This window comes from Carex rostrata, chromosome 2, assembly GCF_964058835.1.
Source record: "Carex rostrata chromosome 2, lpCarRost1.2, whole genome shotgun sequence".
Lineage (NCBI taxonomy): Eukaryota > Viridiplantae > Streptophyta > Magnoliopsida > Poales > Cyperaceae > Carex > Carex rostrata.
Window position 1 is genome coordinate 12,783,857 of NC_135919.1, and position 70,195 is coordinate 12,854,051.

General features: G+C 33.9%; 7 protein-coding genes and 1 non-coding gene across 19 annotated transcripts in view; 3 read left to right on the top strand and 5 right to left on the bottom strand.

Moving 5' to 3' along the window:
• The window catches only part of LOC144575590 (uncharacterized), an 8,087-nt gene extending 5,613 nt beyond the window's left edge, over positions 1-2,474 (bottom strand). For both annotated transcript variants that reach the window (XM_078325790.1, XM_078325797.1), the window contains exons 1-7: positions 2,152-2,474; positions 2,001-2,062; positions 1,578-1,665; positions 1,432-1,493; positions 1,237-1,333; positions 800-1,150; positions 1-334 (exon numbers count right to left, since the gene is read on the bottom strand). The exon at positions 1-334 is cut by the window's left edge and continues 620 nt beyond it. In XM_078325790.1, the coding sequence (XP_078181916.1) occupies positions 1-334; positions 800-1,150; positions 1,237-1,333; positions 1,432-1,493; positions 1,578-1,665; positions 2,001-2,062; positions 2,152-2,247 (1,090 nt within the window). In that variant the 5' untranslated portion in view covers positions 2,248-2,474. The remainder of the gene's footprint in view (positions 335-799; positions 1,151-1,236; positions 1,334-1,431; positions 1,494-1,577; positions 1,666-2,000; positions 2,063-2,151) is intronic.
• Positions 2,475-6,939: 4,465 nt separating this feature from the next.
• On the top strand, positions 6,940-10,339 carry LOC144575618 (vacuolar protein sorting-associated protein 36-like). Of its 3 annotated transcripts, XM_078325827.1 has the most exons (9): positions 6,943-7,337; positions 7,737-8,063; positions 8,323-8,526; positions 8,820-8,913; positions 9,048-9,105; positions 9,224-9,293; positions 9,399-9,534; positions 9,668-9,752; positions 10,126-10,339. In XM_078325827.1, the coding sequence occupies exons 1-9, from the start codon at positions 7,029-7,031 to the stop codon at positions 10,181-10,183; spliced, it is 1,341 nt and encodes a 446-aa protein (XP_078181953.1). In that variant the 5' UTR covers positions 6,943-7,028; the 3' UTR covers positions 10,184-10,339. The 3 variants fall into 3 exon arrangements, 2 of the variants coding, with proteins under 2 accessions (XP_078181960.1, XP_078181953.1); XR_013518483.1 differs by lacking the exon at positions 9,224-9,293 and having other exon boundaries at positions 6,940-7,337; XM_078325834.1 differs by lacking the exon at positions 10,126-10,339 and having other exon boundaries at positions 6,942-7,337; positions 9,668-9,756.
• Positions 10,340-18,524: 8,185 nt separating this feature from the next.
• LOC144575467 (ADP-ribosylation factor 2) lies at positions 18,525-21,172 on the bottom strand. 6 transcript variants are annotated; one of them, XM_078325623.1, is made up of 8 exons: positions 21,031-21,118; positions 20,712-20,784; positions 20,470-20,624; positions 20,039-20,109; positions 19,406-19,525; positions 19,174-19,292; positions 18,990-19,071; positions 18,525-18,873 (listed from the first exon to the last, which is right to left on the bottom strand). In XM_078325623.1, exons 3-8 carry the CDS (start codon positions 20,615-20,617, stop codon positions 18,868-18,870), a joined length of 546 nt encoding a protein of 181 aa, XP_078181749.1. In that variant the 5' UTR covers positions 20,618-20,624; positions 20,712-20,784; positions 21,031-21,118; the 3' UTR covers positions 18,525-18,867. The 6 variants fall into 6 exon arrangements, with proteins under 6 accessions (XP_078181749.1, XP_078181756.1, XP_078181764.1 ...); XM_078325630.1 differs by having other exon boundaries at positions 20,712-20,856; positions 21,031-21,116; XM_078325638.1 differs by having other exon boundaries at positions 20,712-20,752; positions 21,031-21,115.
• Positions 21,173-26,950: 5,778 nt separating this feature from the next.
• Positions 26,951-33,647, top strand: LOC144575664 (uncharacterized). 3 transcript variants are annotated; one of them, XM_078325894.1, is made up of 11 exons: positions 26,951-27,122; positions 27,307-27,455; positions 27,824-27,938; positions 28,526-28,638; positions 28,768-28,836; positions 29,290-29,405; positions 29,511-29,565; positions 29,906-30,026; positions 30,651-30,793; positions 31,049-31,147; positions 33,514-33,647. In XM_078325894.1, the coding sequence occupies exons 2-10, from the start codon at positions 27,318-27,320 to the stop codon at positions 31,145-31,147; spliced, it is 969 nt and encodes a 322-aa protein (XP_078182020.1). In that variant the 5' UTR covers positions 26,951-27,122; positions 27,307-27,317; the 3' UTR covers positions 33,514-33,647. The 3 variants fall into 3 exon arrangements, with proteins under 3 accessions (XP_078182020.1, XP_078182013.1, XP_078182004.1); XM_078325887.1 differs by having other exon boundaries at positions 33,503-33,636; XM_078325878.1 differs by lacking the exon at positions 33,514-33,647 and having other exon boundaries at positions 31,049-31,314.
• On the bottom strand, positions 32,144-36,307 carry LOC144575646 (AP2-like ethylene-responsive transcription factor At1g16060). 2 transcript variants are annotated; one of them, XM_078325867.1, is made up of 6 exons: positions 35,960-36,307; positions 35,295-35,377; positions 34,190-34,278; positions 33,533-33,657; positions 33,148-33,224; positions 32,144-32,738 (listed from the first exon to the last, which is right to left on the bottom strand). In XM_078325867.1, the coding sequence occupies exons 1-6, from the start codon at positions 36,190-36,192 to the stop codon at positions 32,338-32,340; spliced, it is 1,008 nt and encodes a 335-aa protein (XP_078181993.1). In that variant the 5' UTR covers positions 36,193-36,307; the 3' UTR covers positions 32,144-32,337. The 2 variants fall into 2 exon arrangements, with proteins under 2 accessions (XP_078181993.1, XP_078181986.1); XM_078325860.1 differs by having other exon boundaries at positions 33,148-33,227.
• Positions 36,308-46,205: 9,898 nt separating this feature from the next.
• Positions 46,206-51,496, top strand: LOC144575681 (histidine--tRNA ligase, cytoplasmic-like). Its single transcript, XM_078325907.1, has 7 exons — positions 46,206-47,763; positions 48,549-48,728; positions 49,018-49,275; positions 49,524-49,658; positions 49,767-50,048; positions 50,266-50,406; positions 50,943-51,496. The coding sequence occupies exons 1-7, from the start codon at positions 46,330-46,332 to the stop codon at positions 51,234-51,236; spliced, it is 2,724 nt and encodes a 907-aa protein (XP_078182033.1). The 5' UTR covers positions 46,206-46,329; the 3' UTR covers positions 51,237-51,496.
• A 1,674-nt stretch (positions 51,497-53,170) lies between these two features.
• Positions 53,171-56,879, bottom strand: LOC144575498 (uncharacterized). Its single transcript, XM_078325665.1, has 6 exons — positions 55,883-56,879; positions 55,598-55,699; positions 55,373-55,471; positions 54,699-54,836; positions 53,984-54,205; positions 53,171-53,754 (listed from the first exon to the last, which is right to left on the bottom strand). The coding sequence occupies exons 1-6, from the start codon at positions 56,315-56,317 to the stop codon at positions 53,356-53,358; spliced, it is 1,395 nt and encodes a 464-aa protein (XP_078181791.1). The 5' UTR covers positions 56,318-56,879; the 3' UTR covers positions 53,171-53,355.
• On the bottom strand, positions 56,854-56,926 carry TRNAA-UGC (transfer RNA alanine (anticodon UGC)). The gene has a single exon. It is a non-coding gene; the product is annotated as a tRNA-Ala (tRNA).
• Positions 56,927-70,195: the final 13,269 nt, after the last annotated feature.

Consider the following 70,195-nt stretch of genomic DNA (forward strand, 5'->3'; position numbering starts at 1 on the left):
GTCCAGTGGGTGATGTCACTGCAGGTCCAACTAAAAGAGTTCTATTTAATTCAGTTGTATTATGGTCGTTAAATCCAGCAAATAGATCTATAGAAGTATCAGAAGAGGTAGGGGCAGCTGGTTGTTGTGTAGGCAGTTGATTGAATGAAGTGACCGCTCTGACCAAAGCAGGTCGAGTACCAACTTGATTGTTGCTCAAAGGAGGGAGCTGAGATGACGGTGATGTAACTGACTGCTGGGAACCACTTGCCAACTGCACAGCCTGGTGCTCTGAAGTGCTCTCTGTTACGCTGTTGGAATCAAAAGACCCAAAACTGCCTGAAGATGCGGTTCTCTGTGTGAAGAAACAATAAAAGCATAAAATATGTATAGTAACATTATGCAACTGCAACAGCAACCACCAGTACTGGTGCATCAAATTAATGGTACCTGAAAACCATGATACTATCAGGGAAACCAGGTTTCACAAAAGGAATAACGATCATAAACGCAATTCGTAATTGTGGCATTGATCTAGGCTTTAAGCTATTGCATTTGAACAGCATCGGTAGCTAGCCAAAACTAATTTCATCCAATACTACATTTAGGGTATCTCAAGATTCATATAAAGCATATGTAGAACATCACAGAGCACAAGATAGGATAACTGCTGCAGAAATACAGTGCATAGGGGATACAATTTGCCACTGAGGTATAAACAGGTGCCATCAAATTGATGCAGAACTGGTCATTGCTAAGACAGTACCAGAATCCAATGCAAACAAGTATTTTATAAATAAAAGTTAAAACAACTATAAACCTGTGGACGTGCATTAGAGTGTTGGTTTGACTGGTATGGTGAATTAGGCGACTGAGGATCATATCTAAACTGATCTCCAGCACTTGATACAGAGAAATCAGAGAGCCTTGATCCAGAGCTCTCATTTGCAAACCTATCTTCAAACATGACATTTTCACGTGCACGGCCGGGGCTGAATAAGAAGCTGGGAACCTTTCCTTCGTATCCGCGGTCAGAGGCCAACCGTCTTGGTGCCAGGGCAGAATTTTTCCCATACCGGCGTTCTTCGTATTGGTTATCATATGGCGGGCTTTGGGAGAAGGAGTGGTATGAGTTCGGCCTTCTAAGTTCACTCTCATTGGCCTTGAGGCTCTGTTTGATACAATTAAAACAGGGTATATCTGAATAACAAATTAATGTACAGATAAAAAGGGAAAGAGCACAAAGCAATTGATTACCTCTGTGCCCTTTGGAGACGTTTCGGATGATCTCTCTCCAGCATACTTCTTATTCACATATACACTTCTAATGAAGTCTCTTATTCTATCAGGATGGCTGAAAATAAAAGATGTACAAAAAAGTAAACTAATGGTTTGCTGATTATACATATTGACGAAACAATTACTAAAGTAAGAAAGTAACCATGTATTTACCTGCTGTCAGGTAACCTCATGCGTGTCATGTCCCAGTTCTTCAGATAGATTTCACGTGCGCGCTTAACCAAAGAAAAAAAATAATACAAATCAGATATATAAGATGTTGTTTGGATTTAAATCATTACTAGTAGTTAGTTTCTTACCTGATTCCCACCTTGTTGGAGAGCCTCAACCTCTTGTTTGGTAAATTTAGCCATTGAAACTGACTTTACTCGGTGTGTGAACTCTCGACTGTGCACAAACAGTAGAATCAATTAAATTCATGTATAATTAGGCAATCGGAAATATAAACATTCAAGGACAATTGAACTACAACCAAAAAAAAAAATACAGAAAGAAAATAGTTTAACCAGGAACCTAGTATAGTGATTGCTATAATCACTCGGTCACAAGTGTTTTTATAGAAAACAAATAAACGAAAGGAGATGATCTTTGTCTTAAAAATATTCAACAACTAAGCCTGGTCTTTTTGAAAGTATGATGGACAAAATTGTTAGCGAGTTAAAAAAAAAAACACAATCCCAACAATCTAAAAATATTTCAATTGAGAAAATTTAACTACTTACTGGATTCCACTGCATGACAGGCACACGAATGTCCAAAAGGTCGTACAGACATATTGCGGACCCTGTAAAAACAAATTAGGCCTCAATTGATTTCATTATTCGTGAAATTCTCCCTTCCACCACAAAAACAATTATAAAAAAAAAAAATTACCGCGCAATTGCAATTTATACATCGCCTATTAGGTGGGAGCTTCATCAGACCCCTGATAATCTTCTCATTTCTGTCGTCTTCTTTCTTACTACTCATTTTTTTGCAAGCTAGTAATAATTCAAATCCACCAGCGATTATAGCTGTAATCTTACCACCGAAACCTAACAAGTCGACTAAAATCTTCAAAACGGCGAACTGAGAGCTGGGGTACTTAGGTTTTCGCAAACTAGGGCTTTTCGGGAGTCGAGGACAGAAAGTATCGAATAATTGAGCAGAAACTACAAAGGAGTCGGTTTGTTTTGCACGAAAGATGGAATAATCGGAAAGATGGCTCTAATCGCACAAAGGAAATATTTTACTATACAGTGCCCCAAATGTTTTCTATGTTAAGGTATTGTACGTATTTTCACTAATAGTGACGTGGCATTTAGATATTGGAAGTGTTAGTGGAGAAGAATTTTATAACGTCTACGTACGAGATGGGAAAGGCAATGAAATCATCACTTGTTCACAGGTAGACGAAGAATTGGATTTGGCAACGGGTTTGTACAGAATAATTATTCCAACACATGAACATGGGACACTGGCGTACTCTTTTATCTTTTGTGTCTTGTCAGAACAAATTTGGGACCCAGTAACAGTTTTAAAATGCATCCGGGTCTTGATATGCATCCCCAGTGCAAGGCAGGAATCCAGCGGTCACAACGGACCCTTTTCAAGTCTGGAATTTGGAGCGGTAAAAATGAAGAAAAACAGCAAAACGCGCGAGTTTATAAACCGCGTTACGCCGTCACCCTGTCCACATTAAAGAGTATCTCTCCTCAAACAAAAAAGATATTGAAGAGTATCATCTTATCATGCGATTACTAAAAGATAAATTATAATAAAAGGAGAAAGTAGTGAGTTCATCTTTTCTATATTTTAAATTGAAGGTGAAAGAAATCATCAAATTTTTATACATAATTCATCATCCACCGCTTTGTTCTCTCTTATATTTTGAATTCTAGAACAAGTATGTCTTTGATTAGTACCGATTAGGGATATGATTTATTTCCGCTCTCTCCCTTCCTCTTCTCTTTGTTCCCTTGTCAGAGTAGAGGATGAGAGGGAATGAAAAAAAAAAAAAATTGTCAAATCACTTTTGGTTGATATAATTATGTCGATGTGAAATATTTAACATTGTATTATTATAATTAATATTATTAGTTTCCCTTTCAATTTAGAGTGTATGGAAAAAAAAAATTCTTGCAAATATTTTAAAAAAAATAACACAGATATCCAACACTATCTTACCTACATAATTCTTATACAAGTTTTTTATCACAATCCTACAACAGTCACCGAATTTCTCATTATCCTTCTAAATTTTAATCAACCAAATAAGAAATAAGACGGAAAGAAAAATTAAATTTATTTTTCCTCATTAATCATCCAAATACGAAAAGGTTAAATATGTTAATCTCCATTTCTATTTCATTTCATTCGCTTCTATTTTTCACCTTCCCTTCCTTCCTCAACTCTCCATCTAAACAAGGTTTAAGGGTGAACATGGAAGTCTTAGTTTTCATATTAATTTTTTTTATTAGAGAACCAGTTATATCCAGCATCTTTTAGATGTTATTTTCAAAAATTGAACATGTGTCTTTTCATAATCAGGCGAAAGCTCGCACCGCTATGTTAAATATGTGATTCTAAGGGTGAAACCTTAGTTAATTACTAAATTTAAATTTATTTATTATATCAACAATTTGAAAAACCTTTTATTTTAGTTATTGAATATTTCCATCTTGTAACCTTAATTACACCAATATGACAAAAAAATTATGTTTCTTAAAGCAAATTACAAAAATTTATGTGATTTTTTTTCAGATCAAATTATTAATCAGTGAGATTGTTAAATAAACAAATTTCATGTATCCCTACAATTAAAATTGCAAGTGATAGATATCAACATTTATAATTTCTTTGTAAATGGAATGGAGATACTCTTGAGTCTTGACACGTGTAAATCTCAATCCACGATTTGAATGATATCAAGGTTTTGGAGATGAGAATTTTTTTTTTCCTCTTATTGGTATGTAAGTAGATAGAGATTTGATCTTGAACTGTTATTTTATGCATTGATTCGGTTCGAGATTGTTTTGAAAACGACCACAAAAGAAACTAAAAAACTATATTGTAGTATGGTACAAGTAAATGAGAAATTTAATTAATTTTATAAAACTAACATATTTTATAAGGACAAACCTAATTAGTAGCTCAACTAATAAACTACAAATTGGTCTCTAAAATATTTTGGATTCAGTTTCTAATAGACACAATATGATGAGAGATTTGTTGGGCACAAAACAAAAATATCTTAAAGGGGAAAATTAAATCAATCAAAATGGCTTGCTTCGATGATGCTGATAATATTCCTCAAATCAATTTAGATTATGGAAATTAAAAACCAAAATTATAGATAAATTGTTGAACAAGTAGTTGGCTTCCTAATCAAATTTTATGTAATTTGAACATTTGTTTGATAGGTCATTCAGAAAAATCTACACCATCCATTTAATTTTGATGGTTGAGATGGATAAAAGATGTTTCACGAACAAATCAAATCAATTGAAAATACATACATAATTTAGACCGACAAGTTGCAGTAATTGGATTTAAATTTTTTAGTTGGAAATAAATAATCCATCAATTCAGACCTGTTCGAGACTCTTTAATAAAATACATACAATTTAAAAGAAGACCGACTCTATTCCATATTTCCATAGATACATTTCTCATTAATTGCAGATGCACGCTTACCGCTCGTTAATTAGTATCTTGAGTGATGCTTTATCCTTCATAAAGTATTTCGTACTAGAAGTGTTCGTTCTCATGTGATTCCACTATTAAAGGAGATACTTTTTTCAATAAATAAAGAAAGTAACCACTTACCACGGAGCAAAATAAAAAATAGAAATCAGTACCAGAAAAACAAAATCGCCCAGGTCCTTGTCCGGTTGTCCCCAGCCACAACAAGTCAACACTCCAAAAATTTCTGAACCTCTCTTTTTTTTTTAGCTGCGGACCGTTTAATGATTGTTTTTTGCTTTTTAGTGTTTATTCTTTTTCTTTTTTTTGGTTCTTGTTTTTACTCTTTACACATTTAGATTTATGCACTGTTTCTCGAATACTTTTTAAAGGCATTTTTGCCTCTCTCACGTTTTATTCTCTTTTTACGAACTCCTTTATTGGATCATTGACAAATTAAAATAACATATACTTCGTTATAAGTTATTTATAAGTGACCTGTGCTCCATTTAAATATCATGTCCTATTAGTTTGAACTATATTTAAATCTACAATGAAAATTTCTTAGGAAAGAAAATTGATCCAACTGGCAAGTAGTAGTCAGTATATTATACTCGGAAGTCGGATCTGTATATTACAGAATGCATTCTGTAAAAAATAATATATATCATTTTTGTATTTTTTTTTTTTTGGTAGCACTGTTGTTAGATTAAAAATCTGGATGTATCGCAATTATTTAACAAAACGTGCTATTAAATTGCAATTTAAGGCACTTAAGCTAAATGATAGTTAAACGTTAATGCGCAAGATGATTTATTTTTAAGAGAGCGACAAGGTGCATTTCTGTACTAAATTAAATCAGATCTACTAATACAAGTACCTACTGGACTAATTAAAAATGTAAAAACATCATATTTCATAAAAATGATAATTTTCATGACGGTCTCCTGGTACAGCATAACTGCCACTGTTCACAAGTGAAGTATTCCATGAATTGATTTGTGAGATTCCATGCTCGTGGAACTTTCATCCCAAACAAATGATAATTTTCCATGTTTGAATGTAAATAATATACTAATTTAAAATTATGTTTATTTTTAGTTAATTTTTGTAATTTAAATTAATTAAATTCAGAGGTGAGATAGTTGTTAGGTATTTTATTTTGGCCGTGTATTATTAAATTTTAACTGGAAGTATCTAATGTTAGAAATATTGATGATCACAAAGAAGAAAATCATATTTATCTATCTAAAACTTTAAAGTTATATATTACATGCTGCAAGCATCGATTTGGTATTTGCATTTATCGAGAAATATATCTATAATTTTGAGATTTAAAAAACAAGTTAAAAAATGAAAGCATATAAGTTTGCTACCATAATTATAAAGAGGAGGGATCAAGTTACAACATTTTTTGAGTTACAACAAGCGTTTTCTACATTTTCGAAGTCCAAATAGTCGATCCAAACCGTTAGATGTGATCTCTACAATAAAATGTGCTTGGAGACCAAATTTTATATTTTTTGGAATTTTTTTACTATTTATTAAGATGGGTACAAAAACTAGTCAAATTCATACCATTGAATTTTGTACCCATCTTAATAAATAGTAAAAAAATTTCAAAAAATGTAAAATTTGGTCTCCAAGCACATTTTATTGTAGAGATCACATCTAACGGTTTGGATCGACGATTTGAACTTTGAAAATATAAAAAATTGTTGTTGTAACTTGTTGTAACTCAAAATTTGTTGTAACTTGATCCCTCCTCAATTATAAATTTCTTATTTAAAAATTAAATATAACTCTTTTTAAAGTAAATATTATATATAATTTTGTAATAAAATTATATATTGCCTACGGGCTTGATATATAATTTGTATATACAGAATAAAATAAAATTGTATATAAATTTCCAAATTTTAGGAGGGTGCATATCAAAATTCTGCCATAAAAATTGGCACGGTACCCTCCAGTGGCCTTCTCACATCGGACTCTTGTCTATGCGACTATGCCTTGCCTTGTTCCTCTCTAAATCCCAGCCAACTCAACTTCAAAGTCTTCAACCTCTCCATTCATTACCGTCCCCAATGGCCTCCTTATTCCGGCTCCCCGCTGCCCAGCTCACTACCTCATGTCGCCCGATCTTTCTTCCCGGCGAGGTCGAACGCTGTCTCCTCCCTGGCGTCGATCTCGATTCCGACGACTCCGATCGTCCCACGCCGCTCCTCCCTTTCCAATCTTCCCTCCTCGTCCTCACATCTCATCGCCTGGTCTTCATCGACGAGGCATCCGCTTCTGCTCGCGAGATCTCTCTCCCTTCTATCATTAAGATATATCCTCTTAAGAAGTCGATGTCTATTCGTTCCATGTTCGCATCTCCTCGCGTCCGCCTCCAGGCACTGTAACCATTCTCTCTTCTCGTTCAATATCTACTCTCGCATATATTCATTGACCCTGGGTAGCCATGCTGTGTTGTTATCTATGGTTTGTGAGAGTCGAATCAGGACTCGGCTGTCCTTTCTTTAATTAGTATTGAATGCTTGGTTTATTGGGGGGGTTTTATTTATGCAGTTGTGCCTCTCATTACATGAATTATCTGTATACATTTTATATCATAATTCTGAGGATATTTGAGTGGACATAAGCCTTGTTAAATAATGAATGTCTCAGACCATGCCCATAATTTCCAAATTTGGTGCTAAATGCTTGAGAATAAATTCCATGGAAATAATTGTCTCCAATCATTTGGTCTTACAAATGAATACTAAGTCTTGAAATTTGATATGTCTCTCCAGGTTGCGGTCTCCAACGATGGCACCATCAGTGAAAAGGGAACAAGATCAACTGTCATAATTTTAGTCATGCGCGGGAAGAACATGGATCCGGATGTGTTTTATGGGAGATTTATGGAGGTGATTCGTGCAAGAGAATGGGAGTTGACTGCATCAGCTAACCAAGGGAATACAGGACTGGAAGGTTCCAGTTCGGGTGCTAGGGTGAATGATCTGAAAATAACAATGCCTGTGGTGGGCGTTTCGGGGATTCTTAGGAAAGAGCAGGAGAGCTGGGAAAGCACAGATAAGAGTCTCCAAGATGCATTTCAGGATCTTAATGCCCTCATGGTTATTGATATTCCTTTTTATTTCCTTTCCCTAAATACTTTATCAGTTATACCGAGTGTGCAAATTTTCTTAATTCCCTTTATTTGCAAGGAGAACGTTAATTGCTTAGGAAGTCACAAAAGAAGAAAATGAGATAGCATGTACTTAAAATTAAACCCTAATAAAATGCAATGACTAAAAGGTGATATAGTCAAGGTGCTCCTGAGGATGTAAGTCGTTGGATTATTGAGAAAAATTGAAAAAAATGTGATTTGTACAGAGTAAAGCCAAGGAGATGGTGCAGCTAGCAGAGAAAATGCGCCAAAAGCTACTAGCTACAGGCTCGAATTCTCAGTCCAATTCAAATGATGAAGAAACGGTTTCAAAACAAGACATGCAAGATTGGTTGTTGATTGTCGGTATTGCATCGCCTGTCACGAAAGAGACAGCTGGCGCTCTGTATCACCAACAACTTTCACGCCAGGTACATGTAGAATTTTTTTCTCCACAAAAGGAAAAGAATCATATAACTGTCGCAGCATGCCATATATTAAATAAACTAACCATTCAGTGTGTTTTGGAGATTTACGCTGTGTAAGCACATGGTTGTGGTATGATGTAATTCATAGGGAAACTAGTATCTTTGTGAGATCCACTTTAGAGAATTTATTAGGTTTTCTTCTGCAACATTTCTCCTGAAGGACAAAAGAAAATCCCGAAATGTGCAAAATCACTGAATTATTTTTTTTCTTTTTTACATTTTTGGATCTTTCTTAGCTTGCAGACTTTGTTAAGGTACCACTTGAGAAGGCAGGTGGAATGATTACTTTGGTCGATGTCTATTGTCTCTTCAACCGAGCTAGAGGAACAGGTATATATCATATTATTGTTAATTCCTGCATATTTATATCTACCTCTTTGCAACCTTGTGATGGAAAATATAATATCATAAATAGTTCAGTGACCTAGTACTGTCTGCATATAATTTACCTTCTATCTTTTCAGAGCTGATATCACCAGAAGACCTTTTGCAAGCTTGTGCCCTATGGGAGAAATTTGACGTGTAAGTTCTATTTAAAATTTCAATTTCTCTAAATTTCTCAGCTAATTTTGGGAGGAGAAAAAAAGAACTAATTGTTGGTTTTTAAATTCCTTAATTTTTTTGGTGTTATGACAACCAGCCCAGTAATGCTGAGAAAGTTTGACAGTGGGGTGAAAGTGATTCAAAATAAGTCACACAGTGATGATGAGGTACTGATATTTTTCTTAAAATTTTCTATTAGTTTTTTAGTTGCTTTAAAGTTTAATGAAGAAGAGAAATTCTGTGAAGCTATATTATTACTTTTTATTTCTTAGGTCTTTGCAAGAATATCATCCCTAGCACAGAAGCCTGATGCTCTTAGAAAAGGAATAAGCCCCAGTGATGCAGCATTCACATTAGGGATTGCACCAGCCTTGGCAAAGGAGCATCTTTTAAGTGCTGAAAACAGAGGTACTAGAACTGAGTTGATTTCATATGTTCAAATCTATTGTTTAAAAAGAACATGAATTAAAAGAGATAACAGCTGTGTATTCTTGTAAATGTTTGAACATAATTAAACTGTGTATTCTTTCTTACAAACCAGGCCTGCTGTGCAGAGATGTCAGTGCTGAAGGCCTTCGCTTCTACATCAATCTGTTCAATGAAATTGATTCAACTAATATATACTCGTAAGTCTTTGAATTTTGGATGACTATTTCTTTTCACTATGTTTAAGTTACATTGCCACAGCAATTGTCGATTATCTTTGGGCAGAACTATCAATATATGTAGCATGGGCTGTTTGGTGAAATACTGGTGTTGCATACCTCTATTGAGTTTTCATCATATTAAGTTGGCACATATTTTTTAGATTCACGATATGATGCTGACCACCATAGTTCTTATAAAAATGAAAATGGCTTTACATATATCACATTTTTTTTTAGATTCATGATATGATGACCACTGTAGTTCTTATAAAATTGAAAATGGCTTTACATGTAGCATGGTATACCTTGTACATATATGCTGAATGTGTCTGACACAAGCTTTTGCTTCCAGGATCAAATCTCACGGGCTACTGAATGCCTGGGTCTTAGCTACAACTGTATCATGCTGAGGATGACTTTAGTCGATAATTGTATCAAATGTGATATTTTTTTCAAGCTCATCTGATGTACAGCTTCAGCCAGTGGGTTTTTTGTGGGCCTGTTTGTACGCTTGTTAATTTTGACATCCACGGGCATATCTGGTCGATGTAAAATGCTATTTCTTTCTTTAAGCGTCTCTTTGTCTTTTTTAACTTCAGAAATCTTAGATGACGGATTATATATCAATACAGTGGGGAAGAGCCGGATTTGCACCATGCTGCTAATGAGCCGGGCTTGTCCATGTGCATACGAGCTGAACTGATTTTTAATAAGGCTAAAGCCTAAACTCGGCGCTAATTCAAATTTTAAAATCTGAAAGGGCCGGGTTCGAACTAAATCCTGGTATATGGGCCCTAGTCCATATACGATGTACCCTTGTTTTCTATGCATTCTCTAATAACACAAAATTTGAGGAGACCATATACTAGAAGAGGAAGTAGCATAGAGAGGAGCAGTGTTTTAAAATGCGGTTTTGTTCATGCATGCGTAAATGTTACTACATACTGGATATGCAGTCACAAATGCAGTTTTACTATGCTTTGTTAAATAAATATAGATAAAATAAAACTAATTTATATCTAAAGACTTATTTAGTCAAGTGGTTTGTATTCCTTACCATATTATAAAGGTTATAGATTCTAATCTTTTTCACCGTAAAATAATTTTTAGGCTTTTTTCAAGTCTATTGGACCGTATATGTGCTCGTATATTTAAAACCGCAAGAACTTGACTGCATGAAATTCTGTATGCGGAAGACCACTGCATAAGCATATTCGATAGCATATGCGGTCCATGCAATCTCATTTTAAAATATTAGAGAGGAGGATAGGAAAATGCCAAGAGGTGGATGTAACAATGAGTACGGAGTGTGGGTGGAGAGGGGTGAGGGAATGAGCGTAGGAAATAGAACAGGAGGTGAAAGGGAGGGAGAGGAGATTGGAGATAATCTCGAGGTTGAGAGAAGAGCAAAGAGCCCTTGATGCAAGAAATGATGATTAGTCTGGCATGGATCTGCCTAAAGAGATGAGGGCTTTGCACTCTGAGGAAGCCTCAGCAGCAGATTGGTATTTGCTGCTAAATCGTAACCGTCTGATCGAAATTTAATTGTTCCCAATTTCTCATTCTCTTTTTTTTTTTTTTGCTATAGAGAATTTTGAGCCTGATAATAGTGAAATGAGAGTTGATCGTTCGGGTGGGCCTCAGGTTGTGATGGTGCTCGCTTGGGAATTGGAACAGACATATATTTCTCTCATTATTTTGTTTTGGAAAATGGATTCTAAGTAGAATTGACATATTTAGTTGTGGAGTAAGAGATAGAGTAAATTTTTTACTCCACGTTTAAGAGTCAAATAAGGAGTAAAATAAAAGAAGTAAGATGGAGTAAACAGTGAGTTAATCCTAAACAGTGTTTTAATATTCGGTTTATATGCAGTATGCAGAAAGCCACCGCATACCGCATATGCAGTATACGGTCACATATGCAAATTTTTATACGGACTTATATAGGCGGATTTTAAATAAAAATTCATGTATATATAAATAAATATACATTAATATGTGGTATAAACCATTGTTAATATACTCTAAACCGATATTTTTATTACTTTTAATATACTCTAAATCGTTAATATACTCGAAACCGATAATATGTGGTATAAACCACTGTTAATATACTATAAACCGGTATTTTATCACTATTAATATACTCTGAACCTGTAATATGCTCTGAACTCCATATTCGGACCGAATATAGATTTTCTATTTGGATTGCAATCGAATAGGAATATTCGGTCGAATAGACCGAATATTACTACACTGATCCTAAGCAAGCTATTTCACCTTAAACTTTTTAGGTAGATGAACTTACTTCATGCTTACTCCATTAGTAGGACCAATTATCATAAATATGAGTTCATTTTCCAATAACTTACATGAAAGATTTGTTTTCAAAACTCTCCAGTACATGATATTAGAGTAGTAGCTTCTTCTATTATTGCTTTCACTTTATATTGGTGTAAATCTCGATTAGATAATTCTTTTTTTAAAGTTATCTTTGATTATGCCTTTTGATGTATCTTCTTTGACTCAAATGGGCCCTCTGATTGTACTATCAGACTCAGACACACAGGACCAGGACAGCTCCCTGCTAGATTCCGACGAGGACCTTGGTCTTGGTTTAGAAGGGTTGGACCTAGCTGAGTATTTGAGGGACAGAGCAATTTATGATGCTATTGATCGTGCTGCTGGCCTTTTGCCTAGTTTTTATTTGTTTTAGCCATTAATTGTTAGACTTTTAGTGTTTGAGGGACAGAGCCTTTTGATGTATCTTCATCAGCTAGTGCCTCCTCTTCTAGTGTTTTAGCCATTACTGATTCCATTTAGTTTTACTTGTTCATCATATGATAGTTACATAGTATACTTTTAGTTGTTAGACTATGATGTTAGTTGTTATTTTGGTCCTACTCTTATTTTGATATGTGGTTAGAGATTTAGTAGTGTTTAGATGTTGATGCTAGTTGGTATGTATGTTAGCATCTTATTTTGGATCTTTTGTATGAACTTTATCGTTTCATAATGAAACAGGTGGTAAATACCACTTTTGCCAAAAAAAACTTACATGAAAGATTAATTTAATCCACAAATTAAACTATCAAACAAAATACAAAATTTTAAGCAATTTAATCCTCATTAACTTTACTTCATAACCAAATATGACCAATAAACATACCAATATGCTTATCGAGTTTTCTCCTGTGGCTTTGTGTATTTGTGTTTTTTTCCGAATCGGACTTGTTTTCGAGCTTCGAATAGACAATGTCGAATCCGAATTTTTCTCATGAAACGGGTCGATCCAGTTATAATCTTTATTCCATTCTACTCGACTGGACAGGACTTCGGGCTAAAGCCTGCCCAATAGAAGTCCTTATTTTGCACACGTCCAAGTTTCTTTTCAGAACTGATCCACAAGTGCTCTCCAAATTTTTTTCAATTCCTCTCTCATCAGTTAAAACTTAAAAGCAAAAAACTTGCACATTCTGTGATTTTCGAGCACCCGACCCATCTTATACGTCATTTTTCCCAATAGACGAAATTGTAAACCCACAATTGTCACTTAGAAGCCAAGGGCGATTCTAAAATTGCTATGTCGATCTAAGCCGCCACTCTCCACCCTAAATACACCTCTTTGTTATCCATTCCTTCCATTGAGCCAGTGCTTATGTCTGGTGGATTTAACTATCGTTTACGGTGCTTTCGCCTAGTGGATCTGGCCACTGCTCATTGCCCTGTCATTGTTCGAATCGGTGCTTCTATCTAGCGGATCTGACCACTGTTTCTTGGTGCTTCCGTTTCGTGGATCTGGTCATCGCTCTTCACATTATTTTTTTGGGAGATTTGTGCTAGGGTAGTAATCTAGAAGTAAATCATTTTTTGTTCATGAATTGGATGATTAATATCATTTTGTTCCTTGAGTGTTATTGCATTTGTGAATCATTCCGAGTTTATGACTGGAATTGTAAAACTTCATAATATAGATGATATACACTCTTAATAGTCACTAATCGTGGTAATCCATTAGAGGGCTAATATGTGGATTAAATGATAGTCAAGTTTTGTAGACCATAGACAAAGAGTTGTCATTTAATCACATAGATGCATGTTGTGAACATGGTATTTGACTGACCCTAAATGAAACGTTATATAGAATTGTGTTTGTGTCATTAACAGTTTCATTTGTGTTAAGTTCTAAAGTATGAGGTGTGGTTTTTCCTACATGAGACGTGTGTATTTGTAAGTGTTATCTAACTCTATCTGTAAAAGGGAGTAATAAGGGTAACATTTCGGTACACATGACTTGTGCGGAGGAAGAGATGCTCACCAAGACTATTATCGTCCCTCGTATTATTATACGAGTAATAGTAACACTGGGACCACTTGATAGAGTAGGATTATCTGCAATATGATTAATGGAGATTAATCATATATAATAATCTACTCAATTAAGTTTGCAAGGATGACACATACCTACCTTGGACTTAATCAGTTACTATGAGACGATGGAATTAACACGAGTAAATTGTTTACTTAAGGATCGTGATATTGTACTGGACAACATCATTTGTGTAATTGGGGGTCATAATGCACTGCCAGGTGCCACCTATGATCTATAGAAGTTAAAACAGTTTTAACTCTATTGCCAACATAACACAGATCCTATCGGATCACACCGCATAGGAAGTAATCAGAGAATCTTATTATTAATTATAAATGTTATAATTAATCAATAAGATGGTTTTATAATTAGTTATAAATGTTATAATTAATTATAAATGTCATATAGATGACAAGCTTAAACAGATTAAAATTACAAGCGTGTATGACACGTTGTGTAAAAGTTATCACAACTACTCGCAAAGAAATATAATTGTTCAGAATTATTCAGAACAATTATATAAATGGATTAGTATATTTGGGCCTTAATTATATTTAGAATATAATTAAGAAAGCCCAAAAGTCCAGGTCCATTACTATTCAATCTGGGCCTTATACTATTCATTTTGGGTCTTTTTGGACCGAGGGGCATTTTGGTAATTTACTGTTCATCGACCTACTATTCATGATGCCTATAAATAGGGGTGGAGGGTTGGAGAGAAGACATACTCATTCCATTGTAAAGATTGAAAAGTCTGATTGATCGTCTGACAAAGTCGGGTTCTTTTCTTTCTCGGTTTTTCCTCTCAAATAGTGTTTGAGTTGTTAGTGTAATAATCTAGAAGTCAATAATACGATAATTTATCATAAAACTTTGTTCATGAATTGGATGATTAATATCATTTTGTTGCCTTGAGTATTATTGCATTTATGGATCATTTCGAGTTCATGACTGAAATTGTGAAACTCCATAATATAGATGATATATACTCTTAAAAAGTCACTGACCAAGGTAATTAGCAGGAACACTAATTACCGTGATAAGGTTAGTATGTGGATTAAAAGATGGTTAAGTTTTACAAACCACCTGACACGAGATGTCATTTTAATCACATAGATACATGTTCTAGGAACATGGTATTTGACAGACCCCGAATGAAACATTAAATAGAATTGTGTTCGTGTCATTTATATTTTCATTCAGTGTCACGTTCTACAGTATGAGGTATTTATCGTTCCCACTGAGAAATATGTATGTGTGATTGTTATCCACCGCTGTCCGTAAAAAACAGTCATAACGGTAGCTTTTCCATATGTATAGCTTAGCTAAGGAAGTGATAGTTTACCAAGAATACTATTTGTCCCTCGTATCTCTATACGAGCTATAGCATCACTGGGCCCCTTGATAGAGTTAGATTATCTGCTAGCGGTATAATTACAAGAGTAATTATATTTGATAATCTGCTCAAGATCAAGAAAAGATTCAGTTAGCAAGGATGACACACATCTACCTTGAAACTGATCTGATAGCTATGAGACAGAAGAACAGACACAAGTAAATTGTTTACTGGATCGTGATATTGTACAGTACAGCATCATCTGTGTAATTGGATGGTCATGATGTGTTGCCAGATGCCACCCATGATTATAGAAGTTAAAACAGTTTTAACTCTATTTACCAACATAACACAGATCCTATTGGGTCACACCATATAGGAGTTAATCGGAAAATCTTATTGTTATTGATTATAAATTGGTTATGATCAATAGTAAGATGGTTATAATTAATTATACGTGTTATAATTAAATTATAAATGTTATGTAAAAATAACAAGCAAAAACATTGGTTAATTTATAAACGTGTGTGACACGTTGTATAAAAGTTAACCGGTTAATTTATGAATGTGCAGGACACATTGTATAAATTATCGAAACAACAACCGCAAGAAAAATATATATAATTGTTCAGAATAATTATACGAATATTATTTGTGTTCGGGCTGAGGGCATTCGGGTTTGTTCAGATTTGTCCTTATCCGCATGACATGTCATCGATCCTATCCAGATGACACGTCATCGATACCGAAACAAACAACCGAAGAAAAATATATATAATTGTTCAGAATAATTATACGAATATTATTTGTATTCGGGCCGAGGTCATTCGGGTCTTTTCAGATTCGTGCTTATCCGCATGACATGTCATCGATCCTATCCAGATGACACGTCATCGATCTTATCCACATGACACCTCACCCCCTAGGTGGCATGCCTTGTCATAGGGGTATTTTGGTCTTTTCACACCATTTTAGAGGCTATAAATAGAGGGGTGCATGAAAGGATTAAATAACTAATTCATTCGTACCGGTTTCGTGTCGAAATGGATCGGTATTTTCTCTCTTTCTCGGTTTCTCTCCCAAATAGTATTTCGGTTGAGAAAAGAAAGTTATACGTAGTTGACGTATAATCTTGCGGGTTGTTGTGGAGTATATTTACGGGATTGATAAATAGTGTTTTACCGAATTTAGCGGTATGTCAGTTTTGCATATTGATGAAACTGAGCAACCGAAAATTTGTGTTTATGGGTTTTCGTCTTTTCCCCGTGAATAGTGTTTTTGCAGAATTCCGCGGTTTACGGTATTTCTGGCAGAAGAAATAAACCGCTCTCCGGTTAGTCCTGGTGGATAACCGATAGAGGCATCAGACGTCTGATGCTTCGCTCCGAGTCGATTCCTTCCCTGGTGAGGCTCTACTCGCTCGGTCTGCATTCCAACTGTGATTTGGAAACAAGGTATAAATATGTTATATTGATCTATTTAATTGTTAAGTAGATTAAAGTTTTAGAAATCAATCATGGAGTAGATCTGTAAAAGGATTAAATTGGGTTTTGATGCCAAAGGAATACTGAAGGTGGACCGCCTTGGAAAGTTTCCTGACATACCCCGTTTAATCCTGAGCTTAAGTTGGCCGTAGAAATTTTTGTTCTACGGTCATTCCGCACCTTAAGCCTAAACGGGTTTTGGTTATAGCACCCCGTAAACCCCAACATGAGTTAGGAAAGAAATATATACGTATAGACGTATATATTTTTGAGTGTTATGAGTAGTTGTAATCTTGCGAAGTCTGCGGTAACTCCGCTTTTACACGAGGTTGTGAAAGTAAGAGTATCTGCGGATCGTGGGACAACTGTTTTTGCTGAGTGCCTCGAATATAGTATTTCTGGCAGAAGAAATACTCGATCTCTGATTGTTCCTGGTGGATTACTGATAGAGGCACTAGACATCTGGTGCTCTTGTCCAACCAGCAGCAGCAGCAACAGCGAGGCAAGTCCAACGGCAATTCCAATTCGAATTTGGAACCAAGGTATAATGTTATGATAATTTATTTAATTGTTAAATAAATTTAGTTTTAGAAATTAATCGGGGAGATAGATCCTCAACTTAAGATAGACGTAAAAATTTTGTTTTATGGTATTTTCCGCACTTAAGCCAATACGAGGGTTTAGGTTGTATCAGACTATTAGCAGCTATAACCCAACAATTTGTTCTCCAAAACAAGCTTTTTCTTATCTTCTTCTGAATTTTACTTCCCTTCTTTGGCAATAGAAGATTATGGAACAAGTAGTACATATAGTTACTTATTTTATATATTGTTTGTACTGGGGTTTGTTTATGTGCTCTCTTTCTTCTCCTCTTCTCCCTCTTTTTTCTGCTTTATACACTGCGGCTCTTCATTGGGACCTTTGAGTGGTGACTATCCCCATTTGGTTGATTCAGTTCCTAGCCCGATTTGATTCAGTGCCTCTATTGAAACTTCAAAGTAGTAATTGTCCTGATCCAAATCTATCAACAAGATAACTATGTGCACAGAGAAAACCATCACTAAGCTTCTATCATTTTCATCAAGGATAACTAAAATTATATCCACATGACGCACATACCACTGCGTTTTTAGTTTGTTTACAGCTAAGTGTTTTCTAAGATATTTTTTGTCTAATCTTATACAATAACTGATCTATAACTCTTTAAATGAATAAAATCACCTACCGATTTTACAAACCCCCCCCCCCCCCCCCCCCCCCCCCCGCATTAACTCAAAAAGGAATCTTTTGAGGTTAACGAATTTCAACCATCTAATTTTAAATGAAGCCAATCTAACTCTTACTTATGATATAGGGGCCCTTTTAATATTAGTGCAGATTTAGTTTGCACAAATCTTAAAACAAATCAGATAGTCATGATTCATTAACTCAACAGATTCTCTTTTAGTTAATGCAGAGGATACGAATTCCCCCCCGCCCCCAAAAGATTAAAAAAAAAAAAAAAAAAAGAAGTAAAACCACAATTCCTTTTTGCGTTCTCAAGTTACTAGTCTTTACAATGACAGTATAAGCATAGCTGGCATTACAATATATATTTTAACTGATCAAAATGTAAGCACGCATGAGGCGAGTCATACGGGTCATATATCTAACTTCTTAGCAAATAACTATAAGAATCCACAACAAAAAATAATAGGCAACGCAACACAGCTGTTATACTAGGACAAGTATACAAACAGAAGAAATAAACGACCCAACCAAAGCAAAGCAAAACAATCTGACTTGCTCAAAGAGACAGCACTTCCAGAAGCACACAGGTTTGTTATCTGTATGTATATTGATGATTATCTAAGAAACCAAAACACAACACCAGACTTATGCCTCCAACACTCTTCAAGGGCTTCAGGCCTGCAAATAAAAATGGCAACAACTTAGTAATCATGATTAAAATCACAAATCTCATTAACAATGCACTCACTAATCAATTGGGTTTAGGTTAGAGAGAGAGAGAGAGAGAGGGAGACCTTGTTAGCAATGTTGTTGGAGAGCCAGTCAAGGCCTTCATATAAACCCTCACCAGATGTGGCGCAGGTACTCTGGATGTACCTGTACCAAATATTGCATTCAAAATACTGTTAAATATTCATCCAGACATATGAAAGAAGCAAGCAATAATTTCCTGTCAGATAACAAAACAAACTGCTGTACCAGTGGCGCTGGCGAAGGGAATGGAGACCAAGCTTGTCAGTGATCTCAGCAGCATTCATGGCATTTGGGAGATCTTGCTTGTTTGCAAACACCAATAGCACAGCATCACGCAACTCATCCTGTCACCAATTTTAGGAGAAAAGAAGAACATTAGAAACAACCAAAATCAACTATACAGTCTATACTCAAATGAAGAGTTAAAAAATTGTAAATATGTATCTATAAGAGAAACCTCATTTAGCATGCGGTGGAGCTCATCTCTGGCCTCAACAACACGCTCCCTGTCGTTGCTATCAACCACAAAGATGAGGCCTTGAGTGTTTTGGAAGTAGTGCCTCCACAGTGGCCTGATCTGTTTTCATAGAAAAACATAATACCATACATGATTCAGCATACATATAATCCATGATCTGGGGTTGCAACCTTAATGCACTTCATGTATGTGAGTAACACGACACACAAAGTGAAACTTAGGTAGCCTTTCAAGCACAAAATACACAAACTGCGGTAACACAACTTCTTTAGTACTTCATGCACAGAGATAAAATGGTTACATCAATGATTATCAATTTATCATATATACAAGATACTATTACTCCAGTTACGTCATTTGGACAGTTCCCTATTTTGTTGCCAGTTTGATCAAAGTATTATTCTCTTTATCTCTTTAATTTAATGAATTGCATTATCTGATCAAGTAATCTCAGTATGCCTCAATCATAAGATCTGAACAAAATAACAAAATATTTATACGCATAGAAACCTAAAAATGAACTTAAGATAAGTTGGTACAATGTACAAATGCTAAGAAAATATTAGCATGGAATTAATAAAAAAGATAACCCGCAATAAGTACTAAAATCACCTTGTCTTGACCCCCGACATCCCACACGGTGAAGCTAATGTTCTTGTACTCGACAGTTTCCACGTTGAAACCTGTAGATCATCCAGCAAAATAAACAGTTTAACGATACGTTTTGACATGGAAATATCATTCTAACACACTGTAAGTAAAACTATCACTATAGAATAGGTTATTTTTCAAATCCTTCTTGAAATACTAGATCTCTTAATACTTGCATGCATAGCAAGCACTGCAAAATATCCAACTCTAAACCAAGGTTAAATCAAGCACAGCCTAATTTTCCTTGAAATAATATCTTGATTCCTCATTTCCCTTATTCCTTAATCAACACTTGTCTCAACAAGAATAATCTAACCACCCCTAACTTGTATTCATTACTGTGCTAAATTAGATTAAGAAACACAACGATCAATAAGTTAAAAAGTACTCACCAATGGTGGGAATGGTGGTAACAATCTCACCGAGCTTCAATTTGTACAGGATGGTGGTTTTACCAGCTGCATCGAGACCGACCATGAGAATCCTCATCTCCTTCTTTGCAAAAAGGCGACTGAACAGCTTGGTGAAGGTAAGCCCCATATTTGGTCTATAAAGAACACAGTAAACCAGTTTTTAGTGTAGATTACCACGAATAATTTTAATCTAAAAAAAAAATCTAAACAAACGGACCTACTCACACACGAAGCTCGAGAAATATTGGCTGTGTAAGTGGATCTATAGGAATGCAGATGAACAAATGAGATCTACTGAGAGTCGTCAAAAGAGAGGTAGATTTAGGTATAATCGACGATAAGGGAAGTTAATCTAGTAGATCAGATCTACGATAAAAAACCAGTATAATCTAAACAAGTCGAATGGAGGTAAAACAGATGATCGAAGAAAAAAAAACCTAGATTTTGATCCAATCTTAGTGAGAATCACTCGAATCAAGGGAAAACGGGGAAATGAATTGATTTAAACGAAGCGAATCAGGTGTAGTGCCAGAGACGTACCAGGCGATGCTTCGCTTTGTATGGATTCCTCCTCTCTCGCGCTTAGATATGCTTGAAATAGAATATTGGGAGAGGTGAAATTTTGTGGAGGCTAATGAAAGTGCTCGGCCAATAAATATATAGAGGCAGTGCGAAGTGGATACTGGAGAGGATCCGGATGTTAACCAGTCTACCCACCTTATGATCCGTTCCGCACAAGTTACAGATGGTTTTTGTGTTGCGACTTGCGAGTCTGGTGCCGACAAAGTCACGGATACAGATCCAACGCAGTGCCGGACCGTTAGAGTGAGATCTGAGTTCCAACACGAATTTAGTGAATCTTTATATTTCAAATAGGTTAATTGATTTTGGCTCAGCTGGCAGTATTTTACACGGTCCGCAGAAGATACTCTAATATGTCAGTATGTAGATTGGTACAGGAGCTGAGAGGTTATGGACATTTTATTTATTTATTTATTACATTCGGTAGACAATATACACAGCTCTTTTCTGCTCCAATTAGAAATCGAACCCAGATTCTTCCGTAGGAAAAATCTAATTTCATAACCATCTAAACTATGCAGATTATAAACTTTGTATAATAGATCGGTCTATATCATAAATAAATGAGGGGCGATCTAATTACATTTTTTTTTGGTGATATCAAATTACACTATATATTTTTAAAGTTCAAACAATCGATTTAAACCATTAAATATGATGGATATATTAACATGTGCTTGCAGATCAAATTTTATATTTTTTTTTGAATTTTTTTACTATTTATTAAGATGGGTACAAAATTCAATGGTCTGAAAATAACGATTTTGTAAATTAATAAATAGTAAAAAAATTTTAAAAAATGTAAAATTTGATCTGCAAACACATTTTAATATATCTATCGTGTTGAACGTTTTCAATCGGCTATTTTGGACTTTGAAAACTTTGAAAATATAGAATGTAATTTGGTGTCACCAAAAAAGATGTAATTGAATCCCTGTTCATCATAAATATATATCTTTGCTTTTAAAGTTTAAATAACTAATTTGAACCATTCAACCTAATCTCTATAATAGTGAGAACAATTTGAACATCCTTAATAGTAGACGCCATTAGAGGCAAAGTCTAGTAGAGAGCAAGATTCAAAAACACTCCATTTTATATGTTGTTTTTAGAATTTTTTACTATTTTTCAGATAGATAAAAAATTATTACTTTTGATGATCTAAAATCTTTAATTAAGGTAATTTTCAATCAACTTTAAAAAATACAAAAAATGTAAAAAATGTAAAATTTAATCTTTAAATGTATTTTCGCATAGAGATCATATTAAGTGGTTCGGATCGACTGCAGGGACGGAACTAAAAAATTTAAATAGGGAGAACTAAAATATAAAATGTCAAAGAAATACAATATGATCAATCAGATTTGAATCCAAATATCTCATGATCACAATCACAATAAAAAAATCAATATTTTTAATAATTTGAGCTGAGTTTCTAATGACTATTATCTATGTAAAATATAAACGCATGAGGTAAATATTCAAACAGAAGACTAATTCTAGATTAGGATGGTGCTCTCACGGTATACTTCATGCTTAAGATTAAATTTTTTAAGGTAATAGGATAAGAATATTTTTATATTTTAAAACGAACAATTCCAGTGATTATTTTGAGGCCTTGAGGAAAAAAAACGATAAAACAAAGAGATTGTGATTTTAGAAACGATCGAATTACTTAAGATGCAAGGATCTATTTTAAAATGATAAATTATGATAACTTTTACCATGCTTATCAGAATTAAAAGGTTAGAATTTGAGAAATGTTATTTATAATTAGACATGCATGTATCAAATTTGATGGAACACAAAAAATCAACCTCATCCATATGCCCATGTAAAAATAAATAATTTAATCTATTGACATTTAGTTGGTTATCGAGTGAGTCTCATATTGCCCTAAATTATGTATACGGTTTATTTTAATGATATAAAGAAATAAGGAGCTTGTGATTTAAGAATGTCTGAATTACTTGGGATGCCATGATCTATTTTAAAGGATATCTATTATATATTATATATACGTTTATTCGACAACTGTGAATCTGCGAACCATCACAGTGTTTACCAAAGTAAAAACGATAGAATTTGAGATATGTTATATATTATTAGATAGGCATGTATGTGATGCAAATTATGCAATAGAAAAACCAATGTCATCTAATAAGCAGTGTAAAAATATTAAAATGCTTAGAGAGCAAAATTATTTGGTCCTGTTTTTTCATCACATCAAAATATAAAAAATCAAGTTTTGATTCATTTATTGCTGTGTAGAATATTAAGAATGCTTCAGACTTAAGGATGTATTTTTCTTTCTTTTTATTTAAATGTAACTGGTATTTAGAGAGGCAAAGTTATAGAAAGATATTAAAATTTGTCGTTTGGCTTTGATTATGAGCCACAATCTTGATTCACATCTTAATTATGTTTTTAATGTTTAAACAGTCAATCTGAACTAGTTAATTTGAACTACTCAACATGATTTTCGTATTAAAATGTGCTTGAAAATCAAATTAAAATATAACAGTGATTTTATTTCTATCTAAAAAAAATATAAAATATAATCTTCAAGTACATTTTAATACATAAATCATGTTGAGAAGTTGGAATCAACTTTTTGGATTTTGAAACAGAGATAAAAATGTAAAATACGATTAAAACATCTGAATCTACTCCTTTAATTATATCAAACAACCAGTTTGAAACATTACTAATTTACTATATACTCATAATTTGAAATTAATATGTTTGATTGATAGCAATGACGAACGTGTTTGTAAAAGTGAGACCAAATTTCATCGGTTGTTTTCGCCAGCATAGAAGAGTGAAAGTAAAGATGAAAACTTTCACTTAATAACAAATTTTAAAACATAAAAGATGTTTGCAAGAGAGAAAATAAAATTTACAACTTGGACTATGAAATTAGAAATATAAAAAAAGGTTGCTCATGGAATAAGGAGAGACATCACATTTTTAAAATTAAAACCGAAGGGCAGTCTCGAGTTTAACAAATGAACAAACAACATGCAGTTCTAAACATGCCAGTAATTCTGGGTACACATTTTGACAAAATTGTTTTTAATTCGTACAGGAATACAGGATATGAGCAGTAGAGTCAAAATAATTGTGTATTTGATTTCTGCCCTGTATGAATTAAAATCTGCAATGTCAAAATGAATATCCGTAATTATCGGGTACCAATTGGTATTAATGTTTTAATTCATGTTTAAATTAAACCGTTGAAATATATTTTATATCACCTCTACAATACGCGTCTAACAAACTATAAAATTTTACAGATAAAAATTAGAAAAATTTCCATTTTAATTGGATTTTATTGTTCTCGTCACAGATGTTTCTTTTGTCATAGATTAACAAAAGTTGTAAAACTATAAAATTCCTATCTAGTTGATATACCGATCCCAAAGTGTACTCATGTGTCAATGTCTCAAACTGATCTATCCATTTTTTTGGGTCATTCTCTTTCAACGTCAATCTTTCAAAAAAATTGAGAATTTATGTCGCCAATGTTAATTTTGAATCTGCGATTTCCATTTTTTTTTTTTTTTTTTTGAAAAACTGATAGTGGCTATCAGTGCAAGCGATTTCCATTTTTTAAAAGGCAAATATATTACTCCCAGTCCTCTTCCTGGCATCTTACAGAGACGGTCCCACAGCTAAGTTTCTTGGGGTTTATTTTTCTTTCTAACGAAATTGAATGTTTATATATTTATTCATTAAAACTTCAAATTAGATATTTACTCATTTTTAATTATCACGGAATTTTACAAACATATTGGACACGATTACGTACCCTTAATTGGGGCTGCAAACAAATCGAACCGAATCAAACTTACTCTAGTTTGAGTTTAAATTTGAATAAGATTTAAATCGAACTAGTTTGATTTGTTTTAGAACAAACTAATTTCGAATTGAATTAATTACGGACTATATATTTTTCAAATCGAAGTCAAATAAATTACGAACTACAATTTTTTTTTTGACAGCCCTAGTTATACCGGTAGTTTATGCGTTAGTTTTATTCTTGCGGAACAAAATTCCCAATTTTTTTATTTATATCCAAAATAAAATATAAATTTAAAAAACTAACCAACTAGCTAATGAAATTGCAAAACTACCCAAACCGGTTAACCATTAACCGGACTCAAATCAAATTTCCGGTTATTGGTTTCCCGGACCCATTGAAATAGTCCGGGAAACCAATAACCGGAAATTTGATTTGAGTCCGGTTAATGGTTAACCGGTTTGGGTAGTTTTGCAATTTCATTAACTAGTTGGTTAGTTTTTTAAATTTATATTTTATTTTGGATATAAATAAAAAAATTGGAAATGTTTCATTTTATCTTTTACGAATTCACACTGATGGATTATGGGCCAGCTTAAGATTCCCTAGTCAAAAATTGTTAATATCAGGGCTAAAAAATTATTAATATAATGATGACTTATAATAGGAAAATGTTTTAACATCGTAACAAATTAATAATAGAATAGGTTTCATTTGACTAGGTTCATGCGTGATTTTAATCAAACTCAAGTTGCTGGATTGATTAAAATCACGCATGAACCTAGTCAAATGAAACCTATTCTATTATTAATTTGTTACGATGTTAAAACATTTTCCTATTATAAGTCATCATTATATTAACAATTTTTGAGCCCTGATATAAGTTTGGTTCCTGCATTATTAAAAAAATAATGGTTGAATCCGTTAGTTGCATTATTTGAGATTTGAACTTAAATAGTTCGCGAATTAATTTCAAACAAATTATACTCAGTTTGAGTTTGATTTAATAAGATTCGAACCGAACTAGTTTCATTTGTTTCATAACAAATTAATTGCAAACTTTTTTCGAATCAAACTCAAATCGAATCACAAACTATAAACTTTTTGTGCAGCCCTACCCTTCACGCTATGAATGTTTGTGTCATTCCTAAATTGCACTTATGCCATTTATTACGAAGGCACAATAATTGTGTACTTTGTATTTGATTGCTACTTAAATTTAAAAAGAATTAAGTTATTTATTTCATTTTATTACTTATGTTTTACATTTTATTTGACAGCTTAAATTATAGCGTAAATTAATTCAAAAAATTAGATATTGAGAACTAAATGTGTTTATAATAGTAGGGTGTGATGAGTTCTTAATATCTTACTCTTTAGACGGATTAAACTATTTTATATTTAGATTTAAATTAATGTAATTTAGAATAAATTACTTTTTTTCTCAAATTGAAACTTTGACGTGTAATAATCTAAAGAGATAGTAAAGATTTGATGGATATATTGGGTTCAGATCCAGTGTTGTACCGGATTCAACTCCTCTTCATTACTGTAGATGATCGACCCCACTTTACAGTTTGAGATTAAATCTTATTACTTTAGGATTCTGTTTAGCATAGGGGCAGTATTATTGGGCTTTTGAGATTTGTGCAAGTAAAAAAGAATGGTTCAGATCCATCAATTGTAAAAGATTATCAGTATTGGAGAGGATGTAAATTCGTGCAGTACCTACCGGTAGAATGAAATTTGCATCTCCGTTTTAATCTGACACAAATCTCGAAGGGTGCGTTTGGATGGAGCAAAAATAATACTAATTCGAAAATAACATTATTCTTTTAGGCTATTTTATGTTTGGATGGAGCAAAAATAACACTAACTTACTATCATTTATTTGTTTTATATGAATAAGCTCACTATTATACTAATCCAACCAAAAGTTAAGTTAACTATTATTCTCAAATTTGAAATTTCCTTGATGAAAACGTATCCGAAGGGAACTCTTATAACCCCAGTAAGCAAATAGATATGAAAATAATTTGACCCCGGATAGAAGTCCCTGCGGTACCTCACCCTCAATTTTGCCATTTTTTTTTCAATTTTTTGTTTGCTCCGAACAAAAGAGAGTAGAGAACAAGCTTTAACAGGCAACAGCAGCAACGGTTCGAAAGGGCCGCGGTTAGATCTGCTCCGATCCATGCACAGATCCATTTCGAAGAATCTCGAGCTGATAAATCTCTCTTGACGTTCGGTACTATTCTCTCAATCACATCTCTCCTTTCCATCATTTCAAGCTTTAACCAAAAATAATAATTATATTAGGACAAAATTTTACTTGATACTTGCCGGATGGTAATTAATTTGCCTACTTTTTCTTTGGGATAATATTTTGTTTTAATGCTATCCAAGCTAAATTTTTTGTTGTATAATAACAGAATGATGAGTAATGGAAGAGTGTCGCATGGCAACTCAGGCTATTAGGAAGAGACTTAGTATTAACAAATATCAGGGAAGGGAAGAAAATATGGAAAACACCTCATCTATGCCAGATCCTCTAAGAGAACCTCTCTTACTGAATGATCAGGTACAGATTTGCAATGTAGAAAATAATCATCACATTGGCTTGATGGCGTATTTATATAGAAAGGTCTTACATCATACTAGGTTTTAATGCTGTGCCAGTTAGTTATGTACTGGATGGTACTATATTAGTACTGATTTAATGTTGGTTTTGTGTTATCTTGGTTTCTTTAGACTTTACTCAGGAATTAAAACATCATGTTTAAACCCTTTACAAATGAAATATTCTATTCCAACCAGCAACCAAATTGCAATTCCTGTACTTAAGATTGATGTGTCTGAAATGTCGTGGCCTTTTTTCCATTTTTTTTTTTTTATATTGACTATACTAAAATGTTTGTTTACAAATTCTACTTTCTATTTTGGTTTTAGGTTAATATAAATGATCCCATACCTAGGCCAAATCCATGGGATGATAAAAGGAACGTTCTCTGCCATGGCATTTGTCATTTGTCACAATTTATTAAGTACTCGGCAAGAAGGATAGGTACTTACTATAACTTATCGCATAATTTGGTATATAGGACTCTATCAGCACAACAACTTACATAAGAACCCCACCTAGCCAACACCACCAGTGGATCGCTGGTATTTGCTGGGCTATGTTATCTAAGACTTCATGCTAGTTCGTGATTTTCAACTCATATCTGTTGATCTCTAAAATTTGTTGGTTGTTTACTCTGTGTGTGTGTGTATTTTGGATGTAGGCACACATCATATCTTTAAAATATATAGGGAATATTGAGGTCTGCAACGATAGAAGGAATTATTATGTGTATTTTTCCATTTCTTATTAGCTTAGAAGCTTAAGTACCCTTCTGTGCTGTTTATGTTGCAAATTAGGAAGAAGATAAGGGTACATTTTTATTAGAAATAAAAGTCGAGGGAGGCTTATGCGTGTGTTTTCTATGTTTTGAGGTAAATATCACATACTATTGATGCTGAAGGGGGTATATTTGATACTGTTAATGCCACATGCATACAAAAAGTACCATTGGTGGCATTGAAATAAAGCATCTTTAACTGATATGACATTCTATTTACCTGTTTAAGTGGCTGTTCAATTTCTTTCAGCTAATTTGTTTGTCAGCATTGGGTCTTTTCTTCAGAGACTTTTCGCTTTTAATTTTACTATTCAAGGCTTGAACAACAAAGCAGAACATTCTCTTCTGATCAGTCCTTTACAGGTTTGTTATACCTGAGTTAAGACATATATTTTGTAATATATATATATATGTTGTTCATACAAAACACTGAAGTATTTTTTCACCATGAAGATATAATTAGTTAACTTTTCCGTTATGAACCGGCAACAGGAAGAAAGGTTGCAAAATTTAAGGCACAGATTGGAGGTCCCTTTTGATGCCTCATTGGTTGAGCATCAGGTTTGTTTCCTTTCTTTTTTTTACATAATTTCTGTCTGTTGCAATTACATAGAAAATTTGTTCATTTTCAAATCGCAACACATATTTTGACATTTACGACTAACACCTCACTACTGGAGTCAGATGAAATTGGGGAAGAAATATAAATGACAAATTTATCCCTGACATTGAATTAGATCTTGATCTTAGCATTACTTCTGTTCAATATTAAAAAAAAAATTAGACCTTGATAAGAATAAGCAAAAATATTGGCTCTTCACTCAAAAATGCCTGTCACGGAGTTAGTTGCCAGTAGACTGTTATTATATTTAATTTTATGTTCCAATAAGCTTAAGATATGGACGCAATTGCAAAAAGCATACAATATTCTTGTTGTCCTGTTGATTCTGAAGGTGGAAAGCAAAAAATAAATAATAAAGTTACTAATTAGGGTACATTGGTGAAAATTTTCAGGATGCACTGAGGCAACTGTGGCGATTGGCCTATCCAGAAAGAGAAATACCATCTCTTAAATCAGAATTGTGGAAGGAAATGGGGTGGCAAGGTGTTGACCCCTCTACTGATATTAGGTTATTTTCCCTTAAATTTGTTTATCCATGACAATAGACTAACGGATATAATTTCTAAAATTTATTTTATTTACTCTTATTTAAGCTGGCCTTTTTATTCTTCAGAGGCAGTGGATTTATATCACTGGAGAACTTAATCTACTTTGCGAGAACCTATCCGGTACTTTTATTTTTTCCAATCTTCTGAAATGACTAAAACTGGCTAATTTTTAAGGTTTTAAATTTTTTGGGACGATTTGTTCTAATGAAATAATAGAAACTGTGTTCTTCAAAGAAAAAAAAAAGAAAATTCTTCTTATGAAGAACCTGTGTGTCAAGGAAAAACCTTTCAAGTGAATCCAGATCAGAGAAAGCTATGGGGCTTCAAGGGCTGGGTCCACTGGTATATATGTGGTGGTATGCCATCAAATCACCTAACTAAACAATCCCACATAATATAGCTGTTTTTCTGAGAAACTATCTTTTGCTCCTCTTTTTCTTTTTCTTTGTTTCTTTTGAAGGAATCCTTCCAGAGGCTTTTGCACAAGCAAGACGGGGTGAGATCTGAGTGGGAATACCCATTTGCGGCTGCTGGAATCAACATATCTTTTAATCTGGCACAAATGCTGGGATTACATTCGGGTAATTAGTGTATATAGTAAAGAGGATAATATGTTTTTGGGTTTCCCTGCAAAAGATTGGATAACTTTGACGTGCTTTTGAGCTGTCTACATGAGATGCCATTTGGATGTGTACCTGATCAAGTATTTTAATTGCTGATGCTACACCAAAATTAGAATGGTGTTACCACTACTTTCCATACTTTCCATACTTGTTATCACTACTTTACCACTATTTCAGACCTTTGCTCAATTGACTTTAATTTGACCCAGTTTTGTTTTAAAAGAAAAGAAAAGGGTTCATAATTTAAGTCTTGGTTTGAAAAACAGGTGTTGGTTTAATTCAATTATTTTTAGGTAAACTTAGTTTCTGATATTATGGCTCAATTAGGTGCAATTTAGACAGAATAGACTCTTTATTTGGCAATTTACACAAATAAGGCTAATCAAATACAAAATTAATGAAAATTAGTAGCGAAGCCGCTTCTAGACCATATGGAAGTGTACAAAACCTAATGATCTAATTCCTTCTGTTAGTGATGCATGCTGTAATTCATAGTTGTCTTTTTCTCCTTTTTTTGTTTGTAACCCTTAGTTTATGCTACTAATATGCATGTGTGTGTGATTGTTTATTTCTGTGTTCAAGGGCATCCAACTACTAAAGCTGGAATTCACTTCTTGAAATTACTGGGAGGAGATGAGATGGCTTTTGATAGACTTTATTGTGTGGCATTTCAATTGCTGGACTCGAAGTGGTTGTCTAAGAGAGCGACTTACATGGAATTCAATGTTTGTATTTTCTCTAATTAATTAGCTTCTATAATTTATTTTGATCTCCTGCAGAAAAGCACCTGCATTTCTCTGCACCTTTTGAAAAGATACAAATATTTCATGCTTTGTACACATTATATTATTTTGTATTATTGTGTCATATCAATTGTGCCAACCACTTGGAGATTTGCATTATTCCAGAAAATATGAACTAATCAATTTGTAAGCGTTAATGCTTTGGCAATATTTTGAATTTCTGTATATTTCTTTCAGGAGGTGATGAAATCAACAAGACTTCAATTGGAACAAGAGCTTGGGATGAATGAAATATTCACCACAAGTGACATGCCAACGTTCAAAATGTTAAAATAGGTAGTTCTTTTTTGCTTGTAGAGAGAATTTTTGGGTATCATCCATTTTATTTTTTTTATTGTCTATATTTCAAATTCAAATGCTATTTTTAGATTTGAATAAGCCATGATATGCTTCTTTGTTCACCAACTTCTGACAAAATAAATTAGTTTCTAGATGTACCGAAATTAGACATCAACTCAGTAAAAATGTGATGCTCGTGTAAATCTCAGATGTGATGCTCGTGTAAATCTCAGGTATCTTTGATTAGAGTAGAACTAGTGTTCTTGAGTTCATTAAGCTTCTTGTTTAACTCAATTATAAAACTTATTGAATTGGCTTTAAGTGATGAATCTGAACTATTAAAATCTATCTAAATTACAAATGATGCGTCTATATGTGAAAATTTTAAACTTTTAAATTAATTTAGTATAAATTCAAATGGTCAAAAATAAAAGATTTATAAAAATAATTTTAATGCATTTATTTTTTAAATATTTTTTGACCACCTAACTCTATACAGAGTTAATTTGAAAATTTTAAATTTTCACATGTAGATGCATTACTTGTAAGAGAGACAGATTTCAACAGATTCGTCATTTGAAATCAATTCAATAGATTTTAGAATTAAGTTAACTTGTAAGAGAGACAGATTTCAACTCAATAGATTTTAGAATTAAGTTAACTTGTAAGAGAGATAGATTTCAACGGATTCGTCATTTGAAATCAATTCAATAGATTTTAGAATTAAGTTAACAAATGAACTTGATGAACTTAAAACACCCTAGTTCTACTCTTATTGTAATGTATTTTTCTTCCTCCCTCCCGAGGTATTATGTTAATTTGCTGTTAATTATTGTAATGTCTTTTTCTTCCTCCCTCCCGAGGTATATTGTTAATTTGCTGTTAGATGCTAAATGACATTTCCTACTTGACAACGCCTTGAATCCTACCTGAGAACTATTCAGGATAAGATCACATATAACAAGCTAAAATAGAGGGGAGAGAGAGAGGCATGGATGTTTCATGTCTAGACATAAAACAAGCAAACACTGGTTCCCTAGTTAGCATTTCTCTTCTGCATCCTAATGCTAATCTAAGACTCCAAAGCACAAAATGTTACGCCAGACTAAATATCAACAAGAGCATACGAACTCTGAAAGCTAGATTATACATATTTCAAAAAGGATAAGGAGACCGAAAGAGGAATCCTACTTCTCTTCAAAAAGGCTAGCTATGTCCTCTTCAAACCTGTCAGCATCAAACAGATCAAGCATATCGCTCAAATCTGAGGCATCCATTTCCATGTCACTAATCTTAGGGTATTTCTCAATGTGTTGCTGCTCCATGCACAAGTCCCCCATGAGATGCCCAATTGAATGTTCTTCAACTATTAGTCCCACTGGTTCTATTAATTTGATGGGATCGGATTCTTTGGGTTCACTTTGGCATGGTTTTTGGTGTGGTGGGTTCTCTGGTTGAGTGTGCGAGAGTAGTTGTGTTACTTGTGTATTGTCGGTGTAGCAGCTGATGTCAAAGTTTGTCATGGCATGGGGCCCCCTGAATTCTATTGCAGCAAGATCATAGGCTTGTGCTGCCTCCTCTTCAGTGCCTATTAGTAAAAATATGTTGCGTTAATTAGATTGAGCTTTATCCACTACCTATTTTGTGTGTGCATCTAGTATCTTTTTTGGCTGGCTGGCAGGAGTACTGATGCTTGGTAAATATGCAACTAAAACCAAGAATTATACATTCTATTGTTTGACAACATCATTAGCATCCTTGTCTTATTTATAAACTTTATTTGAATAGATGTTCACCTTATCTTTTCTGGATGAACTGGGGCTGACATGAGGCTCTGAATGTTTATATATTCTGGTAAACAACTTAAGCCATTTGACTTTGCAAGCTTGAAATGCAGTTAATTACTTTGTTAAATCAGCACCCAAAGAAAGGGAAGATATTAATCTCGCATTTTCTGCTGATTTGAGGACAGTAAGACTAAGACAAAAGATAAGTACTGTATGTGCCCAAGTAGAGGTATTTGCTCCCGTACACTCGACCAATTCTTGCTTCCCACCTTCCATTGTGGTGGTGCCTGCTATGAAATCAGAATAAAAAATAAATGAAACTGATATAATCTTCCCTGAAAAATAAAAAACTTGGGAATAAAACTAATAAATTGGTCAATCTAGTCAGTGACCACACACACCCAAAAAGGAAAAAGTCATTTAAGCACTGGAAACTAATTAAGGTATGATAAGATCACAGAGAAAAAGGTAAAAAAGATGTTAGTAGTTAGAAAGGTATGATCTGTTTTGGTGGCATTTTGGCAATCTTTCCACAGATATATTTTGGTAGCTAATATATTGTCAGTATACAAATAGCTATGGTGTTGGCAAGGACCTGGCAACCCCCCTGTATTTGGAGACACCTCTTGCAAAGCCACTGCTTCTGCGCCTTAATGAGGCCAAGTACTCCTCCCTCGTCATGTTCATCATTCTTTCATATTCCTCCATGTAATTTTCAAACTACATATTTTTAATAAACATATTTAAGAAACTATTAGGTTGCACAAGAAAAATTCAATAAATAACATTGCAAGTAATATATTGTAAAGACATTCAATGAAAATTGGGGTTTTACAAGGCATTGCAAGTAAATAGCACTTATTGCTTACGCAAAACATTTGCAAGTAAATAACACTTATTGCTTACGCAAAACATTCAATAAAAAAATCTGTGTTCCAAAAACAAATAAAATAGACATGTAGCCCGCCCTTCATGATACACACAGGTCCTAATGGTTACTCTTAGTTTACTTTGTTTCTTAGTAGAAAATAATTTCCCTCATGGTACGAGGGTGTTTTTACTCGTCTAAAGAGCCTTTTCAATTTTTTTTTATTAATTTTCAGTCTTTTGTGAGACCGACAGTGTTGCTTGTATTTCATTTTTTTCTTCCAATTCTCTTCTTTACTTTACTAACACTCTTTTTATTTGGTTTATTACATTTAGTAGGCAAATTGTACTAGTTCAAAATTAATAAAAAAAAAAATCAACTTACGGGAAAATTCAACATTGTTTCTCTGCCCCAGTACTTGAGAGCTGCTAGGTCATAGGTCTGTGCAGCATCCTTCTCGTTATCATAAGCCCCTACAAAACCCATTACAAAATAAACTAAAAAGAAAATCTAATAGTAATTAAATTTAAGTATGAAATTCTTAGACTATTAATCTGCATTTTTTATCCACCAAACCAGGGTTGAACTTGACAACATGCAATGGCTTGAAAACATTGTATGATGTCCTTGAGAATTCACACTTTTTTCTTTCCAACAAACTTTTCTTGATACAACTGGCCTCCCCCCAAGGACAGAATTGATATCACCTAAAGTACCTCACAATTTGAGTTTGAATTTAATCCGTTCGTTATGCATTGGCACAAATCTTAAAAAGACCCCGTGCATTACATGCTTGGGCCGGATTGGCCTGGAATATTCTGATCGGATGGTCTGGATTCAAACTCAAATGGTGAGGTAATGCAGAGGATTCGGACTCAGGACATGAGGCCAGTAGGCCACTACTGCACAAGTTTAGGAGAAGTTGCATCTTAGGTCGTTATTTGACAGTAATAAATGAGGTGGTACATTTGTGGTAGGCTTACTCTTTAATAAATAATAACTGAAGCAGAAGTACATTTGCAATTGGCCTATGCAATTTAAAACTTGACCTTCCTTTTTCCGAGAAATCATTCTACTCAGATGATGTTTTATGAAAATGTCAAGGATAAGAATATATTTCTCATTAGAATCACAGTTGCATGCGGGACCCACAAATTTTTCTAAATACAGTTACCCTCGTTGCATTGCGTTGGAGACCCTTGTTCACATTCTATAATACATTTGCGAATATATAAAGTAAAATTAGCGGACATTTTTTTTTGCTTCAAACAAGATAAAATTTTCTAATTGGAGGTTCCATGCTTACCCAAATAAACTATTGGAGGGAGCAGGAATTGAGCATCACACATGCAGTTGGCCCAGACAAAACACGAAGGAAATTTGACAGCAAGAAAAGAGGAAAAAAATAAATAATTGAGTGTCAGCCCTTAAAAAAATTATAAATGATCATCCAACCCTTGTTTGTATAAATAATTTGTTTCATACTAACCTTGTTTTCCTTTCTTGGTCTTTTGAGGGTTCCAACAATGCTTGTCCCAAAGATGAGCCTCATATTTCCCAGTCACTCTATGCCTACATGACATGTAATAATAATAGCAACTACGATATTAGCAAAAAAAATTATATTAGTAAAAATTAATGTTATCATGATTATTATTACTATTTGGGAAAAAATAGGTGTATAACTTGACATGCAGACACAGAAAATTTGCGGAAAATAAACTTTTGCATGCAGCTTAATTTGACACAGACTATATTTGAACAAAAATTGCAAAATTTAACAATTCTAAAGAAATAAAAGTAGTAAAATTTTCACTTGATATGTTGAATTGATTATAAAATTATTTTGAGTGACAAATATTAGGCAAGTACACATTTCTATAATTCTTGCGGCGAGCGAAAAATTAAAAAAAAAAAAACTGCGAAAATTTACAGATTCAATAAACCCTAAAAACATGGATGTAAAAAGGGTAGAAAAAAAGTAGCAGAAGCTGCTACTTTTTCAAAAAAAAAAAAAGGGTAGAAAAAAAAATACAAAGCCAACAACCCCTAAAGTCATAGATGACTGAAATCCGATAGGTCAAAAATCGCAAAAAGGGGTGGGGGAGTAAATATCAAAAATAAAAAATACTCTGTTTTAATGGTTTGTCCTACCTGGTGACACCTCTATAGATGGAACTCTTCTTTGGGGGGCTCTCACTTCCATTTGAAAACGTCGACTTTTTCGCTTTTGTTGATGATCTTTTCTTGTGTTGCTTTGTTTTTGTTTTGGCAATGTGAATCAAATTGAGAGGTCTTTTGATGGAATTGTTGGTGGGGGGAGAGGGGGAAGTAGAGGAGGAAGAAGAGAGAGTAGGAGAGAGAGGAATTGGTGGGGATTTCTTCATCTCAGTTTATGAGAGAAGCTACAGCCAAAATTGGAAATGCAGCTTCTATTTTGCTATTGTCACTTATGATATTTCACGGTGGTTGTGCCTGTGTGCTTATATAGAAGAAAACAGAGAAGAGAAATGAAGTGTCAATAACTTCAGGGGTCAGGAGGTAAGGTGGTATTTATTAACTTCAAAATAATATGATATAATAACCATTCTATTAGGTGAGAATCTCTCCCTCTGGGACAGCCGCCACAGGGTGTGATGAGTTACTGACATATGGAGTTCATGCACCGTTATTATTGTTAGGAAAATGAAATAATGATGTACATTTTGTATGTATTTTTAGGAAAATGAAATAATCATGTACATCTTGTATGTATTTTTAGGAAAATGAGAATTTTAAGAGAATGAGATTCATTTTTACTTAATTAACTATTCTTGATGATTGTAAAAATAGTTTATAATTTGAAAAACCAATAATTTAAATCTCATCTATACATTACGCATATTATACTGATGAAATTGAAACTTAAATATTACCAAGTTCTAAAATCAAGTCATTGTCAATGGATCACAATCCTTAAAAAAAAACATAAAATTATTATCATTATCTCAGATAATAAAAATTCATGTAATTTAAAGACGTCGTTTCTTTTTTGAAGGTCAGCATAAACCTGACAATTTCATTAATAAGAAAATTATATTGAGCAGTCTGGATCGACTGTTTAAACTTTAAAATAGAGATAATGATGTTGGAACATGATGTAGCACAAAATCAATGAAGCATTTTAACTCTCCTCCAATAAGATATATAAAATTTTCAAAAAAAAAAATGGTGTTTTTGCAACTTTCGAACTACTCCCAATATAAGTAAAATAACAATAATTAAAAAAAAAATAGCAATTTCCTTTTTTGAGATGCTTGCGTGGTACAAGAAATCCGGCTAAATTTTAGAGAGCAATGATAGTTTATTTTCAATTTTGAAAATTTGCTATCAGTAACACACCACATTATATAGTATAAGTTCACATGAGGAAATACTTCTTGCAAGGTTTTAGGGGTAAAGGACTTCATTCTTTTATAGTGTTTAAAAATATGATCATGCAAGTGAAATGATAAAACCAGGATCATTCTTTCTTTTAGTACATGCTTAACTTTTTGTTTCCAATAATTTGAACTTTTTCATAATATTAAATTGTCCATTATGTATCATATTTTTCATGTCTCGACAATATATTATTACTTTCGCTTGCAAAAACTTTATGGCATTGAGAATTAATTAATTGTTGCATCTGATAGAAAACATAAATTAACAAAGCATGAGGCTAAATTGTTTACCAGTGTTTTCTCCTATTTTACAAGATAAAACCTAGCTAGATAGATACTATCTCATCCAACCATTTTATATGCTGTATGTATTTAAGATCTCTCTCCCAACACAGAGAGTAATGAATTCAAATTCTTTCATTTTAGCATGAATTGAAGTTCTAAGATATAGTTTTAAAAAATGAAAATTGTATGTTTCAATAAATTAGTTGGTCTATCTGAATGTACTACAGCATATATATGCACGCACGTTTTATTATATGAATAATTCTGGCGTATAATAACTACTTAAATATACTGTTCAAAATTTTTAAAAAAAAAAAAATTGTTGACTTCTTTTAATTGTGTACATAAAGTGTGCATCAAATTTGGACTGATTTAGAAATTGTTTTAGTCTTCGTCAAATAATTTTAAAATTTTAGCACTTAAATTTTGTATGACTTTTGTATAGATAACAAATCAAATTACAAATTAACTCAAATTTAATACACTCTCCATCCAAATACTAGAGAATAAGTTCATAATTTAAATAATATTTTCCAAAATATAAAATAAATATACTGCGATGGAATTACATTTCCTACAAGTAATTCTCTCAACAAAATATTCAGCTAGTAATTACATTGCCACAATTATGGTGTCACAAGAGAACTTGAAAAATAGAGCAGATAATTCCAAAAGAGGGAGGGTAACAAGTGGAGAAAGCATGGGTTAGTGTGAGAGTGCTTAACACTTGGCCAAGCCTTTTCATGCTTCCAATGGGGTTATTGAACTCTGAATCCAGATTGCCTACGGCTTATTCCCGTACACAATACCGTGCAGTGACAAAATCAGCAAATAGGCAAGTTATAGTATAGTCACAAGATTCGCGAATAATTCATTCTTTTGGTGATGGCGAACCGAACGTCAAATTATTCAATTAACCGAACTTTTACCGAATTGTTCGTGAATTTTACAAATTTTTTCTGAATTATATAAATTATTCTCAAATTTTTTCTAGAATATATATATTTTTAGTTTTTTTTTTCTCTCTTGTAGGATTGAAATCTCTAATATAGATAATTCTGAATCATTCTCGAATTGTACCCGAAATTTTTCGAATTACGAACTTTTGACCCCGCCAAACCGAACCTGAATTATGCAAATGTCACTCTGTTACATACCAGTACCGGATAGAATGAAAAAAAGAGGAGAGACAAAATTAGATATATACCTATCATAAATATATGACGTGGATATTTTTTTTCCATAAAAATTGAAAAATTAGCTAATTTTTTAACTAAACTTAACTATTCTGGTGAGTTTGGATGAAACAAAGAATAGCTTGAAATATCAGCTATTCTTGAGTTCGGAATAGCAGCTAACCCGACATTTCTAAGGAATAGCAAAATAGCAGCTAACCCGAGCTATTCCTTTGTTGAGAATAGTGTTTTTTTTTCACCCAAACGTGTTGTGTTGATAATAGCTCGTCAGGAATAACAACTATTTTTGAGTTAGCGCTATTCCTGTGTTACCCAAACGCACCTTAATAAAAAAAGTTAAAATCTTTCTTTCTTATATAATCACTTAAATTACAGTTAAATAATAATAAAATGGAAAGTTTTGCCCCTTATTCTAACTCGCTATATTTTTTATCAGGCTCTCCGGCGATACAGAAGGTTCAGATTCTTGAATTCAACCTCCACTCCCGCAGATGTGATGTAAATAAAGCATCCGTTTCATCTGAAAAGCACAAAATAAAATTTTGTGCAACAGTCAAGATAAATTATGAACAGTGAAAATACTACACGGATAGTCTTTGGAATCCGTCTCTCTTTTCATTTGGTTTGCATTTTTTTTTTATTTAGCTTTTTGTTTATAAGTTTGCATAGCACCATACATATTTCTGCAATTATATAAAAAAAAAAAAAAAAAAAATTGAGCGACAAAAAGTTTAGTTCACAATTATTTATTGAAGAGAGTTCAAATATTTTTATTTTTTGTGTCTCCATTATATCTCTATTTTTCGAACAATAATAACATAAATTTTAAAACTTAAATATCAATGTAAAACTGTTACATATGATATATATAGAGGAGGGATCAAGTTACAATAATTTTTGAGTTACAACAAGCATTTTTTATATTTTCAAAGTCCAAATCGTCGATTCAAACCGTTAGATGTGATCTCTACAATAAAATGTGCTTGGAGACCATTTTACATTTTTTGGAATTTTTTTACTATTTATTAAGATGGGTATAAAAACTAGTCAAATTCAAACCATTGAATTTTGTACCCATCTTAATAAATAGTAAAAAAATTTCAAAAAATGTAAAATTTGGCATGGAAGCACATTTTATTGTGGATATCACATCTAATGGTTTGGATCGACAATTTGGACTTTGAAAATGTAGAAAATGGTTGTTGTAACTTGTTGTAACTCAAAAATTGTTGTAACTTGATCCCTCCTCATATAGAGTAGAACTAGGATGCTCTTAAGCTCACAAAACTCATAAAATCGATTTCAAATGATGAATCCGAACCGTTGAAATCCGCCTACCTTACGTGTGATGCATCTACATATGAAATTTTTAAACATTCGAATTAATTTAGTATAAAGTCAAGCGGTCAAAATTAGAAGGTTAATAAATTAATTTTAGTGCATTCATTTTTGAACGTTTTTTGACCGCTTGACTTTATACTAAATTAATTCGAATGTTTAAAAATTTCACATGTAGATGCATCACACGTAAGGTAGGCGAGTTTCAACGGTTCGGATTCGTCATTTGAAATCAATTTGATAAGTTTTAGAGTTAAGCTCACCAAAACTTTGGTGAGCTTAAGAACACCCTAGTTCTACTCCCTCATATATATATATATATGAGGCTATCATGTTTTGCAAATTAAAGTTGGTATTTTAATTTGTGCTCATATCTCTAGTTTTAAAGTTCAAAACATCGATCCGAACCATTCAAATTAATATCCATATTTGCTTGGAGACCAAAATTTATATTTTTTTGAAATTTTTTACTATTTTTTATGGTCCAAAATTTTCTGAAAAACACTGATTTTGAAAAATTCTAAAAAGATAGTAAAAAATTTTCAAAAAAAATATAAAATTTGGTCTCTAAGCACAATTTAATATGGATATCAACTTAGACGGTTCGGATCGACATTTTGAATTTTGAAACTAGAAATATGAGCACAAATTAAAACATTCACTTTAATTTGCAAAGCATGGTAGCATTACTCTATATATATATATATGTATAGAGGTTGGCTATTCTACTTCCATAAGCATATGTGGGCATTTGCTTATAACTCGTTTTTGCGTTTCTAATGTCCAAATGGTCAATTTGAAGCGCTTAACATGTTCTTCATGTTAATATGTACTTGGAGATCAAATTTTATATTTTTTTGAAATTTTTTTACTATTTTTTCAAAAAAATTTCAAAACAGTCATAAAAAATATTAAAAAATAAATAAAAATATATGAAAAACCTTGTTTTGAAAAATTCTGTAAAATAGTAAAAAAATTCCAAAAAATGTAAAATTTGGTCTCCAAACACATATTAATATGGAGAACATATAAGCGCTTCAGACAACCATTTGGACATTGAAAACACAAAAACGAGTTATAAACATATACGCTCATATGCTTATGAAAGTAGAATAGCCAACCTATATATGAGGTTGGCTACTCTACTTACATAAGCATATGAGGGTATATACTTATAAGTCATTTTTTCGTTTTCAAAATCCAAAAAGTCGATCTAAACCATTAGATGTGATCTCTATATTGAAATGTGCTTGGAGACCAAATTTTTTGAATTTTTTTACTATTTATTAAACCACTTTGAAAATCGCTAATCCAACGGTGGCTTCTAATTTTACTGTTTTGTTAAGCCATCGTTGGATCAACGGTTTTCAAAGTGGCTTTTAGAGAAATAATAATATAATATAAATCACATTTAATGATTTTATTTTGACAAATAAATTTTAGAATTTTTATTATTAGAAAATTAAAATAGAATTATAACGGAGACATAAAAAATAAAGGAATTTGAACTCTCTTATTTGTCTTAACAACTGTAACATTCTTTAAATAATTTACAATCCAATATTGTAGACATAATTTTTATGATATATTTCTAAGAACATAATGACATTTAATGTTCATAAAAAAAACTTAAATTCTCAATAGGTTGAATTTAACAGTTATTGTTGCATCGCTAAATTATACTCACATTATATTACATTTGATTATTTATTTTAAAATTAGTGACTTTAAATGCCTACTAACAATTTTATTGATAAAAAACAATATTTATAACGAATCAAATTACTCTAATTCCTAGATGTACTCTTTTATTCTCACGAAATTCTTCAAATTACTCATTCTCTGGCCTCTCCGTTCGAAAAGAGAGAGAGGGAGAGTATTGTGACGGAAGTAAAGCTTAAAAAAGATAGGAGAAACGGACTAAAGGGAGAATAGACAACGAGGAAGGAAGAATTGCAATTGCTAGGTTTTGACAGCTTCAAAATATCGCCTGGAATCCACAAATCAGAAATAAAATTGTCAAAATAAATATTGTTAGTCATGAAATGAGGTGATAGTATAGTTGACTGGAAGAGAAAATTCTAGAAGTGTGTGGTTATTAAAAAGTTGAGAATTCGAACCCATCTTATGACTTTGCAACTTTTGCAAAGTTTTTTACAATAAAAAAATATTGTTAAGTCATTCTTTTCTATTAAGTAATTCTAACAATTTCTTTATAATTCATTCATAATTCAGATTTTGAGATTAAATTAATATTTTAGTTACGTTATTTTTACAATCCACATTAGGTCTTAAAATCTTAATTAGCCTAATCAAGAAGAGAATAACATAATACATTGGATTTGATCTCCAAATCAAATCAAGAAGGGTTGTCTTGCATAGCAACTTCTTATTACCTTTTTCTTTCAACGGTGGTTGTGCTTTAGCCCTTCAAATGATGAGCCTCCTTAGGTATCCACTAAAAGATTAAAGAAATACTTGTATCTCTAAGGCTAGTAAGAGATTAACAAGTAGAACCTTAATCCTGGTTTAACCCTCTTGTATTTCTAAAAACTTCTTAGAGGATTTCTAGATCTCAATATATGAGAGAAAATGGGAGAGAGGAGAAAAGAGCAAATTTCAGCCAAGATATAAGTCACATAATTTTCCGACCTTTCGGTACTAAAACTCTTATATCTTTTTTCTAGGTAACTCCAAATGACTTGAAACCTTCACCGTTGGATTCTAGACTCCAATGTGTTACGTTACAGAATTTTAACAATTAAATTTCAAATGATTTAAAAGCAAGAATCGAAAATCGTGCTAACAAAATGGAAGTTTAAACCTTAATTAAGGTTCCTCTAAATAAGTTAAGTGTGAATCGAAACCGCGTCGAAATTTTGAAGTTCTGAACCTTTATAGGTCTAGTGTGTCCGCACTGGTGGTGAGTGGGGGTGACTGACCCGCACTGGATTCAATTTTCCTTAAAATTTCTTTCGAAATTTCTGTGAGTGCGGATGGATTGACCTGCACTGGATCCCAGTGCGTCCGCACTCATGAATTTCTGTGTTGATCTCAAATTTCTGAAAATCAACTAAGTGCTGGGTGCGTCCGCACTAGGCTCGGACTTTTCCAAATTTTGCTGAAAAATAACACTAAGTATTGAGTGCGTCCGCACTGATGGTGAGTGCGGATGGAGGACCCGCACCAACACCAGTTCTTTCCTCTGGAAAGCACTGGAAAGATCAGCTAAGTGCTGAGTGCATCCGCACTCAGATCCAGTGCGGGTGAGCGATCCGCACTGGATGATTCTGAGGGTTTATTTGCATAATTCCTGTGCTCTCTCTCTCTCCCACTTCATTTCTTTCCCATTTTCAAGTGAAATTCTGCCAAGAGAGAAGAAAAAGAAAGAGAGAGTTTATGTTCCCTCTCAAACCCCCAATTGTTGCGAGAAATCGAAGTTGGAACCGAGCAAGCGGCCGTAGATCTCTCCTAGCTCTCCTATTCGGTATTCTTTTCTCTTCCCGTTTCTCTTTAAAAATCTCGAATTTCTTGATTGCTCGGGTTTTCATTTTAAACCCGAGATTTGTGTTTGAATTGCTTGTAGACTAGCTCCTTGAGCTTCTTTGATTGTTTATTTGCCGATTCTTTCCCCGATTTCACCTCGGTTGTGGATTCTAATTTCTAGGGTTTTGTGCCAAAATTGAAATTGGGCATAATCGTGAATTGATTAGTTTAATCCAACCGATTTGACTTGTAATCGGTAGGGTTACCTCTTGATCATGAATTTCTAGAACGTTTAATGGTTAATTTGAGGTTTTGACCAAATTAGGGTTTAACCAATCGGTAAATCGAATTGTTACGGTAATGAAAATAGAGAACCGGTACCTAGATTGTTACCAAATTGAACTGTATATGATTTAGAGGACCTAGATGCAAAGGTTATATTGTTGGTAAGGAAAGAGGAATAAGAAAGATCGGTACCAAAAGACACAGAATTGATTAAAGAAAGTATAAGTCCTAATGTAACTCGAGTGAACATCTCGATCGTGAACCAAGGTTAAACCAAGTTTATGTGTAATATAGGCGTAGGCTCGGTCGAGCAAGACTTTGCGGGACACTTCGAGACGTCTGATCCATAAGTACGCAATACGCTTGTCGTAATCAGGTGCGGGATTCTTGGACTTGTTTGATATTTCATTTTCAGGAATTAAACTGTTTATTCGTTTGTCATGTTGAATATCTGATTGATTGCATTATTGAATTGTGTAAATCATTTGCATAGCCCAATCAAATTAAACTCGAATTGATGTGACTTGAGTGATTTGCATGCTGGTATTGTTGTCGGTTGTGTCGATCTATTATGATCTGATTTTGATTGAGAGTCACCACGAACTTGTTGATTGAGAATGTATAAGTGAATAGATTTACGAAGTTGAGCACTTGGATCCAACGAATTTGCAAAGTTGAGCTGTATAAGCTTACTTTGAGTCCGGGATCCTTCTAGCGCTTTAGGTGAACGGCCCTCAGTTTTCCCAGTACCGGTTGGGACGAGGGGTGAGTGATTGTATTGATGTGTGATTTGGAGTCATGGGTGACATGTGTAACGTCTGTGGCTCAGTGGCATTCTCCTACGTGTTAATGCATTTGGACGGTCAATTGAATGTTACGAACATTGGAATGATTCCAAAGAGGATTTTATTTATATGACTTGAACCAGACCTTAGTAAACGGTTAAGCCAAGCGATTACATATGGGTGTCAGATAAAGGGTCCAACTTGGTGGAACGTCTGTAGGTGTCAGTAACCCTACAGACGAGGGTTTGATAAAGGGTCCAGCTCGAAAGAACATCTGTAGTTGCTACAAGCCCTAATGAGTCGAGTTAAGCCAAATATGTGTTATGTTTGAAATTCATCTTGGAAATTCTGTTAATTGTGATTTAGCAGGTTGAATTGTTGTCGAGCATTTGCATTCTTTTTATTATGAATATGAACTGATTTGAATTGCTATGGTTTGGATTTCATTTTTGAATATGGAATTTGATTACAAGTCCAATAATCTAAATTGTGACAAATTTCGCACTGAGAATTTTATTCTCACCCCCACCCTTTGGGTTATTTTACAGGTACGGGTGCGACCGATTCCGGAGAGGCACGCGAGTAGTAGGCCTTAATAGTTTATCATCACATGACCCTAGATATGTTTTGTTGTATAGTTTTAGGGTAAGCCTCATGGTTGGTATCCGGATGAGATACTTTTGATGTATTATATTCTGACCAGACTGTGTACTCTGATTATATTTATAAACTTGTTTTATATTGCTTATTGTCTGAATTGAATTGTAATTGCCTTGTAAGCATACACAGTATTGTATGCTTACGGCGGGGGACTGTTACGACCCGTGGCCGCGGGGTGTGACACAAGGGCTATAGATTACATAGGTCATACGTCCAAAATAGTTAGTATTTTCCCTTTCAAATTCCAGTTCAAAGTAACTTAAAAAATATGTCCAGAAATTTCTTTCATCTTTAATGAGATTGATTAGATTTAATGGCATATTTAAATATTCTTTAAATCATGTCATCACTAATCAATTCTCCCCAGATGAAATAGTATTTGGGCTTTGGGCTTAAACATACTAATCATATTAATATTTAATCAAGTCCACAATCCCATACATTAAAAGACCAACATATAAATTAATATTATATGTTAATTTATACGCATCTTTCATGTATCAAAAACCATTTAAAATATGTCACACATACTTTAAATATTACTAGGATTATTTTATAACATTTTCATGTCATAAGATTATTCATATATTAATAACATATAATTTGTACAAATTAATTCTAACTTCTTATAATTAACATATCACATATGCTTTATTAATTTATTTTCTTTTAATCTTTCATATGGTGTGACTCTATGGGATCCCATCATTATGGCAATGAAATTAAACATTTCAATTCCATAAATCAACGATACAACTAGCCATGGTATATTAATTACCCAAATAATGTGGATGAAAAAACACAATACAAAATCACGATCCTTGTAATATTAAAAATGTTGTTGTGTCAATTCTTTGTCATATGATATGAAATAATCGTAAGGCAGGAGCTTAGCGAGAAAATAAATTTTTCTCGTGAAACCGTCCCAAACGAAATCATCTCCCATCGTGCGATCCGATTAGAGAATTTCAAAATACTTCAATTCCATTTCTGGTTTCAAAGGGGAGAAATGGTTCCGATCAGACCCTTAATCCTCTCAGCTCAACAGTCATCTCTCTCTCACATCCATGGCGGCACTCACCACCGTTGTGCTTGGCGCCAAGGGATTCTCTCCCTCCTCCGCCACAATATACTCCATTGCCAACTCGCTTTCCCATGTCGAGATCGACTCTTCAGCTCTCAATAAACTTAAACCCTCTTCTTCTTCTTCCTTCTCTCTACCCCCTTCTCTTGCACCATCTTCAAACCCTAACCCTAGATTCCTCCCTCCGTCCCTCGCTCGTGCTTCCATTGCTGTCTTCTTGAACAAGCTTCTGTCCTCAGACTCGTCAGTCCGCCGATTCCTCCCTCTACTACTCCAAGAAACCCTTGCACTCTCCTCGGGATTCGATAAAGTTGATTTCTCTTCTCCATCTGCTCTTCTTCATTCTCTCTTCCGCATAACCAACACAGACATTAATTCCATTTCAGTTTCTTACGAAGAAATTGGGTTTTTCGAGACCTCCTCATCAGTCCTAATTGCCACTGCTGCCATCTTGGACTGCTGTGCTACCGCTCTCATTAGAGTTTCTGATGCTGTTGCAGCTCTGTCGTGTGAGGCAGCCAGGGCTGACTTGGCAGCATTTGATTTGCCAGTGTCAGGCGATGGGTTCTCCAGGAAAGATGAGACTGATGTGGCAGCTGACATCAAGATGCTTCTCTTTGGATCTAAACTTGCCGGAAAGAATGGTTCAGCTGTATTTTTACAAATTCCTTCTTCTTTTGGTCTTTTTAGAGAGGCTGTTAGGTTGCTTCATGCATGTACACACATAGAATTGAATTCAACAGTTAAATTAAGGAAACCTGCAGATAATGATAATTGTGGGAAGGAGGCATCTGTGGTTGATTTGGTTTGGTTTCTTGTAAAACCTATAAAAACCATGGCTGAGACTAGTTTCAAGAGAGCTAAATTGAATATTGAATCGATTACAGATCAAAGAATTCTATCAGAAGTTGAATCCTTGTTTAACCAACAGCGTGTTGGTTTTGATGGGTTCAAAGAGAGCTTCGATTCAGTACTTGTTAATTATATGAAAGGGAATGATAGTGTTGCCTTTTTGCAAGGAGTATATGATCTTTTGGTTAAGTTTAGATCGATTCTTGCTTGGGAGGCAGCATTGGCTCTCTTCTCCATTGGAATTGATGATTCTATAGAGAAAAATCGTGATGCATTGGTAAATGCACAGCCAAATGGAGAGAATGCAAAGGGGGATAAGAAGGGAGAGAAGAAAAAGAAGAAAAAGACCTTGGGGAAGGGCACTTCTGCTATTTTGCAACTTATCACTGATCAAGTTGCTAATGGAAGGGAAGCTTCAGGTGACAAAGTTGCAGTTTTGGCCGAGTGGGCCCGTGATCTCTCAACATATTTTGACCCAATGGATAGCCGGCTTGAGATTTTGGTGGCCAAAGTAAAAGAAATTGTTGAGACCAATGAAGTTAGGAGACTTCCCAAAATTCCAAAGGTTAGATTCACATATTTCTTTTATGTTTTTGAAGGTTAGCAGGCGAATCGGCCACTAAAAACTTGTATTGATGAAAAAAACTTTACAATTTAGGTATATAGAGATTTGCATATTATTTCTTTCTTGGAAAGAATGAATAAAATTGATTGTCATGAACATTTCTGTAAATATTATAGGCAATAGTCTGTAGAGGTTCTTATGCTATTTTGATTTCTTTTTAATTATGCATAAATGGTAACTTCAATATTCGTTTAGTACACTCTATACAGAGATTAAATTAACTGTGTTATATATCCATTTGCACCAATTTGAGTCAGTGTTGTTACTAACTGCATCTTGAAGGACTTTGTGATGTGTCACAAGCAAAATTAAACAATCATTTAGGGCCTCTTTTCTTGCATGGTTTTCCCAAATCCTTGTAATTATTTTTGCTTTGAATTATCTGACATAATTTTCATCAAATATTTTAAAACAAAACAGTACCCAAATAACTGCATTCGAGGACCTCATCTCTGGACTCCAAATGGAAAAAATAAAATAATGGCCACAACAATTGCAGACTTTAGTCTGGTTTTCGGCATTTCTCATGGCTTCCTATAACTTCTAAATAATTTGCTGCACCATCTTTAGCATATTTCAATCACAGCTCTCAATAAAGACACTAAGCTGAAAATTTGCATTATCAAACAGGCCGTTAATTTTTACAAAAATCTTTGCTCTTAATTTTGTGTTATCTGGGGTTACTAGATCTGAATGCTGTTCCATCTCCTTTTATGGATGTGTAGGGGACCCGTGATTTTGCTGGAGAACAAATGGCGATCAGAGAACAGGCCTTTGCTATTATTGCGTCGGTGTTCAAAATGCATGGAGCAGAGGCACTGGATACACCTGTTTTTGAATTGAAAGAAACACTAATGGGTAAATATGGGGAAGATTCAAAATTGATTTACGACCTTGCTGACCAGGTTGATGCATTCTATATTCTTAATTTTCTTATGAAACATTTTTTTAATTTAGCTGTAGTAGCCTCCTCCTCTGCTGTTGGTTATCAGTTCTCATGACAATTTCTTATGCACCATTTCAAGATGCCTTCTATAATTTTCTGTTACGTCCAGTTATCCATCATCTGCCAGCGTTTTTTTCTTAAAAATAAATATAGAGGGAAACAATAATAAAATGAGTGCAACCGGTATTATATACTATTTGAGCTTTCTTACATCTTTTATTGGCAATAACTAGTAAATTTGTTTATAGGGCGGTGAGTTGTGCTCTTTGCGATATGATTTGACTGTACCATTTGCACGGCACCTTGCAATGAACAACCTAAGTTCGATGACACGGTATCAGATAGCTAAGGTGTACCGAAGGGACAACCCATCGAAGGGTCGATATCGCGAGTTTTACCAGTGTGACTTTGATATAGCGGGGCAGTATGAGCCAATGTTGGCCGATTTTGAGGTTATTGTGGTTCTAACCCAATTACTTGACAGGCTTGACATCGGTACCTATGAGGTAAGTTAACTTCCTTATACAACTCAATTTTAACAGTCTATACAACTCAATTTTAACAGTCTATGTATCAGTTACAGGAGATTTCTATGGTGATTTTTGGCAAAAGTTGAACAAGTGAGACCTTGTGCTGTATCTGCGGTATCTTTCCATACAGCAAAGCACTATAATCTAACTTCAAATAAGGGCCGATAGTTATTTTAGCACTTTCAAAACAAAAGTTAGCTGTTAATTGTTGCTTGTAATTTCAGATAAAGTTTAACCACAGGAAGTTATTGGACGGGATGTTGGATATCTGTGGTGTACCTGCTGAAAAATTCAGAACTGTGTGTTCCAGCATTGACAAGCTAGACAAGCTAACTTTTGAGCAAGTCAAGAAGGAACTGGTATGCACAATTGCTTGGTAGTTGGTACATACTATGTTGTATTGACCCTGATTTAATTTGTACCAGATACTAATATTTTCTAAATTGTATAACAATGTTGGAACCTAGGTGGACGAGAAAGGGCTATCTGCTGAGACAGCCGACAAAATAGGAGCAATTGTCAAAAAGCGCGGATCCCCATTTGAAATTCTGTCAGAACTGAAAGCAGAAGGGAGTAAATTTTTGGAGAATAGTGGGTCAGTAATTGCACTAGGCGAATTGGATATTTTGTTTCGGGCTCTAAAAGAGGCAAATTGCCTTGACAATCTGGTTTTTGATCTGAGCCTTGCCAGAGGGCTTGACTATTATACTGGGGTTATATACGAGGCTGTCTTCAAGGGTACCACTCAGGTATTTTACTCATTTATTGTATTAACTAATCAATTGTGTACCTATGGTAGGACTGGGTTTTCAAGGATTGTATCACTACTAACCTGCAAAAACATGAAATTTATGGTGCATTTCCCACATGCTGTTCAAAACTTCTTTTTGATGTATTCCAAGTTTTACAGTGCGGATGGGTTATTTTCTGTTTTGATTTGCATCATTTTTCTTTACTGGAATATAGGTTGGTTCAATTGCGGCTGGAGGACGATATGATAATTTGGTAGGCATGTTCAGTGGAAAACAGGTACCAGCAGTAGGTGTCTGCCTTGGAATTGAAAGAATTTTTGCTATCAAGGAGCAGCAGGCCAAGGACAGGAACCAGGTAAATATCTTTGGTCATAACCCTGATAGCAGTTTGTTTGCTATTGTTATGGCGAATAGCCTGTCCAACAGCTTTTTAAGGAAGCTTCTCCTCCTCAACAAGAATTAGCTAGGAAATAAATAGAATATTATTCATATCCTTCCATCTTTGCTTTTTGCTGGATCAGTACGGTTCCTTTTTAACTATTCCTATAATTTATAAAAGTTGCTTGCTATCAGAATCCATACTTCCCATTTACAAGAGAAGAGAGACCATTGCAAAAAAACCAAAAAACAAAAAACAACAAAGCCTGCTTATCTTTCTTGAGGTCAAGAAAAATACAAAAGCAAGTGTTTTGAGATTAAAAGCATAACCTAGTGAGAGAAGATCAGCTAGACTCAATTGCTGATGTTCAGTATAAGTGAAATTGTAACCTGGTAATCAGGCAATGCAGGACAGTTATATTATCATAAGAGCCAAAGGCCTTACATAATTTAAGTTAGTATGGTTGTAAGTTAGTTAACTATAAGTCCCAACTCACCCTAATATTTTGATAGGTTGTACGTGCAACGGAAACACAAGTGTTGGTATCCATTTTGGGTAAAGACGTGATCTCAGCTGCAAAGCTGGTGGGACCTTTATGGAATGCAAATATTAGTGCTAAAATGAAGGTTTCAAAGAGGGTGATGGATCATATAACATTTGCAAAGCAAAAGGGAATCCCGTGGATGGTCCTTGTTGGTGAATCAGAAATAGCAAGTGGTGTGGTCAAGTTGAAGAATATTGAGTTGAACGAAGAAATTACAGTATCTAGAGAAGATTATGTTGAAGAGCTACGGAAAAGGCTCTAATGGTGCTCGTAAAGAAGTGGTATTTATTGGTATTTATTGGTAAGGTTTGTTCATGAAGAGTACCTGTTGAAAATTAAAGTCTGCGATTGATAGAAACTGATGGATGTTGCCTGTCAGATCTAATTGTGCTTGTTATAGTTGAGTGTTTTTTATAATAGTCTGTTTCTTGCAAGATTAATTTTAACCCAGCAAAGCTAAAGAATTGGAAAGCACATGATTATTTTTCTTATTTCTGCAATGCAAATTGGTGATCTGTGTTATAGCTTTGGCATTGTTCTCAAGAATTTTTGCTGCATTTTTAATGTACTATTGCTGTTAAAAACATGGAGATAATAAAAAAAAAAACCTGGGAGAGCTTATAATCCCCTGTTCATGGGCCTTCCCTTTGGGGAATTCTTTTCTAAAGGAGATAACATTGGCCTGTTGCTCAAAATTTTTTAAGGACTGGCTGTAAACGTAGAACCATAAAAGAAATTTTTTTTAAGGAATTAATAGTGACTTAATTGGTAAAGCTGACTTAATTGGTGACAAAATAAAGGTAAAGCTTTACTTATAAAATTTTTCTCCGTATTTTTTAAACTTTTATTTATCTAAATTTTTAAGGAATTAATAGTGACTTTCTAAATTTTATAAGTTTAACGACACGATATACATGTGTTCCATAGTTATGACCGAACACTACGTTCAATTTTAGTATAAAAAAGTTTTAAAATGCTAAATAAAATAAGCGAATTTAGATGTATGCATCCGGTTGTCTCTAAAATAATTTAACAAAATGCTCTTGTAGAGTCCTCATTTACCCCTCTCCCACCTCTCTATTCTTATCTCATATATCTCGTCAAATTTGACATCTTTTTATCTTTCATTAGACTTTAAATGTGTGCATTTTTTTTTAAAAGAAAATATAGGCATTCCACAAATTTTTCAATTAAATAATGTACATATATCAAATACATTATTTCTTTTTAAATATCGAACACATGGATATTGAAGCTATACGCACTAGATCTTAATGCGATGTGCGTGGTCTAACGAGTGTTTTATGCTTTTATTCAAATTTGAGTCTGATGAGTGTTTTATGGTTTTAATTAAGGTTAAAATGGATATTTTTATTTTATAAATTTAAAATGAGTTTTAATATGAAAAAACAATAAAATGGGAATTTGTGAGTTTTAGAAGTTTAGAAGGGAAATATGTAATTTTAAAGTTTTTGAGGGATATACGTGAAATTCCTCCTTTTTTGAAAAGGAAACATTAAAATTATTCTCCTAAAAACGAGAGAGAGAGAGAGAGTCAAATAAATTTCTTTCTTTTCCAAGATGTCAATTATTTCATAATAGAGTCTCCCATTACTTCGTTCTCACTATTTCATGATAGAAATGGACGTGATGTGGTGGTAAAGCGGAGATCAATCCAGAATCCAGAGACACGGAAGAACAAATTCCATTTTCTTTGTTCATTGACAAACAAAATTACTTTGATAAAAAAAAAAATTGAAGTTCAATGACACTTAAGAAAAATAAATCACAATTCGATGACGCTTAACGGAGAGAAATCAAATTCAAGCAGCACTGAAAATTTGATGCATAGTTTAATAACCTCGCACTCCTTGCACATTTTATATAAAAACATTATACCGGATATATGTGCTTTGGACTCGCTGCAGGGTTATATATGCTCACATGATAAATTGATGATTTTAACTTCAAAATTTATCAACCGGCTAAGAAATGATGGCAAATAAAGTTTTTTAGATGTAAATCAGTAAGTGACAACTGTTTATACGATAGGACGAACTCCAAAAATTATAAAATTTAATGTAGATACATCATAGATAAGAAAATTAGCACAACAGTTAAAATTCAAAGTTTGAACTTTAAATTTTGAAATATAAATGCAAACAAAAAATCGTGACATTTAATTGTACCAAAAACTTGTAGCAGAAAACCCTTCTAATAATATCCCCCATTTTAAAGAACAAGTAATTTTCTCTTTAGTGTTCCACAAAGGCATTACAATATTACTAATTAAAACTGGGGAGAACCTCTGGCCATAATACTTGCATAATAAATGGATTTACTCTACAGAATGTAGTATGCTACACTGTTTGGTACAAAATTCAAAAAGTTCTAATGTTGCAAAGAAGAAGACCTCCAGAATTTAACCTATTTTTAAGCACCACCATGTCCCTGAACAAACTTTCGTCCAAACCCTTCGAAATATAATCATCAGCATCATATCTCGTTCTTGTGATTTCCAAGCATGCTAATTTCTCTTCATCACACCCTTTACCAAAATTTCCTATATAATTTTCGTCTTTCTGATTTTCAGTATGCTTCTCCGGTTGTTGTGCGAAAGAGAAACAAAAACTTTCACTCGGTGTATCATAATCAGAGATATGGTCACTACTATGATATATCGGTTTTGGGTCTGGATATTTGGTGTCACTGCTGCTATGACTGAAATCCATACCAGATCCTGTTAAGCTTATTGACCTAGGACTTTGGTTTTCAGATTCCTGCAGGAAAATGAACCAATGTAAATATGTAATCGCTAAGTATTTCAGCAAAATTAATAGAACTTAACAGGTAAGAACAGCACCTACAACATACAGGCTAATATGTAATGGCATTGTTTAACCAGATCTTACTGGCAAAGTTGTATCATTCAAAAGTGGATAAAACTACATGTCAACAAGCTTAGGTTCTAAAGCTAAAGTGGATTCATTTTGGCAATGCTGTACTGACCTCATAGTTGTTAGAAATCAACGACTCTGCAAAGGCTATATCTTCATTCGATAGAAATACATCACTTTCGAGTTTTTGCCTACAAGCTGTTGAACTTGGTAAAGGGTCTTCTAGAGAGGAGAGATCTGAGCCATCAAAATTTGAAATTGAAACGCATTCTTCAAAATAACTCATTGCCTCTTCTTCTAATCGCCTTGACACCTCACGCCTCTCTATACTTGTCTGAATCCAATTACAAAAAATAATCAGCAAAAGAATAACAAGGTTCGAACCCAGACCAGTCTGGCACCATAAAATTCAAATCAGGTAACAGCATGTGGCATATGATTTGGAATTTTGCAATATGGTAATGAGCAGGGGCAGAGCCAGACTTTCGAACTATGGGGGTCAATCTTATAAAAAAAAATTATGGAGAATGGAGGTCAATTTTACAATACCATACCATTTTACTCTAAATTATGCAAAAATACAAAAAATTTAATAAATTTAAGAAAAAATGGGGGGTTTGACCTCCATTCTCTCTTCTTTTCTCCGCCCTCGGTAATGACATCACTTCACTACTAGGGACCAGGACAGTAAACAATGGTACTTGTATATTTGAAAGCAAATTAGTTTGACAAAGATCCAACTCCAAGAAGGGACATGAAACACGGTTTAAATGAAGAGAAATAAAAGAATGTAGCTGAAACAAGATATTAACGGGAGGGAAATTTACCCGTCTTTTAGACCTAGTATTGCATGGTTCAGAAGAATCTGGAGAGGATAAAAACTCTTTTAGAATTTTACTCAGTTCTTCCTTTCGCTGCTCTTCAACTACCAGCTCAGCACGCAGCTTGCGTATTCTCTCCTGTGACTGAGTTTTACAAAAAAAGAAAAGAAAAAAGAATCTCAAGTGGTGTTGCAGCTTCTGTTTCCTTAAAGGTTTCTAGTTAGCATTAGCTGAAGGCTTCAATTTTTGCATATATAGAAGTCCTTTATGGCTTTCCCGATTTTCCCAAAAAGTAGTTGGTTACAGTCTAATTTTGCAAAAGGCAGTCACAATTTTGCAGACTTGCAAAAAGTTGAGGTGAGGATATGACGTCAGTGTTGGGCAAAAGTTCTCTTTGCTTTGAGTTAGAACATTGAGTTACAGTAATTCACTACTGTTAAATTGAATTAAGAGTGCCACTGTTCATTATAGCGCCCATATTGGTTGCTCTTGTTCATGAAGAATGTATTTCATAAGTAGCACATATCATGAAAAAAAATGTGGAAATACCAGCAAATAGTGGATAATTTTCTTTCAGAAAGGGGATGCAAACCTTACATTTATACATAATCTTCAGAACTATGATTTACCAACAAATTGGATTTGAAAATCCAAACTAATTTAGCATAATTAAATTCGACCTTTTCAAGCGTGGAGGCATAATCAGTTATAATATCAGATGAAATTTCAGCTCTATCCAGATCAGAAATCATATCTGTAGTGCTCCTCCCCTTAATCACCTGATAAAAATGGACAGAGAATTATGTCACTTTCTGTTAGAAACGCTGAAACAGGCTAATAGACATTGATGAAGCCAATTTAAAAAAAATGATGCGCTTTATTAGAGAAGTTCACTGTTAACTTGCATTCTCAAGGTCATCTCGGATCTGAGAAACAGCTCGTTGTACTTCAGATCTGACAGTCTCATATATTTTTCCATCGTCAGTGTCAGTGGAAGGATAGTCGCTCTGCTAATAAAATGATACACAAAGAATGAAAGATTAGGATTGAATGGCAGCAGTAATTGTTTTCTAGTTTTGCTGATATTCTCTTGTCAAAATAGAAAAACTCTATGAAAGCACTGTAATAGTAAGTTCCCTAATTGGCAAAAAATAAAATAGTAAAATAACAGTATGTTGTAATCTTCTTACCTCATTACACTTAGATGGACCACGCGAAACCGACCGCAGCCGCCTCCGCACTGGATTGACCTGCGACAGGCTTCTTTCTCGAGGCTTCACAATTGCTGAATCCAGGGCCCGCCCCATTCGGCCCCGCTTATCAGTGGAAACTGCATCTCCCCTTCCTTTACCAACCCGTAAGTTTTCTCTCTCACTTGATGGTGATTTCGAGCTCCCGCTGGAGCAATCAAATAGGGGGTTATCTCTTGTGTTACCATACCCTTCTCGCAAAAGTTGACTTCTTTGCACCGCGCTAACACTTCTAGACCTACGACTTGGGGATTTATTCAGAGAATCTCTGGAAACTTGGTCTCTTGAAGTAGTTGAAATTGAGGAAGAGGAAGATGTAGATGCGTTGGTGTAATTTCCCCTCCTAGATGTGGATTTGAACGCTGAAACCGCCATTATAAATACTGGGGCCGCAAAGGAAACAGAGATACAGAGACCGAGTAAAAACCGTCGATATGTTACCAGAGAAAAGAAAAGAACCCTTTTTTTGTGGTATGGTTGGTGGGAGTTAGAAGCAGGAATAATGAGAGAGTTGGACAAAATTTAGGGATTAGAAGGGAACAGAAGCCATGATTAGGGTCTCTTTCGTGGGAAGTTAAGAAGCCACAACCATGGCGTAGGTGGTGAGCGCGAGATTAAGTGACGAACAAAAATTGAGAAGCGGGATGGCTGCTGAATTGGATCCGAAAGCAACGGCGAGGGAAAGTCGAATATTGCTTTACATTTCGTATAACTGGACGACAGTAGATCAATCTAATCGTCTCCAGTGAACACACTGGAGAGATTCCACTGATTTGGAGCTTCGAAATGAACCCATCCGGCCCGGACTGGCCCAGGAAGGATCGCAGAAGGCAGGCCAGAGGCCGGGCTCACGAAGAATACGCACTGTTAAGTGATAAAGGAGGAAGAAATAATAAAATAGAGGAAAATAATGGAGATGCGGGGGATCGAACCCCGTGCCTCTCGCATGCAAAGCGAGCGCTCTACCATTTGAGCTACATCCCCGTCTACGTCTAATATAGGAAATAATTATATTTTTTCAGTATGAGGTCAGATGGAAGGTTTCGTTTTCTTTTGTTTGGTTTACCGAAATCATTTTCCTTCTCTATTTTAAGAGGGTCATCTTTATCCCATCCATTGAAGTCATAAAAGATTAGTCCTCTCAAATGGATATTTGGACGTACGGCTGTACAAAAAATTCGTAGTTTATGATTTGATTCGAAATTAATTCATACTAAAATTAAACTGGACCTTTTTCGTTCAAAATAGATTCGTGAACTATCAAAGTAACGTGAACCGTTGATTTCCGCTGATAACTTAAAAATTAAAACATAAGGCCGCTCAGTCATAAGTCATAACTCATAAGTCGTAACCCTCGCTCTCAGCTCTAAAATTCGAGACGATTTTCACATCTCGCTTTCGGCGACTACGATCACTCTTTCTTGTCGTAAAAAGTTCGTAAAAGATTCAAAATTAAGTTTGTAAATAATTCGATTCGAAATTAATTCAAACCAAACTTAGTTCGAAATTAATTCAAACTAAATTCAAATTGGAGTTGCAGTCCTGTTTGAACGTAATGATTACTATATGTATGTATGTATTGTCCTGAATTAGTATCGAATCGTCATCTTACCCGTCCATGGTGCGTTGACTCCGGCATCTACACCAGTCGGGTCTTTGACTCTACAGTTCTTTAAACATTAACAAACAATAGTCTCTTGAGTTCGATCCGGTCGCGTATCACCCAAGGTGACATAATATTTTTGTTGAGATTACCATAAAATCAGAATCTAGCCGAATATTAAAGAGACTTCTTACATTTTATTTCAGACCTTATAGATCTGAATTTTGATCAAACAGTTCAAATCTAAATATGAATATTCTATTAGGATATGGACTTCGCATCCTTGCTCATCGATTTCGAGCTCTGAACTATCCGATACACGTGTTGTATGGTGTTGATTTCATTTTGCAAGGCCAGTTTCTTTCTTAAATAAGATAGGAGTGAGAGCGTGGAGGTCGTTTACAATTGGTGCAATCAGTCCTCTCTACGGTGCCAATCTATCACATGATTTGTTTCATCTTGCCTAAATGGGTGGTTGCCCGAATTGACAGAGCCCGTAGATCTTTCTTATGGGGCAGAGGCGGTTCAACCAATCGGACTTTGTCTCTATGCAATTGGAGCATTGCGTGCTTGCCAAAGGACTGGGGTGGTCTTGGTCTCTCGGATTTATACATGAGGAACTTCTCGCTTATTTTACGTTGGTGGTGGAAACTCTACAAGGAACCTCATTCAATCTGGACTCAACTGATGAGGCAAATCAGGTGGCATGGTGCATACTGTGATGGTCCTTTGATGTGGTCAAAGCAAGGTTCCTTTTTCTGGATACAATTACACTCAGTAAGATATTTATTTGATTTATCAATTATTTGGGTTATTGGTAATGGCCATACCATCTCATTCTGGTATGATTGTTGGGGCAAATCGGTGTTGGCTGTTACTGGTTCAAGGCAACAACACCACCGAATTTCACTAAGGGATGCATCCACTACACCACTGTGGGACTCACTGATACCTATCAGACAGATTCCCACCTTTGTGGATGTAGTTGAGGATGAGCTCAAATGGAGGTGGACGGCTCAGGGCACGTACACGGCTAAATCAGTGTACTCCGTTTTGGTGGGGGTGGGCCGTGTAAAGTGGCATTTCAGCAAGATCTGGAATTTCTCAATTCCACCATCAATCAAGGTTTTCATATTCCTACTACTGCAAGGTAAACTCCTAACCAAGGATGTGATGCAAAGGCGGAACTTTGGTTGTACTCTCGAATGTGTCTTATGTCAGGACTGCCAATTGGAGACGGCCGTGCATCTCTTTTTCAAATGCAATTATGCATCTGCGATTTGGGATAAATTGGCATCCGACACCGGTACAGACTTGGTGGTGATGGCTGAAACGGTACAGGACATCTGGTCTAAATCATCACAGAGAGTTCGTGGTAATGCAACAGCTAGAAGAAGATGGCGGATCCTATTTGTAGCAGCGATCTGGTTCATATGGAAGCAGCGCAACACACTCATTTTTGATGGAAAATTGCCACCATTGGATTTAGTGACTCACTGGATAGTCCAAGAGGCTACCCTTTGGGAGAAGTTTTGTAATATTAAGATGGCTGCTAGCCTATAGCCTTCTCTGGATTAATTTTACTTTTTATTTTTTCTCCCAGGTATTATGCTTTAGTTTGTTGTTTAAGAGATGTGGATTGGCGAGACTGGTATTTGGATACCAGTCAAGTTTTTTGACTCATGTAATTGGTTTACCTGTTTAATGCATACCGGCAGCCTCTGCCTGGTTTTTCCCTCAAAAAAAAGAGAGGTCAGAGCTTTTAATTTTGTATTTTATTGATAAATTTAAAATAAGTTAAAAGAGTCATAAAACATGAAATTGCTCAGTAAGGATTGTGCAGAAAAAAAAATTACATTTCTCTTCTAATAGTAAACCATTAATCAATTCAAAAATGAAATAAATATTCTCTATAAATTCGATTGCAATTATAAAGAACTAGATATTCTTTTGCAGCGCATAGGATATTTATTTTAAAGAGTTGCAAGCATTTGGAAAATCAAAGTTTTCTCTGCTATAATTGGTATTTAAAATATGTGTAAAATTTAGACCAAGGAGCATTCTCTATGCTTAAAATATGAGAGATTGTAATGTCTCTTAAAGCGGATAACTTATTTACAATTAAAAGTGTTAGATTTATATAGTGGAAAGACATATAATCTCTATGTGTGAGAGATCATGAATTTAAAATTATGACTGCTTATCTTGATTGTTTGTCGGTTTGAACTTGAAAAATAGTGGGATGATCTATTCGCTTTGACACTTTCTTACATTTAATGAATTCGAACCCTCTGAGATATCTCATATTTTGTGTGACTTTTTTGAAAATCTCAACCGTTCAAATACATTCGACACGAATCTCAAAGCTCAAATAATACTGGCCCCTGCGGTATTCTCGAATAGGCACTGGGCACGTCGGTCACGCAAAATATGAGATATCTCAAAGGGTACGCACTCACATTTAATGCCTGAAATGGAGGCAGGGGCGGAAGGTAATGGTTTCAAAAGGAGGCTTAGCTACCCCCATCTATTGAAAATTTGTAATTTTGTCCATTGAATTTTATAATTTTTATATGTATTAATACTTTTAGCCCCCTCTATAAAATAAAATTACACTACTATTTGTTTTCTAGCCCCCGTCATCTCAATATTCTAGTTCCGCCCTTGAATGGAGGTCAGGATATCCTGTGTTTGTTTTTACGAGTCTTTATGTATAAAAAAGTTATAATTGTTTAATATTTTAGTAGGAAAAAAATTATTATTCATCTTTCTTCAGAATTTGTGTTTTTTCTCAGTATAGTTTTATGCAAATTAACTCCTAAACCTAATACAAAATTCTAAATATAAGAAGTACAAAATGACATGGTTAAAATAAATTTTCGAGCTTTTATAGTTTTACAATTCAATTGCTTCAATTTTTAGTTTTGCATGTAACTCATACACAAATTATTATTTATGGAAATTTCATAAACCTAAATAAACTTCCATAAATAAAAATAAAACTATAAAAAATATATATAAACCTCATATGACAAATTTTTGACACTGAATAACTTTTGGAATGCAAGAAATGAAAATTAAAGAAGTTTCGAGTGCAGTAAATGAAAACTTAATGCAGGTTGATTCATCAATGAAGGAACAAAATATAAAGACCGACATATAAAACTATATGCATGTTAAGAGCCTGTTCGGCTGCACGGTGGGAATGAAAATAGAAATAGGAAATTTTTTACTGAAATTTACTGCTTACGTGGAAAAAAAAATTTCTAACTGAGTGAATTTTATTTTTTTCACATAAACAGTATTTTGTGAGAAGCAACAAACAGATCCTAAATGTAGGTTGTGTAGGGATTGAGAAGACCAGCATTTAGCCTAATTCTAGGCTTTCTAGCTCTGACACCCCCACGATAAACTGGACCAGGCCCAGCCTCAGCTATACCCAACCTGGTCACTGAACCGGTGCGATACAGCCTTTCTCTCCAAATCCAATGTGTAAAAGATTCCTTCACTTGTACGGTTTCAGATTTATTCTCAACCGCTTTGAAATTCAGGTTAGTGCAGAAGCAGTATTATTTGGGCTTTAAGATTCGTGGAATGTTAAAAGAACGGTCCGAAACCACTAATTCTAAAAGATTCCCTTTTACAGTACCGGGGAGGATATGAATTCCCCAGAATTATTGGGAAATAAAGGAAACTGGCTACTCGTAATGTTGTGGGAGTATAGCATGGGCAATTGCTATTTTATTGAAATGTTTGATTATTTATTTTTGAAGTAAGAGCATGGGGCAATATGCTTTCATCAATAAAATTTACATTATACAAAGAATGAGCTGTAACCTTTATTAAAAGTTATATCTAAATTGATTATTTTTTTTTTTGCACAATTTTATAATTTTCATTTGTTTCCCTCAATTTATTTTTGGTTTATTTATTTCCCTCAGTTTATTTTTGGTTTATTTTTTGTGCTAGTAAATCTAAACTGACAAGGGCCTTCTAAGAAGTTTTAGCATTTGCAAAATAAAGATATGATAAATCCGGTCCATAGACTTGAAAACACGACCTTCATTTAAACTTCATTTATTACCATTTTTTGTTTTTCTTTTGTTAATGTTATGTACTTGTAATTAAAAAAATTAACAGGCATACATTTAGATGCGCATGCACAGTTATACACAACGCCCTGTCACACATAAATTTGTTTGATTATGTATAACGCATATGCATTTTATTATCTCATTAAACATTTAACTAGGTTTCCAAACATCAATTATCTTATTAAAACATCTCAACTATGACATTTCAGGAAGTCAGTACAGACACATCCTGCATGATTCGGTCTGGTCATGTGCTATCCCTTCTCTTTTTGTAAATGTAATTTTTTTCTGTAGCTAAATTTTATAATAATGTATCACAGAGGTCGCCTATGGTGTTTTGGATAAAAGGTCAATTTTTATTTAATTTTGATTCAAATTTATATTACACGGTATTTATTCTTGAATTAAAATCTTACAAGTTGTGATATTGTGTTTAACAATTATTATTCTTTTTTTCAGAGATTGTGCTTTAATAATTATCATCTTTTTTTTTCAAATATCTATGTATTGATTTCCTCCAATATTTATAAACATATATTTTCAACTATAAAAATTTGAATTTACATTTTTTCCGTTTGACCATTGATAGCTTCTATCAATTTTTTTTTTTTTAAAAAAAAAAAGACAGTTTCTTTCGTTTGAATTGAAATGAATTGAACTCTATTGAGTGGGTTTCCGATCAGACCCTTATAATTCTTTCTCAATATATATTGAGTTCATTTAAATATTGTGACATGTCATGGTTATTTTATTTATATTTTATTGCAAAATTCTCACTTTTCTGTTTTCAAAAATTGAAAATCAATGTTTTTGTCATTAATCAATGCCACGCACAAAACGTACTTGTTTGTGTTGATCCATCTGATGTGTGAATAAATTTATTACATATTGTGTTATGTAAAATTGTTGATGGGTTGTGTTATGAGCAAACACTCTAATTTCGAATTGAGTTGGATTTTGAATAGGTTATTAATATTAAGGCATACCCACTTGGATCAAAATCTGCTCCTTTGTTTTAGTATTTATATAGATCAATTAGGTATTTATATAGGAGCAAAGTTAGGGTGTGATGTGCTCACCAAGATAATTTATTGAGCACAACTCCAAAAGTATATCGGACCAGCTTCAATTCAAACGACAAATTCAAACAATTGAAATTCATGTACTTCATCAGTGATGAACGTAAATGCAAAATTTTGAAAGTTTCGAATTCATTTGCTACAAGGTCAAGCGGTCAAAGAAATAAACCTTTTATAAGTAATTTTATATATTCATTTTCCATCATTTATTTGACTGTTTGACCTTGTAGCAAATGAATTTGAAATTTTAAAATTTTACATGTTCATGCATCACTCATTGAGTACATGGATTTCAACGACTTGGATTCGCCGTTTGAAGCCGATCTGATATGCTTCTAGAATTGTGCTCATCAAACCTTCTTAATAAGCACATCACGCTATAACTTTGCTCTTTATATATAAGACTTAGACTGATGCTCTCCAATTAACTATAGCGGACCTGCTCTTTTAGAATAGTGGACTTCATTCTGTGATACTTTTAAAAAGTGATAAAGAGAAAGGAAAAAGAGGAAGACTCTCCTTCTCTTTTAGAAAATGAGCAGATCTCACTGCTTTTATGTTTTGTAAATAAAAATGCTTTGTTAATTAAAGTTCAAAGAAAAATAATAGATATCATTGTTCCTATGTTTTGTAAAAAAAAAAAAAAAAATGTTTTGCTAATTAAAGTGAAAACAAATCTTAATTGATTTTGTTAGATACTAGCTATTAGATATGGAACGCGTATCTTCTCAGGCATGTATAAAGTGAAGTCTACTATTTTACGGCACAGATTAATTAAAAAAAAATGATTATTCAGAATAATACAGGAAACAGTATTATTTGTACTTTTGAGTTCGTGCAAAATGAAAAGAGCGGCCGGATCCACTAATTCTAAAATGAGGAGGGTTCAAATGTCTTCATCATGCCTCTATTTTTAAAACTTTAAATATTAAAAATTTGAAACTTAAAAGTCAAAATAAAACCGTTGGATGTGATCTACATTATTTTATCTATGCACATGTGAAATATTACGACATTTCAATTTTGTTTTGGTTGTCATCAAGAGATTGTAAAAAAATGTATTAATGTGGATAATTTATAGACGTTGATTTTTCAACTTATTAATTCACATAAAAACAAAATTGAAATGTGATAATGTTTTATGAGCATATAGAGAAATTAACATAGATCACATCTAACGGTTTTATTTTGATATTTATAATATAAATTTTTAGTTATTTAAGTTTTTAAAAATGGAGACACGATAGAGGCACAAAAAATGGAGACATTTGAACCCTCCTCTTCTAAAATATCCCCTTTTACAGTATCCGAATTTTTAGATATGGGCGTTCAATACAAGAGTTTTGTAATCGGTGCTATTATTTTTTTTTATCATGTTATATATATAATTTATACAATTTTTTTAATTTTTTTTAAATGTGTAGCTTTATCTTTATATTTAATCGTCTATCTCCATGTCCATTATACATTACCGATCAATCCATTGCTCTGTTCATTATGTCTGATGGGTTTGATTTGATCCAAACGATTTGACCGATGATATCTGGTTAATTGAGCCTGAATTGAAAATTAATAAATAATGGTGGTAAAAGTAAAAAGGAAAAAGAAAAAGAAGAAGAAGAAGAAGAGTTTCTCTCCTTCGTTGTTTTTATAAAAAATAGTTGAGGTGCATGCGTATATTGTCTGTGTTGTAAAAAACATCCGTTTAGACCAATTAGTCGTTGGCGGTGACCAAACCGTCATAAATTTTCTCAACTAATTGGCCGATTATTTCCGATTATGACCGATTATTCTTAATTAATCACTTGACGATATCATGTCCATCCGACAACCGCATACCGTTATTTACAACACTGTACATAGGAGCAGCACACAGACAATACATGCACAACTTTTTGAATTCTACACAGACATTATCTATCTGCCGCCCCTACCTGGTGCGCAGGTAGTGTGAAGACAATGTTAGTATTATGTTAAAATTGAATTTTTCTCTGAATTACTTCCAACTCTAGTATTTTATTAGTTTGAAATTTTAACTAAAAAAATCAGACAATTGAAAACACTTTCCTCAAAAAAAAAAAAAAAAAAAAAAAAAAAAAATTGTTACCACTGAAACTCTTACAACAGAGATAACTGGGACTCTCCAAAAAAGAAGACTGAAGTGGCATACCGATCGCATAGAAGTAAAAATGTAAAATACAAAGAAGACCTTGTCGAAAACCAACGTCAGCGATAGATAATATAAACCATCTGATAGAGATCCCAAGGCTAGCATCTGGGTTTTTCTTTCGTCCAGCTTCCCAAGTGTCTCCAGACACCGAGGCAAATCCAGGAGTAACATGCTGGATCTACTGCTTGGTTTGAGGTGCTTAGCTATCTTCGTAATGCATATTGAAATTTGTGATGATTGATCCAAATTTTTATTTGAACATATTGGATTTGGTGCTTAGCTATCTTTGTCCTAATGTAAACATTGATATTTGTGATGATTGATCAAAAATTTTATTTGAATCTATTGGAATGTGTATCTTTCAATTATGTTGCATATGGAAGATCTGCTTATCTGTAATTCTGTAACGTGCAAGAAGCACGTTTAATTTCAGATTTTCAGGAGGGTATTGAAATTATTTGCAAATTTTATACGAGGACTTCTTATGTATGTATATTATCCGTATAGAAAATGGATGTTTATATGACAGATACCTCTTTTGTCGATAAAATAGTTTCGCAAATACCACCAAAAACTCTTATAAAGAGGAACTTTTTTTTCATTGCTTTAAGCTCAAAACGGCGGAAATAAGGCACCGGGGACTGGCATTTTTATTCAACTTTTTATTTTGTACAATTTAAAGAAATTAGCTAGTGACATTTAATTGTTGAGTTAGCACTTCTGGATAAATTTGAGGCTTTATTTTATAACTAAAAATAGTAGTGGTAAAAATGGGAAATATGACTCTAATTTAATATTCGTAGCATTTATAAATAAAAATATTTAATTCGTCACATCAATTCGAAATATTTTCATTCCTCGCACAAATATTATTACCATTTGCATTTAAAAACTAAAAGGTGACAGCGTTTCACACATTTTCTAGCAAAACGCTGGTAAAATACAATTAAAAAATTCTTACTTGACGAGATGTTATTGCTAGCGTTTCACAATAGGTAAAATGCTAACAATGATAGCCTTTTACAAAATGTCAAATGTTGCTATTGTGAGCGTTTTATCACAAGCTTTAAAACTTCGACAGTGAGAAATTGAGAACTATTGTGGTAGACATGAAAATCTTTTCGATACGCTCTACATATTTTTATTTTATTTTAAATACTAGTATCCTACAGATAAAAAATTCGAAACATTACTTCACGTGGGATTGTGTGAGAAACACAGTTTACCGCACTGATCGTGTCAACGGAAAATCACAACCCCAGTATAGACAAATACTTCAATAGCTTGGTACATGGTACCTCTGATACAATCAGATTCGTACCTGAATTCTTTTACGAAAATTGCAATAGAAGCTGAAGGGGACCATATCAACGTACATTCCTCGCTAGTCACTGGGTATTGTAGATACATATCCTCTCCAGTCAATGGAGCGCTGATGACATCCATTACACCTTACGAAATATGGTCAAATTAATTGCAAAGCTTAGATTACAGTTCACAAGCCATCACCACAATAATCAAAATAAGCATCACAGATTCACAAATCCCAACTCAAAATTTCATTTGCTACAAGCAATGTTTTAGTAATCACATAATTTTCAATAGGTACATATATACATAAACTTGACATTTATTCAACATATTAATCTGAGGAGTCAAATAATGGAATGAGCCTCAAATGTTTATTATAATACCGCTTTAGGACTTGAGGAGTCATAAGAAAATTACAAAATTTTGGACGGTGACGGTAAAAATTGTGAAGTTTGGAGATTTCTTACTCTTTGATGAAATGGAGAGAAAACTCGCCTTTGATTCACATTTTTGAACGCGACAACTCATTATTTTTTGTTTGAGTTGCGTACACAATATTTATTAATTTTTAATTTCAGTCGGTTTTATAATATGTACCATGTTTCAAAACAAATGAGAACTATATGCCTACTCTCTAGCCAGATCAGATAATTATAATTGTTGGCATTTTTTCAGATTAATTAGAAAAGAAATTGAAACCAAGCATACACCTGTTTTTTTTTTAATATCCAACATTAAATAGAAAATAATAGATATATTCAGTTTAGCTGATTTTTTTTTTAAAAATGTTCAGACCGTTCAAACTTTTGACAGCCGAGAAAAGAATAGGGCTGTCGAAAGTTTGGGTGACCTGATTTTTTCTTCTGTGAAATTGGCTTTAAAAGAGCTATTTCTCTCCTCTCACTCACAACTCACTCAAACCCCATCAGAAGAGAGAGGAAGAGAAGAAGCAATTTCAGAAGCGAAAAGGACAAATTTTGAGACGATATTTTGGTAATTTTATTTTTATTTTTATTTTATTTTATTTTTTAGTAACCAAATTATTTAAATTAGTAACCTTACGGATGTTTACCATTTGCCAAAATATAGTTTGGAGTATGGCTAATATAACATTAGTGTCATTTCAGTCTATATAACACCAACTCCAAATGGTGAATCCAAACCGACCAAACCGTTCAAACTGATCTACTCCATTAGTTGTGCATTTACATGTAAAATTTATAAGTTTTTTAGTTTATTTGGTATCAAGTCAAGCGGTCAAATGTGTGAGTTTTTAAGTTAATTTTAATACATTCATTTTTCAATTTTTTTGCCGCTTGATTTGATTCTAAAATAACTCGAAAATATAAAAAGTTTGCATGTAAACGCATCACTCATAAAGTAAATTGGTTTGAACGGTTTGGATTCACCATTTGAACTCGATTTGATAGGTTTTGGAGTTGGTGTTATATAGACTGAAATGACACTAATGTTATATTAGCCATGCTCTGTAGTTTGTTGGTCATGACCATGTTCATTTCACTACACTATGATGGGAAGTTTTTGACTGTGACATTCATGGTTTATTACTCCAAAGATCTAGTTAATTCATTTATGGTTAACGATGAAACCTCAATTTGAGACTTGAAGTCTATGATTTACGAATGCACTGGTTATGACCCATAGTAGAACTTAGAATTGGTAACCGGACTGAACTCTGGAACACACCTTTACCAAATTGTCGATACTAAGTGAGGCTACATTGAGAGGCCTATACGAGCAACTAAAGGCCAATGGAACTATGATCAAGGAACTCTACGTAAAGAGAATTCTAAGAGAGTCCGGGGTTGGAAGTTCTGGTCGAAATTCGATTTGTGCCAGATTATGAACCACAATCAGAACCATACACTCTCGTGGCTCTATGTTCCGTATCTGACCCATAACCATACAGTCACTTCACTCCACCAGCACCGCAACCACGACCTCATACTAGAATCCCACCTAAACCTGTGGTAGTGTGGGAAAAATGGCACGGTGGAGCTGGCTCCATCACGGAACGTCATGGAACGGCACGGCATATGTTACTGTTCCGTGCCGTGACCACTCTTGACATTTTGGTTACAGCACGGTACGCAAAAGATCCGGTCACGGCACAGCACGTAATCACGCGAGTCACGTGTAATTAGGACTGTTAGGTCTTAATCAAATGGTGAATCTTGAAGAAACTAACTTAAATTATGAAAAAATAGTTAAACGTGAGAAACGTGACCAGTTACGTTTGGACACAGCACGCGAGTCACGGCGTGACTCGTGTGCCGTGACCACCCTTGACATTTTGGTCACGACACAACACAAGTCACTGTTCACTTGGTCACAGCACATCACGGCACGAGACCAAAGTCATGGCATGTTAGTCACGACACGGCACAGCACGTTTTTTCCACTCTACCTGTGGATGTGTCTCATGTGCTTGTACCTCTTTTATCATTACGCTAACCCTAGCCACGACCTCATACCCCAGGGCGACACCAATTACCTTCAATTATGTGTGTTCATATCTTAGTGGTTTTTCATGAAAGAAACTGGAGCGAGAACCATTTTATTGGGGTTCACTATAGTGTGGACTGTTTTCTAAGTACTTAAAATGAGGTGTTTTTTTTTCCTTGTATCAATCGGGAGGAATGACCTTCTTACATTTCTCCTAGAGTACTTTCTAGTAAGTTTTGAATTATAGTTGGGAGGAGAAAACATACCCGTCACATAATAATTATAGACAAAATGCAAGGGAGTCCGCATCGTCTACATTAACTCAAAAGTGCATCTTTTGAGCTAATATGTAGATATAGTCCGTCTGATTGTAAATGGAGCTCATCCAATTTCTACCTGAAATATAGGAGTCTTCAATATTAATACGGATTTAATTCGCAAAATTCTTAAAGCTGATCGGACAGATGTATTAACTCAAAAGATTTCTTTTTTGAGTTAATGCAGAGGATACGAATTCAATGCAAGTAGGCGAAATGAACATCAGACTTCACTTCCGACAGACTTAGAGCAGGTATATAAAAATCAATCCAATAAATCTGGTTAAAAGCACGCTTCATCCACTTCTCTACTTTTACGAGTCATCATCCTGTGCGGTACAGCCGAATTGGATAAGAAATCTGGACATATTTAGATGCACGAAACTGTTTTAAGATGCATGGGAAATTGGGAATAGATAACGAACGGTTTGGATCGAAAATGATATGGTCAGATACCTGAAGAGATCCAAATTCTATTTTAACATGCATAAAAAAAAAAACGAAAATATACCTAAATGCACCATGCAACCACTTTAGACTCGATAAAATAATAATTTTACCAAAACACGTCCTCAAAAGTTTCCTAATTAATTTTTCTTTGTATCTTCCTAATTCCTATGCTGGTTGTCTCTCAGCTTTTTAATTTTTCTTTCGGCGTCTCATCCTGGTTCACTCTTACAAAATATAAAGCTTTTTTAAAAAAACCCACCAAACTCATCGTTTAAAAAAAGAGTAAGCGTTATAGATAGAACTCTACCAACCACATAATTGTTTGTTGTTAAAGCAGTAAGATGCGTTATGAAAAGAATTAACATAATTTGGAAAACAAATTATTTGTTCGGTACAATTAAAGAAATGTTAAATTACATGACCTCTCTCAGCCAGTGGTGAAGCTACAGGTCCAGACTGGCACCAGCGCCTGGCCGATTTTTTTTTTTAAAATATGATTCTTTTATTACATTTTTCTGAAAAATATTACAAAAAAGTTCTTGGGTTCATTATAAATTTATAATTGTAAAATTGTAACTTACTATAAACATTTTTAACCCCTCTATCACACTTTCCAATCGCACCACTCTCGGTCCATAATTTTCTGTTTTGTAAATGGTAATTTAATTTTGAGGAAAAATATTAAAAAAATAAAGAGGACATAAAACAAGTTTCCCATGTTTAAGCACACCAAACATGCCAGTTAATTTGTATGCGTGAACAA

Bases quoted from the DNA above. Each gene is read 5' to 3' on its own strand.
- LOC144575467 (XM_078325615.1), bottom strand. From the start codon at position 20,617: ATGGGGCTTACCTTCACCAAGCTGTTCAGTCGCCTTTTTGCAAAGAAG. The intron at 19,293-19,405 runs GTTTCTCTTATA...AATTGGTGACAG, and splicing joins TCCACCGCATGCTAAATGAG to GATGAGTTGCGTGATGCTGT. The intron at 19,072-19,173 runs GTACAGCAGTTT...TATTTGGTACAG, and splicing joins TCCCTTCGCCAGCGCCACTG to GTACATCCAGAGTACCTGCG.
- LOC144575618 (XM_078325834.1), top strand. From the start codon at position 6,942: ATGCGACTATGCCTTGCCTTGTTCCTCTCTAAATCCCAGCCAACTCAA. The intron at 8,064-8,322 runs GTTATTGATATT...TGATTTGTACAG, and splicing joins AGGATCTTAATGCCCTCATG to AGTAAAGCCAAGGAGATGGT. The intron at 9,535-9,667 runs GTACTAGAACTG...CTTACAAACCAG, and splicing joins TTTAAGTGCTGAAAACAGAG to GCCTGCTGTGCAGAGATGTC.
- LOC144575664 (XM_078325894.1), top strand. From the start codon at position 27,318: ATGGAAGAGTGTCGCATGGCAACTCAGGCTATTAGGAAGAGACTTAGT. The intron at 27,456-27,823 runs GTACAGATTTGC...TTTTGGTTTTAG, and splicing joins CTCTCTTACTGAATGATCAG to GTTAATATAAATGATCCCAT. The intron at 29,406-29,510 runs GTTATTTTCCCT...TTTATTCTTCAG, and splicing joins GACCCCTCTACTGATATTAG to AGGCAGTGGATTTATATCAC.
- LOC144575646 (XM_078325860.1), bottom strand. From the start codon at position 36,192: ATGAAGAAATCCCCACCAATTCCTCTCTCTCCTACTCTCTCTTCTTCC. The intron at 34,279-35,294 runs GTTAGTATGAAA...TGGGTTTTGTAG, and splicing joins GACCAAGAAAGGAAAACAAG to GGGCTTATGATAACGAGAAG. The intron at 33,658-34,189 runs GTAAGTTGATTT...AAAAATATGTAG, and splicing joins AAACAATGTTGAATTTTCCC to TTTGAAAATTACATGGAGGA.
- LOC144575681 (XM_078325907.1), top strand. From the start codon at position 46,330: ATGGCGGCACTCACCACCGTTGTGCTTGGCGCCAAGGGATTCTCTCCC. The intron at 48,729-49,017 runs GTTGATGCATTC...ATTTGTTTATAG, and splicing joins TTTACGACCTTGCTGACCAG to GGCGGTGAGTTGTGCTCTTT. The intron at 49,276-49,523 runs GTAAGTTAACTT...TTGTAATTTCAG, and splicing joins TTGACATCGGTACCTATGAG to ATAAAGTTTAACCACAGGAA.
- LOC144575498 (XM_078325665.1), bottom strand. From the start codon at position 56,317: ATGGCGGTTTCAGCGTTCAAATCCACATCTAGGAGGGGAAATTACACC. The intron at 55,472-55,597 runs GCAAGTTAACAG...CATTTTTATCAG, and splicing joins TCCGAGATGACCTTGAGAAT to GTGATTAAGGGGAGGAGCAC. The intron at 53,755-53,983 runs GTCAGTACAGCA...ATTTTCCTGCAG, and splicing joins TGATTTCTAACAACTATGAG to GAATCTGAAAACCAAAGTCC.